Source organism: Parus major, chromosome 5 (genome assembly GCF_001522545.3).
Source record: "Parus major isolate Abel chromosome 5, Parus_major1.1, whole genome shotgun sequence".
Lineage (NCBI taxonomy): Eukaryota > Metazoa > Chordata > Aves > Passeriformes > Paridae > Parus > Parus major.
Genome location: NC_031774.1, coordinates 52,562,875 through 52,634,963, shown reverse-complemented (window position 1 = coordinate 52,634,963; position 72,089 = coordinate 52,562,875). Strand labels below are relative to the sequence as shown.

At 40.7% G+C, this 72,089-nt stretch overlaps 1 protein-coding gene and 1 long non-coding RNA gene across 2 annotated transcripts; one reads left to right on the top strand and one right to left on the bottom strand.

Moving 5' to 3' along the window:
• Positions 1-7,646: 7,646 nt before the first annotated feature.
• On the top strand, positions 7,647-12,288 carry LOC107205302. Its single transcript, XR_001521911.2, has 2 exons — positions 7,647-8,012; positions 8,621-12,288. It is a non-coding gene; the product is annotated as an uncharacterized LOC107205302 (long non-coding RNA).
• A 7,377-nt stretch (positions 12,289-19,665) lies between these two features.
• Positions 19,666-64,209, bottom strand: ASPG (asparaginase). The gene is made up of 16 exons (XM_015631685.2): positions 63,992-64,209; positions 59,072-59,201; positions 56,383-56,494; positions 53,523-53,648; positions 51,981-52,064; positions 50,820-50,946; positions 44,555-44,667; positions 42,911-43,096; positions 39,867-39,980; positions 36,743-36,862; positions 35,557-35,652; positions 34,531-34,694; positions 28,030-28,116; positions 22,050-22,149; positions 21,685-21,743; positions 19,666-20,093 (listed from the first exon to the last, which is right to left on the bottom strand). The coding sequence occupies exons 1-15, from the start codon at positions 64,152-64,154 to the stop codon at positions 21,690-21,692; spliced, it is 1,776 nt and encodes a 591-aa protein (XP_015487171.1). The 5' UTR covers positions 64,155-64,209; the 3' UTR covers positions 19,666-20,093; positions 21,685-21,689.
• Between the last annotated feature and the right edge of the window lie 7,880 nt (positions 64,210-72,089).

Sequence of the window (72,089 nt, the reverse complement as noted above, 5' to 3'; positions counted from 1 at the left end):
ATGCAGTATCTTCCATGTTGACTTTCTAGACCACTTAAAATTAAGTCTAAATATTAATTTTGGAGCTAAGTTTAGTCCTTGGGTCTGGAAAGAACTTTGCAGGAGGCTGGCCTCTCCTGGAATATTAGGTCCTTAATACACAGTCTGTACAAACATTAAAATCCAGTGCTTGTTTTCAAAGTAGTGTGGTCACTCTGGTTTTTTTCTTTAAACCCTCATTACCAAATGGAATGCATAAGAAGAGCCAGGAAAAATATGTTTGTATTTACTAGGGAAAGAAAAATAGAGAGGGAAGACGAGAACATTATTATATGTGATGAATCTCCTGTTTATTTTAGAGACTCTGGAAATTGCCTTATTTTTTCAATTGCAGCACATGTCCTTGTTAAAGATGTATTACACTCCAAACCATAAATATTCCAAGGACATCCTATTAGAAGTGTTATGAAAGAGAAGTAGATTATCCCAGTGGAAGGCATTCACACTGCCCCCTGCCATGAATTTGATGTAAGCATGTCTTCTACACTGCCTCCACAGCAAAGGAGATCCTGTCCAGGAGTCTTCCTACAGCCCTCTGTCCTCCCTTTGGAGATGTCTGGGAAGATAAGCCTCTCACACATGCCATCTAAAATTGGTGTCATGTGAATATCCTCTTCTGGCCTTACAAACTTTGAGTCTATGAAAACAATAAAACACTATTAATTTGACATGAGCACAAAACTGCCTTTTACAATTGTGCCTCTGAATCTGGTTAGAGGGAGCCTGGGATGCCACCACTTTGCCCTTTAGTACTTGGCACTGTGCTGCTCAGGTACAAACCCAAAAGTGATCCCAAAGAAACCTGCATAGCTCTGCTGAGTCCCCACCAAGTTGTGTGAATGTGGCAAGTTTACATACAGGCTGCAGCGAGGGGGGAAAGATCAAACTGAAATAAAAATCCTGTCCGACCTCCTAATCCTAAATCACCTTTTAGATCTTATCCATTGGGGAGATTAAAAGGAACATGATCCACAAAAGTCATCATACTCCTGAGGAAGCTGATCTTCAGGAAAGAAAAATCCAGAAGGAAGCTCTAGACATTGGAAAAAGAAAGGCTATGGTGCACAGAGCCATTTATTCCTGTTACAGATCCCTTTTGCCTGGAGCCAGGTGCTTATGAATCCTGTCCTCAAGCAACAGAGTCATCAAGGGAACCTCTTTTCCTATCTCTTGCTATCAGATTTTAAACTGTCCTTCTCAATAGCTCACCAAAACTAATTTTTCCATGTGTCAATTGAGCTTCTGATCTGGTAATAGATCAGCAAAACTCAGACAGGGCAAGACAGAATTTGGGATTGGGAATCCCTGGTTTTACCTGAAATGACAAATCCACATATCATTGTAGCAGTTTTAGCATCTTCTGTTTATTCTGTTCAATCAGTGTACACAAATAACTGGTGTTTTTCTGGGTTTAAGCCCATGTGAAAGAGAAAAGATTTGGCTTTCTGTTTGGATGTCATAATATTAATAGAGAACATCTTTAGAGGCTTATTACAATGCAATATTGCCAATTCCAAGTATTAGGAAAATGAAAGAAAAAAGAGGACATAATGAATCATTCATCCCCACCCTTCAACAAAAATCACGAGAGTAAAAATGGCATTAATTCCATTTGTTTACCAGTTTCTGAGCATTTCTATGTCGTCAGATTACTATTTCAGACTCTTCTACCAGAATGGGAGCTAGGAACTGTCTTAAATAAAGATTCTCATTGTCTTTAAATCACACAAATCCTGAAGCTGTGGCCTTTGGGGATAAAAATCTAACAAAATAAGCTAAGAAGGTAGTTGGGATGAAAATACCAGAGCAATTAATGAACCATCAACACTGAACAGGTTCATAAGGTTGGCTGTGCAGCAAAACCCAGAAAATATGACATTTGCTGAAACAGATTTAAAATGCCTGAAGTGAAAAAAGAGCCAGCATAATACATTTTGGGTATTAACCCAGATCAACTATGCACAACGTTCCTAGGGAAAAAAAAAATCAAACAAAAACCCACCCCCAAAAAAACAGTTGGGGCTTTGTTTTTATGCCAGCTCTGCCAGTCCAGATATCTGACGGAGTCAGGAAAAAAGCTGCTGGCAGGATAGCTCCCTGTAAGACTCTCAAAATGTGGTAACTAAACATTATTATAAATTGATTTCATCTTGACACCAAAGCCAACTTTACAGCTGTTTTATGATACTGTGAAGGTTAAACCACTACAGAACAAGTACTCCTGCATGCTGCTACTATAAAAGTGTCACTGAACTATTTCTAATTTTAGTGCCTGTTGTTCTAAAAATTGCTTCCCGCTGCACTCCAAGAAGCAAGAAAAAAGGTGATTCACATAAACCTAAGCAGCTCAGGAACTAGATGGACATAACTGATGGAGCAGTGCATCTATAGGGTTTGTATAGGACTAAGGCTGAGGAGGGACTCTCAGGGGGTTTAAGTTGCCTCTCCTGGAATATTTGGTCCACAATGTGTAAGTCTCGTAACTGATTTAGTGATGCTGCCCCACTTTCTGGCAAACTAAGAGAAACAGGTACTTTTAGGGCAGAATGAGACTCCCTTAGTTCAGCCACCCAGCTTAAGATGATGAGTTGAATCACACCTGAGAATAGCCATTTGTTTGCACTAACCATGTAATTAGTTCGGACAACTAGAAATTTTTTTTTTCAGGTGAGTATTATCCAAGTGTCCAATAAAAAGTAAATTGGCAGAACACTACTCCAGCTATACCTCCACCTCACAGGACTCAAATATGTCACAAAAACAGGAGGGAAAACCAACATGCTGTAACAGTAGATATTACACCTTGCCAATATGCTTGGCAGAAATTAGTGCTTTCAAAAGACATTTCCTTTACTGGTATTCCCAAATACCATAAAAAAAAAAAACATTATCTGTGAGCTGGATCTATCTAAGAACATAAAAAAGATGACATGAAGCCATGTAAGATAAAGGGAGATGCAAAATTGCTGGTTTCTGTTAGTGAGATCATCACCACCACTCACAACATCACAGAACTGTTTAGTTTAGAAAAGACTTTGAGGTCATTAAGTCCAACTGTTAACCCAGCACCACCTCTCTCACCCTGGACTCCCAAAAACACTGTAGCAACTGATTAATTTTATTCTCAGAAATTGCTAGATACCATGAATACTCTTAAAATGAGCATCATGCAAATTCTAAATCACAGGTTGTCAATTTTTTTAGTTAAAGAACCAAAACCAAACCAGTTAGCAAAGAAATCCTGCCTTCATTGTTACCAAGCACAGACTTTGTCACCCCATTTATCTTATGGAGATGCTATTACTGTTGATATGGGCAATTAACTGTATTTGGAAAATACATTTTTCAAAAATTATCTGCATTTTCCATCATCAGTTTTGAGCAGAAAATTACTCACAGGGAGAAATAACTTTAAGACCTGCACCTGAATTGGGGTAAGCTTTACAGCTACACAGAAATCGAAGATCATACACCAATTTACACAGGCTGAAAAAATGGTCATTAATTCAAGCCTAGAGGGTTGTAAGCTTCCAGCAGTGAGTGAATCTTTTGTGTCCCCCAGGTCAATAAAGCACATGGTCAGATCAGGGCTAAGAATTTTTGATACACAGAAGTGGTAGATGTGTGGTCTCTCAGCATAAAAATTATTGTGTGAACAACACTGCAAGTACAATCCCAGAAGTTAAGCAGAAACTTCCCGCCATGAATGCTTACTACTGATATTTATATATACTGTTTATTTGGTATTAAGTTTTAATAAAACAACTTTTACTGTTATTTTTAAAGAGTTCTAGAAATGCAACTACCTTGTTGAGAGATGCAACTCTTCTTGTTCAAGAATATAGGCATGACGCCTAAGTATGGTGCCTAGGACACCCTCATTACAGCATTACTCAAGAGCTACTAGCACCAGCATCTAGATTGCTTCTGTGCAGAGGGGCATTATTCAGCAGATTACCAAGAAAGGTGTGTTCTGGGTTGCTCTTTCTTAATTCAAATGTGCATTTGATTTGAATGCATACTTTACTCGGTGTTGCTACCTGAATCTCTGACCAATCAGCATCCCACCCAATGTATTCGTGTGTGCACTGAAACTCCTGGATGCTGCCAAAGCATTAAGCAGCCTACAGAAAAGGGTGGGGAGGGAGGAATGTGCTTGTACTTCCTTTTCTTGGGCAGAGCAGACAGTTAAGAAAGACCTCCTTAGTCCAGAGGTTAGTCTAAAACCAGAAGGTTTAATCCACCTATCCTTCCAGTCTGGTCGTAATACCTTTGCTAATCATTTTAAAAGGGAGTAAAAAAATTAAATATTATTATCCAAAGGCCAAGATTCCAGTGATAAGCAACTGAAATATTGTCTGGGACTTTAATAGTAAGAGCTAAAAGCATGCTCTGCAACTGCAGGGCAACATTTTACTAAGTTTGGCAGAAAAGTCTCCTCCCTTCATCCCCTCAGGCTTCTGCTTAGCTTAGACAATATCACAAGGAAGGGCTGTTTTGCCAATGAAACCAGAGGTTTTCATTGTGAATTTGTTGGGGATTTTTGTTTGTTTGTTCATCCACGTGGCTTACTGCCAGCTTATGAAAACTACAAGCCTGTCATCAGGAGTTCACCCAGTCTGAGAAAAGAAAAACAACAGTTAGAAGTCAACCTGATACCATACCCTAAAAATGTCACAGAATAAAACACATGTAAAAGAGATGTTTCAGTAATGTTGTGACACTCCCCAGTTTCAGCAATGGACTACACTGAAACATCAGTTTGTATAAGCAACGAGGAGAGGTTTGTCTTGACATGGACAACCCAGTACAAGACATTAAGATCTTGTCTGTGTAAACACAACCTCCCCCACAGGTTTGCATGATTAACAATATCCTTGAAAAACCAAAAACTCTTTCTTTATCCCCTAAAAAGTTTCTTCCAAACTTTTTCAGGGCACACTGCACCTGAGTGAATAGGGAAAAAAAACTTGAATCATGTTGAGCTGTACTAAGAGGGAAGAGGATTCCCTCAAAACAGGAAATTCTAATTTGTACAGCTAGTGCTCCTGCTGAAGCCAGTGGACAACTTGATAGAGCAAGGTGAGAGGATCTGACTTATCAACTGCAGATAGACATGAGAAAAAAAACACAGGGTCAAATCCCAGCTAGTGTAAATGAGTGTAACTCCATGGAAGTTAAGAGGGCTGTGCCGATGCAAGCCAGCTGTGGATCAAACTCACAGTGTGTTTTGCAAGTCTATTTTCAACTCTTCAGGGCTCTGCTCTGTTTAAACATCCACAACACCCACTGAAATTAATGAGAACTGTGTGTGCAGAACACTAGTATTACTTTTTAACTATTTGGGAGGCGCTCAGACACTGTGATAATGAGCACCATATATTAGAACCCAGACAGAATGGTATTGAATCATCAGACCCTTAAGAGGGACAGGTCATTAATCTTTTCCTTGGGAGAGCATTTCAGTTTTTGCCTTGGCAAATGAGGATTCATCATTAATAGATGTGGGGGTTCTACGTTTGCCAAGTCCCAGACAAAGTGTGTTTTTCCATTTGCCTTGGGCTTGTGTAAGCTTGCCTAAGGAGGCCAGCCTTGCAGTTTGAGAAACACTGCTAGCAGCCACCATACCCTCATTCCCAGCTAAATTAAACCCTATTATGCTGTAATTAACCTTGCCTAACTTGTTCTGAGTTACAGCAGCAGGTAGAAATCACGCTTTTCCTAGGCTGTACCCGAGAAGCATTTTTGCGTATCAGACTTGCATACTCTTCAAATATTTTCAGCCACTCTTGGAAGCTCCTTTCCTGAGAATCACAGCTCTACTCCAGACAGAGAACTCTTCTTGACTTCAGTGAGGCCAGAATCCCCTGCGTATTTACTCGTGCACCTCATGTTCATACCAGATGGCACATTTTTGGAGCAAACGGAATTCCACAGAAGCAATGGCAAGAATACATGTATACAAATCATTAGGTTTAAAGGTTTAAAACATACGCATAGGCAGGCCACTAAGTTTTCTTGGTCAAATTTAAAGCAGTAAAATTCTATTTTATGAATTAGTCTATTGCCTTTTTTATTTAAAGTCAGGTTAAGAAAAATAAAAATAAACCTATTACATTTCTAGTTTCAATTTGATACTTGGGATAGGGACGAGAAGAGCAAGCACAAGGTAGGAAGAACCTAGCTAGAAGAACAAAGCTACACTTCTATAAGAAAAATAAATTGTAGGCAGAATTGCAGTTTTCAGACTTTTTCCCCTCTTTTTTAAAAAAATCAAAATTCTTCAGCTGTATTTTGAAAGATCCAGGATTTTCGCTAAGGTCCGTTTGATTAAGTCGACAGACCTTCAAGCCAGGCCATCATTGCCATAGTTCTAAAAGCAGACATCCTTTGAAGAAATTCAACCAAATTAGGCCAGAAAGTCCAGATGTCCTTTAGCTGCCTGCAGTAAGTGTACATACTGAAAATACAGTATAAAACAGCACAAGACAAAGGCTATTCTGCCCTAAGTAAAAGGGCACTCAAAGACAAAAGAAGTGCTATCACTAAATACATCTTGGAAAAGTGGGAAGCCTCTGGAGAATGCAGCCTAGAGAGTCAATCTGATTCTTTGTTTTTTTTAAATCTGTGCATCTGAGTGTATGGTGCACATAAAGGAGAGAGCAGATGGTTTTGCAGTAAGTGTATCAGCCTGCCTCTAGCACAGCCAGATGACAGCAGCTGCAGCAGCAGCAGCAGGATTTATCCTACCTGTTCTTTTTAAGTTATTAAACTCCTCGGTTCCCACAGGACACGCAATAACCTTTTTTTTAAGCACTTGCACTGTCTTTGCCCTTTCCGCCATCCCCGGAGCGGGACCCGTGGCCGGCTGCGGGGACTGGGCCCGGCCCTCCCTCTCCTCGCCGCCCGTCCCAGGGGCCGCGCGGCCGGGCCGGGCCAGGCCGGGCCGCTCCCGCCGGCCCCGGCTCCGGCTCCTCCTCCCGGGGCCGGCCCGCCGGCTCCCCCGCTCCGGCTCGCTCCGCCGCGGGCGCTGCAGGTCTCCGCCGCTGCCGGCCGATGCCCGGGCCTCGCTGGTCAAGTGGTCCTAAACATTTCACAATTATGCTAGAGAACTGTTGAACTGTTAAGAACCACTGCACCAAGGAGGCTGAGGGTCCGCGGGGAGCGCAGCGGGGCCGAGGCGCGCTTCCCGCCCGCTCCTGCCCCGGGCTTGGCTCTTCGTTTCGCCGCGGCGGACCTGGGGACGAGACAGAACACACGGGACTGGCGGGCGGGCAGCGACAGCGCCCGGGGACAGCGCCCGGCCCGGCCCGGCACGCCCGCCCCGCACTCCTCGCTCAGCGCCGCCACTTACTGATGGCCACCGTCCCGCGAGCATCCCCGGCCTTGCGCTGGGGCTGGGAGAGCTTGACGGCAGCACGCTCTCTTTACAAAGTGCAAAAACAAAACAAAACAAAAACAAACAGAAAAAAAAAACACCAACAAAACAACCAACCAAGCAACCCCAAAAAAAAGTAAGGAAAAAAAAAAAGTTTAAAAAAGAACAAACGAAACAAAACCAGCCGTTCTCCTGAGGGGCCGCAGCTCAGCGGCTGCCCGGGCCGGGCGCCCGCGGCCGCTCCCCGCTAGCCATGTGCCGCGGCCGCCCCTCTGCCGCGCCTGGCCGTGCGGGGCCCTTTTATACCCGCGCGGTACCTCGCGGTGATGAGCCGTCCCCTGCGCGGCAGCCAGGAATGCTGCCCTCGCCCCTCACACGACCAGTTTTTCCAGGCTGCCTTCGCACTGACGGGGCGGTTTTGTTTCCAGCCATCATCTGGGGCGGCCGAACGTCAGCAGGTAGAGAAGGACAAACCTGTTCCGAGGCGGCGCGTTTCCTCCCTCCCTCTCTCCTCCCGCCGCCCTCCTGCCCTCCGCCCTGCCACCGGGGGAAACTGCTCGACAGGTTTCGCCGAAGCTGGAGGTGGCTCCGGGGGGTGAGTAAGAGACTCCACCCTGCGCCCTCCCGACAGGCGCTGCCGCTGACGGGCCGCCTGCCCTCACACCCTTGCCGGCCCCCCTCGCCTGGCTGGCAGCCCTAAAAAACAAAACAAGAAAACAAAACAAAAAAGCCTTAAACCGGCACGTCACGTTCTCCGGGGGATTTCACGGCCGCAGCGTGAACGCCCGGCCTGGCCCGGGATCCGTGCTTGTGGCGTCGCGCCTGGCGAACATGGTCGCTTCCCGCCCGGCCGGCTGCCCGGCAGGCCTGAGGTCTGCTCTGCTGCCTGCCCTCCGCGGGATTCACAGCCGGCTTTCTACTCTTTCCCCACCGGCCAGTATTTTTTGAGATGGGAAAGTAATCTATAAAAGCCCTCTGACATCCTTGGGTGAGCTGGCAGCATTGTCCTGTGCTACCCAGCCCTCCTGAAGGGTAGCACAGGTACCCATTTCTAATCTGGAATGTTCATTGTCAGATTGACTGTCGTGAGTGTAGTTGCAGGGATTTTTGTAAATGACATGAGAAACCACCTGCTGTGCATGAGTGACTGGGTTTGCCCTGTTTTTCCCCAGTATTCTCGCAGCACTGCTGCTGTTTCCTCAGGTGCCCTGAGGAGCCACCATTGGGGAGCACCAGACTTTTCCCGAGGTCACGTCCTGCTCCTGAATGTTCCCGACCTTGGTTTCAGAAAGGAAGGACTAAGAAGCCAGAACTGAAGAACGTGAAGAAGGTTTCTGAAAAGATATGAAGTGTGAAGAACTGAAAAACTGTTCAGAGGTTTTGGAGAGCCAACAGGGAGGAAGGACACCCTGAACTTTGACAGACTAGCAATGAAATCTAATTTACAGAGGTTTCCAAGCGGTGTTGTTGGGGTGAGCTGCAAGGCCCTCACGCCCTGTAACCTTAGGGTGGGGATTACAGGAACCCCATAGTTGGCTTCCCCATGGTGGCAGTGGGGATGCTGGTTGGTGGTGGTGCCAGGCTGCCTGCACTGCCTGACCACATGCTGCTCTCACCAGCCAGCCCAGGAGACACCATTTCAAAAAGATGTGGATGGTAAACCTCACTCTGCCAGTGACTCAGCCTCTGGCCTTGGCCAAGTCATTTTACCACACCTTGAGAGGGAGATAATGCTTACCTACCTCATCTTATGAGGCTTCACTAATGTTTATATAGTACTTTGAATGTTTAAAGAACTGAGTGCTGTTTATGCATTTTGGTGTTCCAGATCCTATGATCTTTGTCCCTTTAAAAATATATAGGAGACTCAAGCAGTCCCAGAGGAGGTGCCCATAGAGGAGGCATCCCAGAGCAGCAGAGCAGGGAAAAGGCCTTGTGGCTGTGCACAGCTCGTGTGAACATGGTGCTGCACCAGAAGCTGGAGTGCTGGAACCAGAACAGGTTGTTCTAGGTGCCTATGCAAACCTCATGCTGAGGAAGCTCCCTGGGTCTAGGCTGGAGGCATTTCAGTCTGCTTTGGTAAAGCCAGCTCCTGTTCTTCCGCTCTGCCCTCTCACACTCAAACCCAGAGCTTAATTTTGTGCCTTCTTCAAGATAGCCCAAGCCACAGGGAGTTTTTGGACCTTCTCATTCTCCCAAGAGGATATTAACTTGCCTTGGATAGAGGAGGGTGCACTATTTGTGAGTTCACTCAAAGGACACCTCTGTCCTTGGCATCTGTGGAAGCAAGACTGTTATTTACACCCTGTAAGAAGAGGCATTTGTGCTATGACACAGTGTTCTAGGTCGTCCACTCCTGCCAGTGATGTGTACAGTGTGTGCAGCTTGACTGCATGGGCTGTATTTTATATATAATCCTTCACTGACTACACTGGCAACTCTCACCTGCCTCTGACAAACACAAACTCACACCCACACCCACAGCTTCACAAATACCACCCAGCTAAATAATAACTTGACTGTCCATTCTAACTGGGTTCAAGAGTCCTTTCCAGACAAACCTGCTGCTGCACTGGTGAGATATGTAATCCCCAGGGATCCCATTGCTGTTCTGGTCCTGGTCAGACACACATGGCAGATGGCCCCTAAAGGACTCTGGGCACTGAGTGGGGACCTGCCTGAGGTACCAGAACCTGTCTGTTTAGGCAGGATGAACCATCTCCTGCTTTGGACTTCTTTTTAATAAGTGCCAGTGGTTTTACAGTGAATGGGTAAACATACCTTTCATTTAATTATAGAACTATTTAGTAGGTTCTGTTTCTTACCCATATACCCTCAGTTATGAAAGTAAGAGAGTTAACATCATTTTTCCTCCCTTCACTAGGCAGAGTCTCAGAGAATGGGCTAAAGGCTTTGAAAGGTAGAAGAGTAGAGGCGCCCAAAAGTGAAAATGGACAGGCAGCACTATCCAAGGGATGGGCAATGTATTGTTCTTCCTCTGTGCAACTATGAAAGGTGATTGAAACATTAAAATAATAGAATTGGTTCTGAAATTATATGGGGGGAGAAATGAAGAGTATTAGAAGGAATAGTAATTAGTCCATTGTTTCTGTTGAGAAAAATAAATACTGTTTGTATCAGTGGGACCCAAATGAAAAGGACTATGGTACCTCCCAGCATGGCACCATCACACTGGATGCTGAGAGCTCTGTGACTGCACCAACACTCCTGAAGCCTGGAGGAGCAGCACACTGTAAAGTGGAACATGATGGCTTGAGCCCCTGGTACAGCAGGCAGAGTTTTCTTGGATGGGGAAAGCAAATACCAGTCACCTGACAGTGGCAAACAAAGAAGGCAGCACAAAAGGAGACATAACGCCAGGGGTGGTTGTAGGAGACAAAGAGCTGGTCTGGGAGGAAGTGAAGAAGAAGGGCAAGGTTGTGGGAGGACATAAAAGGCTGTACTGTTTGCATGGCAGAATATGGAAGATCATGAATGCCTGGTAATGAGAGGAGGATTATAATTGAGGGAAGTTCTGCTTTGAAAAACTGAAGTTATGAAAAATGACTGGGAGGTGCTGTCATTATTACCAATCAATGTCCCCACACTTCTTTGGCAAAAACTCCCAACACTTTCCTGCTACTTCCTTATTCCACAGGTAACATTATGGATGGGCATAGAACAACCCAAAGTACTATTCCTTGTATGACATAGTTTATCTGACAATTTTGGACTTAAATCCAGCACTCAAACTAAGCATGGACATGGAACTTACCATTTCTTTGTTTATAGTTTTTATATTCCTTGTTATTACTTCCTGATTTCCTACTTTTGCTCATTAATGCTCACCTAAAATTAGATTGGAAGTTTCATAAAGACCCAGAATCTGACATGTCCTGTAAAGTATTTTTAGTATTCTTGGGTCTGGTAAACAGAATAACAAACAAACAAAAAAATCTCTGCAAGTGGATTTTCTGCCTCCCTGGAAAATCAGCATTCCATATGTTCATAGCAAACAGTGATGGGGCAACTTCATGTTTACTTTAATTGGCTTAAATTCATTTGTCAATACAGCAACCCACTATGTGTCACATGTGAGCATAATAATAGCTTGATACTAACTTGATTTGCAGTAATAAACACCCTGAGAGATGGCCTAATGCTTCCTCGTGTAAATAGGAAGTCTTTTGAGATTACTGCCTAAATAACATCAAGTGATTTATAGATAAATGGATGAGGTGGGATGTTTTATCAAACAAGAACTTTTAGAAAGATTGTGGATTTGCCATTCAGTAGGTAGATTAATAAAGAAGTGCTAGAAATTAAAATATGGCTAGCAGCTTCTTTCGAAGCCAAGAATTCACATTTTATTGGAAATGCTACTATTGTGTGCACAAAGTTTTGATTAAATCCAAAATTATCAATTTATCAGGAGAGAGATTTGTATCTCAAATGCTTTATCTAAGTATGCAGTTCAATGTCCCTGAGCAGTACAGAGGTTACATACCAATTTAATGTGTAATACTGCTTTTCACCATTTACCTTGTTTTGACTTAACATCTTGTTCATTCCAATAGCTAAGTATGTAAATTACATTATACAAATTAATGTAGTTTTTCCCTTTTTGTGAGAATTTTTCAAGTCAAGCTCTGTTTTTATTCAATAGCACAACAGCAAGCAGCAGATTATAATTTTCTGGTTTCTATTTCAAACTTTCAGTTTAATTGTTAAACACATCAGTTCTTCTAATCAGTCTAGAATAAGGAGACCTCAGGGCTCTGCACACTTCCAGGATGGTTCAGTAGGTACAATTTCCTGTGCATCAGCAGCTGCAAAAAGAAAAATGTGTGAAGAGCAATGCTTGTGCTGCAGAGATGGTGTGTGAGCTGTCAAGCAGATGTGTCCTGGGAGATCCATCTATCCCTGCACTGAGACCCTGACAGTAAGGAGAAGCTTCAACTCTGGCCCTAAAAAAACATCAGGAAAAGCACATTGCAAACAACAAGGAGGTACTTCTGTAGCCCTGATGTAGATTATACTTTGCCATGACTTTCCACTGTAAGTTCAGGAGTCCCTGCAGTGTGTTGAGCTGGAGATCACATAATCACAGAATAGTCAGGGTTGGGACATCTGGAGATCATCCAGTCCAACCCCCCTACCAAGGCAGGGTCACCTGGAGCAGGTGGCATTGGGACATATCCAGGTGGGTTTTGAATGTCTCCAGAGAGGGAGACCTCTCTGGGCAGCTGTTCCAGTGCTCTGCCACCCTCAGCATAAAGTTCTTCCTCATGTTGAGGTGAAACTTTTTGTGTTTTAGTTTATGGCCTTTGCTCCTGTTGCTGGGTACCACTGAAGAGAGTCTGCCACCATCCTCTGCCACCCACCTTTGAGACATTGGTGTGGATTAATGAGATCTCCTCTGAGTTTTCTCTAGACTGAACAGGCCCAGTTTCCTCAGTCTCCTCATAAAAGAGATGCTCCAGTCTTCTGATGTGGCCTCTTCTGGACTCTCTGCAGTAGCTGCTTATCTGTCTTGTACTGCAGAGTCCAGAGCTGGACACAGAGATGTGTGCATGGGAAATGAATCCACTGAATCCACTGAGTCCTCTTTTGCAATCAACTCTCCTGTAGTATTTCAAATTTCAGGAGAGCCTGGTCTCATGGTTACTTTTTTATCTCCTCACAATCAATTATCCTTTCTCTCTCTCTCTCTCTCTCTCTCTCTCCCTTACTCTTTTTTTTTTTTTAATTTTTAAATAAAAATAGAAATTAAATAGCTAGTGAACACAATTCTGACATGACAAATGTTGAATGCCTCACTTCCCAGAGGACTTACTGTATAGACCGTAAGAAAAGCTGACTTTCATTAAATTACAGCCACCTTTTACTCTACCATGAAGTTTCAGGCTAAACCCTGGAAGCTAACACTTGAAAACACTTTTTCTGAAGTGTTTTTCAGCCAAGCAATTAATATTTAAGATTAGCTGCTATGCATTAAGCCTGCTTCAATAACTTTATAATTGATTACAATGCTTAATTGTGATAGCCATCACTAGCCTTGTAGCAACTTGATTTTTCATGTTTACCTACCAGCTGTTTTTTTCAGAGTTGGCAGGATTACGTGTCCTGCCATGAGAAAGGAAGTAATTACTAATTATTTGACCATCTATCAAGATTTCCTAGGATTTTGCTGGTTCAAGCTAATGAACATACAGAGTGTGACTTTGCACTGATGTAACATGGTAATTTTTAGCAGCAGCTCATATTTCTGGTTTTCTGTCCTTGGAATATAGAACTCTCCAAACAACAGTGGTGAATGGTGACATAGTTGTGGGCAGAGATCTTGGTCAAAGTGGTCCAAGTAAATAAACTGACTTATTTCACATCACACTCTTGTCAGACAGTAGAGATAACATGCCAGTTGTTTTTGCCCTGAAGACCTGGAGCTCTACAGGATTCAACAAAGATCTTTGCTGGATGCCTCAAGCGTGCTGGAATCATGTCATCCCAATCTGACCCTTCAGTGGGAACAAGCAATTCAGATGTGCCACAGAAAGAATATGATGCATTGAAATCCCAACTTCACTGGGCCTTGGTCACAAAGATCCACAGCAAAACATACCCAGGAAGGAAGCCACACCCCCTGGGAGTTGCAAGTGTAATTATTCATGCACAGACAATCAGCAGCAGAGAATCTCCCCAGCACAGCAGCTTCTTGCATATGACAGGATTAATTGACAGCTGTCTGTTCTAATTGTGATAACTTCATATCTCTCAGTAAATGATTGCCATTAAGATTCCTTTTTTCTCGCCCTGAAATCCTTTTCTTTCTACTGAATTGCTAGGATTGTAATTTCCCTTCTATGCTAATAATTAATCATTTCATGTAGAAATAATCAGCTGGTGTAAACAAACATAATTGTCATTCTCTTGACCCTTTCTTAGCACTTTTTAGTTGTGGAGTCTCATCTAATTTCACTTTTAAGCCCTCAAAACCAGGATTTAGGACTGTCAAACACCAAGCACAAGAGCCTAATGGGATCTACAACAGTGGCACTAGAGGAGAAACACATTAATTATGCACATAAACATGTAATAATGAGGCTTATCTGTACTCAGAAGTGCTGCAGAGGATACTAACAGGATATTAGCAGGCAGCTTTGGCCAGGCAATATCTCCCCTGGCCACCATTCTTCTGATCCCATGTGGAAGCTGAGGAGATGTGAAGGAATACTGTGGCTCGAGAGAGTGGTTATTTATTGCTGTAGTATTTACTGCTGCTGCAAGACAGGGAATGATATCTCAGCCTTTTCCTGCCTTGTGCAACGTGCCATGCATCAGGTCGCGCAATGCCGAGGCCTGGCAGGGCCTGCGTACGGAGGAGGCTGCGGAGCAAAGCTGCAGGATGTTGTTGGTTGGCACCTTCCCATGGATTCCTTGTGATGTGCAGCATCCTGGAGTGGGAGGGAGGTGCTGGTGTGAAGCTCAGAACGCCAGTGGGAATGCACAAGATATGCACTGGCTGAGCGTGTCCCAACAGGAGAGGCCTGGCAGGGCAGGCTGAGGGGGAAAGGGGCACAGCCTCTGCCCTGCCAGCCTGTGAGGAGCGTGGGCCCCACTTGTTATAACCTCCTGGGACATCAGTGGGAGATCTGGACATCAAGGACCAAATCTTTTCACCCTGAGATTTGAATCAACTTTTCCCAAATGGAGCCACGTTAAGTAGTGCTGTTTAGTGTGGTTCATACCAGACATTTTGCTGCCATGATTCAGGACTCTTGTCTCAGCTAAACTTTTGAGACACAGGCTTCTGCCTCTTCTCATTCAGCTGATCACAGGTAAACAAATGTACGTATAATGAAGTCTCTAAAGTAATTTTCAGATAGACACTTTGCAAAATAATAAATCTGGTAGTACAAGATTTTATTCTGACTCATGGACTATCTAAGATAGCAACATTTGAGTCCCACAGATTCATTTGTATGGTTCAGTAGAGTACTTTACATGTCTTACAAGCTTTCTACATAAGTAGCTTTTCTAAAAGAGTTACTAAAACTAAAGTGCTGTTAGAAACATGTAATCAAACACCACCATGTCATAAAATATTGTTAAAGAATCATGGGAAGACCAGTCTTACTAGTCTGGAAGATGATTATACTGCTAATAGAGTCCTCTTGGAAACGACACAAACATATCATCTGTGCTTCTGATAATGTATGCTGCACACATTTAATCAGTTCTTTATAAATTTCTTGTTTTCACCCACCATGCAATTACTTCAGGTTTATCTCAGTAATCTAACAAATTGTGTTGTTGGGAACTAAAAGGATTTTGTTTCTTAACTGCTGTAATAGGTGCTATGGAGGGATGAGCATAGGTACCTGGAGAAGGAGATTACCCCTATGGCTGCATTTGGTCACTCTTTGGGTCCCTTAGTGCTTTGTACAAGTGGAATTGGGCTCTCTTTGTCTTCTATGCACTAGGGACACAATTCCCTCCCTACTCATCTCACTACTGGAACAAGCCTTAAAAATGGAGGAATCTTCCAACTAGATCACAATCCTTTTGGAAGAATTCCAGTTGATCACCCTATTCAGAAGACTGCAAATAAAGAAACTGATTCAAGGAGGGGTTTAGTTCCACATGAGAGATTTCTTTATCACTCACTGTTGAACAGCAAAATCCCTTTATGAGACAAATGAGACATGCTACAGTATAGTAATTCTAAGTTAAGATGTGCAAAACTGGGGATATTTAGCTATTTAAGCAGAAGGAGCAGACACTGAAGCCTTGTTGAACATGATTTAATTCAGCAAGCACTGATCAGACACAGTCAGTCTGCCCGGGGGTCAGCCAAACTTGTGAGATGTAAACAGTTTACCATGTCAACATTCAATAGGAGAGCAAGCACATGCTGATTTTTCAAATAATTAAGAGTGCTCTTCCATGACAGAAGTTTTATAAGAGAATCTCCAAACAGAAACTTAATATTTTCAGCCATCAGTAGAAAAGAAAGTGGTTGCATTCAGGAAAGAAAAGCTGTAGCTCAAATCAGACAGGAACTTGGACATGTTAGTTGTGCAAATCTCTGCTTTCTGCAGTGTTAAGAGAAGTGCTGACATAGGCCAAGTAGTCCCTATCCGTTGGCAGTATTAGCTGGATCATTAGGAAAAAGAAACAAAGTGGAAGCTGGGTGTTGTCTTTCAAGTGAAGAAAGCTGTAGAATTGATGTAATGTTTGACTTTTAGAGGAGGCATTCATAGCGTCTCCTCTGTGGAGAGGCAACAGAGGTTCCAGCACCAGCATTCATTCCCAGAACATCACTGCAACTTAAAACATTCAGCACTGGAAATAAGTCCAACATTTGTGCAGCAGTTACAAGTGTCACATTATTGATTACACCTTTATGCTGTTCTATAGTCATTGGTGGAACTTTGTGCAACAGGATGGTCCAGACCCTCAGGAGCTTCTCTGACACTGACACAGGTGCAGGCTGGGAGCTTGTGCAGTTTCCTACTGTGGCATTTGACCCAGTGGTGATTCTGCAGGGCAAGGAAAACTACAGCCTGACCATTTGCATTATTACACTGAGGCTGGAAAAGAATGGGAGCCACTCCCATTTCCTAGCAGAAACTAAAATGCCACTTTATATTCCAATTAGAAACTGATAGCAAATAATATCACAAGCTTTTCTAAACAAAAAAAAAAACAAAACAAAACTAAAGCCAATCCAAACCCCAAATGTAACTTTATCCAGCTTCCACCATGCCATTTCAATGTGTACACCAAACACAGATCTACAGATGATCCTCACAGTGCAGATGATCTCCCAAACTGCAGCTGGATATAGCTATGGAAGGGTACACGCACATCACGGGTATCTGGAACTGAACTGTTTGAAGAGTTATGAAATGGACCCACAGTTAGTCCTGGCAATGGAATGAGTGTGTTTGGAATACCCATAGCCCTGTATGGCTGTTTAATCTGCAACCCTTTACTGAAAAGATTGCTGGATAAAAAGAAGAGTGTATTGGATCTTTTCAGGAATGAGCTGAAGGAGAAAAATTAGGATGTTTGAAACAACTAAGCTGCCTCTGGGATGTCTAGCATACTTTAACTAATGAAAGACACTCTGCTGCTTACAGTAACTGAAACAAATAGGAACAATTTTATTCCTTACTAATATTTAGATTTTACTTTTGAGCAATAACTATGCAAAACTTAAGGGTTACTACACACAAATAGATTCATCATAAGACTGGGAGTTATCACAGAGTATAATTATGATTATTAAATCACCAGCATGAAGCAAAAGGGTGTAGTAGATGAACAAGACAACACAGGATCTCCAAAGTGTTACTGAAGTTCATCTCCAACATTGAGTCAAGAGCTGAAGCTTCTGGCCTTGATTGGGTGATTTTTGTCACAGCATCCTGTACATTTAAGTTATGCTAAGTTTCTCTTAACACTTGTAGACTGTTAACAGCTCCTGGATGAAATTCTGACATATATAGAAAAGGTCCAGCTCTTTCTCAGATAAACATTAAATTTGCATTCATATGTCTGCCATTAAAATCCACTGGTTTATTTATAAAGCAAGTCATAAATTTTCTAGAAAGTGGCAGGAACACTCTTAGGCAAGATGACATATTAATAAGATATGTATTTCTGTAAAGTAGCTAATACTGCTTTATTCTTACTTTAAATATGACCTAAACCATTTAATTTTAGCTTCATGAGCTTCTAACTAAAAGTCTTCTTACTGGATCACATCGCAAAATGTTGTACTTAATGTCTTTACCTGGCTTATATGCAGGACCAAAATGGTTGGCTGTTTTCTTCCCTCTCCTTCAGTTTTACTGTTGAGACCTATTATTTCAGTAGTTCACACCAGAATATAATTTTTTATTCAAAAGTATTTTTTGTACTATAGACGGATATTTTAGAAATATATTACTGTTTAGAAAGTTTTCTGTAGATCAGATGAGCCTTTATTGAAAAGTATGAAGAAAATATTGGTGCTTCTGTCTGTGCTGCAGTCATTTCAGTACAGAAATAAAAAATGGATGCTGTTGTGAAAAAATGATGGCATCTGAGAATAATTAGAAATATAAAATATCCTAATACCAAGAAAGTCACTTGTGGAGAAGTTTATTAAAGGATTGTCTGGTTCAGTGCATCAGGACTATTGATGAGGCAAGATAATAGTTCTGAACACCACAGGAAGAAGAGTCTGTGCATGATTTTACTCCTGATCAAAAAAAATTCATAAACATTACTTTGCTACATACATCAACTTTACGTATTTACAGATAAGACACCAAAAAATATGACAAACTTAATGCCTGATTTTTGATGTTAATCTTATTTAATTTTGTATTCATTTTATTCAATCTAAAACATGTTCATTGCTATGCAGTATCAATTATATAATAACGAGACAGCTTAGTTGCGATTTTTGTGACCATAGTGAAGATGTGCACTACTCTTCACATTAATCAAGTATTTTTGTGGTTTTGTTTTTAACTGGAGTGTATATAGCATTGTCTCAGACTGCATGCACAGTTCCCTTGTTTTGGTGTGATCTGACATGCAGTATACCTTGGGAATCTTTTAATACAGGCTCAGCAAGTAGTCCTTGCAGCTTTTCTCCATGATAAGAATAGCTGTGGGAAGGTTGAGTAGTATAAAGAGGAAAAAGAAAAAAATATCTGCACTTCAAAGATTCCCTTCAGATGCAGCAGATAGAAAATGCACACAGATTACTGTAGAAGCTGTAGGTGAAATTAAAAGTTGCCATCTCCAATATATGCATTTGCCTGAAGTATTCCCTATGTTTACATATTCTAGGGCAGACACAGCTGTAAACATACATATCACCTTCTTTATTTAATCTGAAAGTGTTGGGACTTTTAACTTGGGGTCTGTTAATACTGAGATCCCATTTACAGTCCAAAGAATTACGTGTCCAGTATGTAGCAATCTTGATTATATTCCGGTCAGGATGTGGGAAAGATGCTATTAGAAACAAAACAATCAATTCACTCAGGCAGTCCCACAAACATGCTTTATGGCATCTGCCTCCTACTCATTTCAAGTGAGGGTTTATAGTGACACATTGGTGAAGATTAGTACACAACTGCAGGCAGATGCCCATGACTGATTCAATTGTTTGCACTGACACTCACAATTGCTGTAATTGCAGCTGGAGTGATAAAAGTCATTGCAAAAAAACAGACAAAGTGAAATCAACATTGTTCCTCAGAGATTTTATTAGTTGAAACCCAGAAATGCACAATCCACTGTTTTTCCTTGGTATGAATTCACCACAGTATTTCCATTTGCTATGCCTGCAATACTGTCCTCAGAGGTTTAACGTAAGAACATTCAAAAGGCCTCTTTAAAATCAGAACTTGTAACAGGAACAGCCATGCATTCCAACCTCACTTGCCTAAAAAAAATCCTTTCCAGAAAAGTGATTAAAAAATAAAGGCAGCAAATTATTTTTAGATAATCAGTGCAATCCTAAATAAAGAATTTTTCTAAGCTGTAGCTTTCCTGTATGCCTCAAGCAGCGTTACCATTGTTCATTTCCTCTTTTCCTCCCATAATGGCTTAACATCATTAATGCTTCAAGCTGGTATTCCTGATGAGGAATGACCATCTTCCACAGCCCCTGGAGAAAGAGAGAATGGATGTTTAGAACTAGGCAGTATCCAAAGCCTTCCTGAGAACAGATTACCCTGTAGCCTGCCAAGCCAGTTCTCACGCAGTGCTGAAGACTTCCTTCAGACCGCCTACACTACTGGTGTCTCAGTCCAAAGGAATTATGAGGTGATCCATGGAGGAGTTGAGGATTTAACACATTCACTACCCACTTACAAAGGAAAAATGATTCTTGCAGATGTATTTCAATGAAAATGGAAATGCCTTTGAAGCGTAACTCACATTCTAAAAGTATGTTAGCATTGCTATCCTGACTGCTGGGAAACTTCCATTTACATTGTGATTGTATCTAATCCTTCTATATTGGGTAGAATCAAAGAAAACCCCAAAACTTTAAAGGAAAGTAAAGAAATCTCCCTGATTGTGTCCTTCATTAATTTAAACCAGTACAGAGAAAATAAAAAATTACAGTTGCAGTCCTCACTAACATCTCTCAAATGGGATGCACAAGTGGCCAGATAACCATCAATGCAGCAGAACCTTTAACTACATTTTGTACTAATTTTAATAAATAAAGGAGATCATCTCCTCCCAATATTTAAATTTGGATTAGACTTGCCAATATATTGGAGAAATCTAGATCAACAATGTATTGCATCAGAAAAGAGCTCTGAGAAATGAAAGATGCGTGTTTTAAATGCTTCCAGTTACAGCACAGCACTGGAGAAGGTCAAATGCCCCAACAAGTTCCCTGTAGAGAGACTTGTCAGATCTGATGCTCTGAACATGAGGCACACACACACAGGGCCAGGGAAACACACCTTGGATGATGGCAGCACAGAAGGGATTCATGTTAGGCACAACTGCGCAGCTGCCTCTGCGGCCTGAGGAAGAGGGAGGCTGTGGCACTGTCCTGTCCTGGGCACAGAGCAGGACCAGCCCCTGGGCACAGCTCTCTGTGACAGAGCTTTCTGCAGTCCACATGTGGAGTACAGCTAACTCTGGTCTGTGGCAGGTCTGGCACACGTTTCCCATGTGGTTGACGATGTAACACCAGGAGATTGTCTGGTTTAGGGTGTTCCATTAAAAGCCACAAGGAGAGGCCAAGTGGAGATGCTGCAGGTGGCACAGTGGCCCCTCCTGAATGGCTGTGGTGGCTATGCAGCTGTCCTGAGGAAGGGAACGCTCCTGTGCTGGGGCACAGCACCCTGAGAGCCAAGCTGGCCAATGTGCCTGAGAAAAGGCATTTCCTCTCCAATGCAGGCAAGACAGAGGAGCCTTTTATTGCAACAGGCTGATGGAACATCACATTGTTGCCCTCTGGTTTTATTTTAGTAGCTTTTACATTCCCAACCAAGTTCAGAACTACCCTGTGGAACGCACAAAAAACCATTTCCAGGTTCAGGCAGAAAGAATAATAAATATTAGCTCCACTCTACAAAGAAGGATTTAAGTACTCAGAGTCAAATGAGAAACCAAGACAGGGATAGCAGATGAACCCAGTTGTCCCAGGGTGTAATAGGGCTTAAATACAACATCCCTCTTCACACTTGTGCTGATGATACATTTCAGAACTCCAGCACCTTAGAACAAAATCTTACCTTTCTTATTGTTTTTGTCTAAGGAAGTCAAGAACCTCCTTCTGTCCTGTAGCCTCTGCCTGTAAGTAGAAACATGAGTAAATTCTGTCATCCTGTGTACCAGGACATGCAAATACTCACTTGTGGGAATTAAGACTACATCACCACAAAATAATTAAAATCCAATTTAAATTTTAATTCCTCTGACATAGATGAGAAAATTCTCGTTCTAACTATTTATTACTTCACAACAGCACCAGATTTGAGTTTGTAACAAATTCTAATCCAGTTTATAGTCCAACATAAATTTTTCCCAAATTAATATTATCCAAAAGCATGTGTTATTACTCAGCACATCAAAGCAGCACAACCATATGGACACTTACTACTTGTAGGGGATTCCTGCCATCATAACCAGTTTGCTCCAGGTCTGCACCAGCCAGGTACCAGGCATACAGCCCATCCATATCACCTTTAGCCGCAAGGCTGAAAAAAGAATAATTAATATTGTTTCTCAATTTTTCAGTTAATTTCAGTGGGCTCCTAGGTCCTGTCAATGAGCTCAGCAGGTGAAGGCTGAAACAGGCTCAACATGGCTGCCAGGGTAGAAAGGTAAGGAACACTATTACAACAGTGTTGAACAGCTGAGCAAGCAACACAGCTTGATGAATCAGTTCCTTAAATTATTAGGGCTGTGCTATAAGTACTTACAACAGGCTAGTTTCACATTGTGGGTGTGACTATGACCAAAGGGGAAAAAAAAGTCAGGCAGTTTCATATTTCACAACACAATATTTATCTCATGAAATGAGTTGGGGGGAGGGAAATGGCTAAATCAAGATGCAGCTGAGTGAGAGCACAAGCCAATGTGCTAGCAATCCACAGAACTTATTTAAAATCCCTAAGAAACCCCCTTCACAAGTTTGCATAACTGTGTTTGCTATCAGTAATTATGATACTAAGTACATTTATGTGATATTATTTGAACAGTAACAAAGCTATATTTGAGTTTCACAAAACAATTTATAGAATTTAAATGGGCAGCAAACAAAAAAAAGGAAAAAGCTTTTCAAAGATGACCTCTGCCTGCCACATATAACAAGTAATAGAAAGGATCAGAATGAATCCTATACAAATAAGTTAGTTAAAGTTTTCAGAGGAATGCACACTGGGTTATTTCTTTGCACATCTGCTGGTAGTCCCATCCACAATACTTGAAGTTTATTTTTAACTCTCATTTTGGTAAAACGGCTAAGAGCCTGAACACATGTAAAATCATGCCAGTCTGTACCAAGCCTGAAGACAGGCTGAACTGATGGGAAGGTTGGGAGGATGACCTTCAGTCTTTTCAGGTTAGCAGCATCTGTGAGGCTTCAGACCTGAGCTTGCCAGGAGCTTGCAGACAGTTTCAGCAGAACCCTGCTGATAATCATTGAGGTTGAATCTCACTAAGAGAGGGGAAACCTCCCCAGCATTATTAAGTTCAGAGTTTTCTGCCTTAGCCAGAGCTTGCTGTGGCTGACAAGCACTGTGCTGGCAGCAGGGATGGAGATGGAGATCAGCTCCTGGGGGTGATGACCAGGTCAGGCAGACCTGATGAAGCACAGAGAAGGCTCAAGATGAAAGGGGCAGTCATGGAAGAAACCATGAAAGCAGGGCTGCAACATTCACTTCTCTGCTAAGTTGAAATCACTTCTGTTGTTGATTAAATCACTTAAGGATCTGAAAATATGTTTTCAGGGGAGTGGATACCTCTAATTGCAACAGTCCCAGAGGCTGGGCATGAAAAGGGAAAGCAAATGGTCTCCATCTGTGTTCCACCATGCAACCCCCAGGTGACCTACAGCTGAGGCCATTGGGGGACAGGGAAGTGGTAGTGAGTACTAAGAGATTTAACAGTGCTTCAGTCTGGAATCTTGAAGGAAAGGATCGATAAATCATTAATGAAAATTGCCGTAACAAAAGAAAAAGCCCCTCAGAAGCAATAAGGAAACAGAGGAAAGCAAAGGAGGTCCAACAGGAAGCTCAGAGGGAGGTAGGTAAGGAATCTGCAGGAAACAGGTGGGCATTAGTAAAGAAAAAGTGTAAGCATTAGTAAAGCAAAGAAATCACTTAGCAGCCACTTCTGAAACACATTAACTATCTTTATTTACAGAGACCAGTCTCTTGCTGTTAACACTGTAAGATCACAGGCTAAGGAGGAAACAAAAAGCCTACCTAGAGGGTTATTGGGCATCACCAACACTGGACAGGAGAGCACATTGTACTTTCTGTACCAAACAGAATGGCATCGTTCAGCCATGTGCAACAAGGAAACCACTTTGGTTTCAGACTTCCAGAAATATTACCAACCTCCATACCCAGGGCACCTCAGCTATATCTCTGTAAGCAACAAACAAGTATGGCTGCACTTACTGGAAAATTACTGCCCATTAACAGCACCTATTCAGAAAGAGCAATTTTAACCCTCGCTGCAGAGGTCAAAACTGTGATCTCCTTCCGTGACATTAAAGCAATCCAAATACACAGAAGCATCTTCAATTTTGTAGCAGCCATTTACTGATCAAGTGAGAACTTTATTCTACAGGGAGCATGATGAGATCAAAAGGTGATATAGCTTGTGAGAAAATTTATATACCAGTCCAAATAGAAGATATCTACTATTTACTAGATTGATTATCATCAGGAGCACCACAAAACATTTTCTCCAAATACAGATTTCTACAGTCAAGCCATACACAGCTGGATTTCCTTTATACACAGTAAGTGTACTTCATATACTAAAATATATACAGAGGACTTCTCAATTTACACCACAGGAACCCTGGCTCTGTATTTGTCTCAAAGATATTTATGCCAGCAATTCTTACTACAAGTGCAACCTCTAAGCAGCAAGTCCATTACTGTTATATAATGAAATGGAATAAAGATATCTTCAACATACACTTACCTGGATATTTAAAGCCTGCTTTGTTGATAAAGAACTGTCTACCACAGTTCAGTAAACTCTGACTGATACCTTTGACAGCAGATAATCACAGGCAACCTGCCTATCAGTACTCTTGCATTCAGAAAAAATACTACATATCCAGTTCATAGTTTCAGCAGGGCTAATGTAGCCGTGATGATGACAGAGCTAAGATATCAAGAATAGTGGCAGTGCTGTCTGTGCCTCCAATCACACCAACATCAAGCTGCAATTTAAGGGGTGCTCTGTTATTGCCAGGGGACAAAGCTTGTCAGGTCTCAGAAGGTTTATAAGGACAAGGGCCAATGCAGTTGAAGATTTGGGAAGTAAAAAGTACAGTGAAATGACATCTTGGGGTTCCCTCCTGCCTCTTCATGTACTAGGATTTCATCTTTCCCTTGGACACAAAAGTGTGCTTTATCAGCAATTGTCTTTTTTCTGTGTCTATATAAAGTAATGAGGGCAAACATTCTTTTTTTTTCTGGTGTATCATCACCCTGACAGAAGAGAAAAAATATTTTTATTTTTTTTAAGATGAACATCCGAAGGGAAAAAAAAGAAGTCCAGCACAAGGCATGGATTGCTCTGTCCTGAACACATTTGGGAGTGCTGTTCTTAGCTTGTGTCTCCACATCTCTCTCAGCTCAGACGGACTTTTTGAAAGACAGCAAGCAGTAGAAGCTTGGTCCTTGCTCCTGCAGAGGCATATTTACCCTCCTTCCCCAGCCTTACCCTCTCTTTATGTGAAATTGAAGAGGCATCTTATTCTGAAAGGCAGTGATTTTGAAAGGCTGCATCCTTGTATATATTATACCATATCATATAATTTTATGAAATCTAAGAATATGAGAAAGCTGATTTGGCTTTATGCCTCTGTTTAATTTTGTGAAGTACAGACTTGAAGTACCTCCATTCTATACAGCCTCGTTTTCCTTTAAAAAACAAACACAATCAACTGTTTACCAATTCCAGAAGTCCAGAAGCTTTTAGAATAAGTCTGAGTGTCCCAATTTATCTCATCATGGTTTGGTTTTTCAGACAGATGACAATACTACTGCAATATGAGAAGATACTCTTGACATTTTTAACAGATTACTAACACTGAGATCTCATTTCAAAACAAAGCCATGAACCAGATACCAAACATCAACAAAGTAATTCTAAAACCAGACTAACACCTCTCACTTTAAAAAAGACACCAGCAAATGAAACCATGAAAGATTTAATAACTATGTGCATCTCTACTTCCTACACAAGAGTTCCCACTGATGCTGTCCAACCTTTAGTTCTGGCTGGTACTCCTTTCCCTCTCAAACATCACCAATGCCAAAGGAACACATTTATTTTTATTTTATCTCCATAATCTTCCAAGTGAACTATTCTATTCTATTCTATTCTAAAATCATTAGTCTAAACAGAAGGAGACAAGGAGACTATTAGAACATTAAAATCACTACTTATTGTCTTTCATAATAGTCTGAGGATTTGTAGGTAGCAAAGAAGGAAAACATGCTTATAGTTTAATTCAGAGAGAAGTGCATGGAGGAAAAAGTTAAGTTAGAGAAGTGCAGAAACACAATGCTTATCAGAAAGCAAGCAGCTTTATCTTTCTAAACCCCAAGAACTTGACATATTTCCTTGGTGAAAAAATCAGACTGGTAGAAATTGCAGCTTAAGGCACATTACAAGATGGAAGAAATGTAGGAAAATACTTCAAATTAGACAGAGGGAAGATGTTATGAACAGCTTGTTCTATAAGCAGCTTGACCATGTGGCCATGTTGACTGCCATGAAGGTGCCAGTGCCTGCAAAGAGGGGACTTAAAACAAGAGAGACGACAGAGAAGTGAGCCAGAGCATGCTGGAACAATGAGTGTATCAGTAAGTTCATCTGAGGACACTGCAGAAGTATCAGAGACATTTTGGCAAGAGGACAAACACCAGCACCTCAGATTTAGTAACTTATAGGTAGCTGAGTAATGCTCTGTGGAAACAGTCCGCTTTATTAGAAATGAGTATGCCAGGCCCTCTAAAACAGCAGAGGACCAGGGTAGGAGCAGCCACTTCAGCACTGCCTTGAAGCCTGACCACTGCCTGGCTCTGCTCCTGGTAGAGGCCATACAGATCCAGGTGCACAGTGATCCCTAAAAAGCTATAACAAGCTGCATAAGAACCCCATTTTGTTATTTTGTGTGGACCATTTTCCTCTTCTTGGCTTTTTGGTTTTGAACATATTACTGCCAGGTCAGCCAGCCAAACTGGTTCTGCACATGCCACCAGGACTGAGCAAGGGGCCAATTTATTTGCAGAGGAATGTCATTCCCTAAACCTTTTGGTAGAGGCAAACTGCACAAATCGAGGGTTTAGTTCTGTCCTATCACCTGCAGTGCCCTGGGAAATGCATATTTTGACTCCATGGTAAAAGCCTTATTAACCAATCTCCTCGGAGCATGTTATGACAATGGAAACACTCCAGACAGTGTTCCTTAATTCCAGAATTACTCCAAGGACAGAGTCCAGTCTCTACACAGAACACACATAAGCTTTGCCTTCACCTTGTTTTGTAGACATTATACAGCACTGGCTGGTCCCTGCAAGTCTCATGATTTCCTGCCAAGTTCTGATATAAAGGCCAGTGCTCAGGGGTTTTTTGTTCATTTTTCAGAAGAAAAGAGAAAAGGAAATGAAGTAAAAATTACAAGTAATATCTGGAAATATATGGAACCTTCTCACATTTTTCAGAGTAATTTGTAATTAAGGACCAGTACTGGAAAAATGAAATCAAACATCTATTTCTTTTTATAACACATATCCACTTTGTTATATATTGAAAGTAACTGTATGGAAAGCCATCTCTAAGAGAATTATATCCTCTTAAAATTAAATACAGTGATGGTGACCATCAGTTCACAAGTTTTGGGGTTAAACCTATTTGTCTATTTGATTTAGTTATTTTTAAGAACAATACTACATACTAGTTAGAAGCCATTCCAATATAACTGAAAAGTGGACTTTAAGACAATGAAAATGATACATTTTGTGCAGCTTTATTTTTAAGAGAGATGCTACAAAGTCATACCTTGAACAGCTTCTTTTCACCATTCCTCAATAAGAGACTTTGGGGAGAAATGGGGTATTTATTTCCTTCCAGCTCACTTATCCCTATAGCCCTCTCTGCTTTGGAACTCTCTTGGGTTATTGGTGCTTTGAAACAGTTGATTCTTAATTTCATCACTTCACTTCTTGCCTTTCTTGTTTTCTCGCCATCTATCACAGAAAGAGCCCCTTCATGTCCCAGGGACCCAACTGTTTATTGAAAGTGCTCCTTTTTTGAGTCTCCTGTAAAAAAAACATCCCACTTCACACCCATTTTAGGACCACCTCATATATCACATTTACCTGCAGAGTATTGTTCCAACATCCTCCAAGTCATGGCTTGAAAGGTGTGCTCCTGTTTCTCGTAACAAGTTAATCACTGGTATATGCCTTTATGAGAGGAATAAAAAAAAAAATGAGAAAGTGACTGGACCTGGAGGGGCTTTTTTCCCCCCTGAATCCAACATTGTCATATACACAAACAGTCAGTGAAAGTTCTTGCATTCTCTTTTCCACAATCATAGAACAAATTAATGTTTTCCAAGGTGACAGATGCAGTAAACAGAGCTTCCCTCCCCCTCAAAAAACTTATTCACACACTAAGCTCAAGAAAGTGTTAAGTTCAGATCTAAAAAGAGATATGTACCCTTATCTTCCAAGAGTTCTTAATATCTTAATCTTAGTACTAGTTTAATTTAGCAGTAGAAATATTAGTAACTGAAATACATGCAAACAGGGAGAATATTTATCACATAGCATCATTCCTGTATTTTAAAGAATACAATGCACATATATATCAGTCTTAAATAAAACATTGTGTCTTGCAGATAAGCAATGAATCTTTACATTAATGGAGAAGGTAGTCAGATTTTTAGGGCTTCAAAATGATGATAAGTATTCTTATGAACCTCTGTCAAAAACACATCTTTTCCTAACTTCCTCCTCCCAATACCTTTATTATTGATTTCTACCTGGAGACTTTAGGAGGTCTTCCTTGTCCTTTCCTTTGATATAAAGGGGAAAATGGCACTACCAGCCAACACCTACACCTTAGGTAGATGTTTAAGAAAATCTGTGGAAAGACTGCTCTCTAAAGTTACTATTGTGGGTACAAAATAACATGACAAGTAAAAAATCTGCAAAATACATTTTTCATAGCTAACCTATGGAAGGTTCAGAACTAGGTTTGTAAAGGAGATGACAGAATGCTCCTCTGTTAAACAACTGACCTAATTTACAAATCAAAATACAGTTTTTTTTCTCCAGAAAGAGTATGATGACCTAGTAGATCAGGAATAGTTTCATAGTTCCTATTTTAAGTAAGTTGTTATAATATAATATAATATTTCAAAATAATGAGGTAGGCTTATCATTTAATAGGAAATATGTGAGCTTTTCCAACCAATTACCTTGAAGATCATCTGAAGTAATTAAAAATAAAAATATAAGCTGACCAACAATTTCTGCTTAATCACTTGGTCGTAGCCATGGGCCTAATTGGACTAAACTACTTATCTAATCCCTCTGTCTTTTTTTAGGAAACTCCATCTTCAATCAGAAATTACTTTACAGTTATCCATATAACGCCTATGTAAGCTTATATGCTTCATATAAGATCTTTAGTTTCTAAACTAACTAAAGAACTGTACATATGCTATAGGAATCATCTTGCTTTTCCAAACACAGGTTATTAACTCTAGGAGACAGATTTTTTTTTTTAATTGTATTTTGTTCCAGTTGACAGCAAAAAAAAAAACAAAAAACAAAAAAACAAAAACAAAGAAACCCAAAATAAAACCACACCAAAAACTAAACCAACAAACAAAAACAACAAGAAAAAATCTTCCTTTGCTTCATAGCAAAGGATTTCTGGAACAACACATGTCTCAAGTTTGTTCAGTTATCTAAAATATTTTCTCAGGTGGGTCCCTTGCAACATGGCTTGTCATCCACAAGCATCTCCTTGAGCCAGCAAATATGATCTCCTACTTTTCAATCCATGGTGAAGCATAAATTCTACATGTATGAATTTTTCGCTTTTTAGTCTTAATACAAATAGTAATTATCTGAAATGAAATTTGAACTGAAATAGATTAAAGTAGGACATGTCTGTTCACTCAGGCTCTCATTGGCTATTGAACAGAACATGGGGAATGTCTGTTTACTCTCCAAGTGTTCCTCATTTCCCTCCCACCTTACACAGGAAATCTCAGCGTGAAATGAGCATTTTTTAAAACAAAAGCTTTGCTATGGGACAGCACTAAATGATAAAAGGCTGCAAAGAATGTAATGTGTGGTATCTTCCCTCAATGTGCTCCACCTATGAGGTCTGTATCTCTGGATACCAGCAAAAAGACAGGTTTTCTCTTCCTGTTGTAACTGTTCAGTCCTTAGTGGTAGGAAGAATCTCTCCAGAAAGCCCTTCACATCCCATTCACACCACACAGCCATTACTGCTCTGAGTGAGGCTCTCTAGATACTTGTTACAGACAGATTTGGCATCATTTACCCCACTCATTTAATACAGAAAATTTAAACAAGGAAAGAAAAAAAAGTGGCTTGAAAGAAATTAAATTTGTAAGCATTGTAACTGACAGTATCTCCAATAACTGCTTACAATAAAGCATTTCTAAACACAAGTGCAATGTCCTGAAGAGTCATTCAGTCAATTTCTTGGTAAAGTGGGAAGAAGTGCTGTGCACTACTGCTTGTTTAAGACAGGGCAAGGGAGAGGAAGAGTAGGGACAAACAGTAATGCAAAGTTTAAAAGTGTCAGATTTAGTACCGTGGCTGTGAAATGCAGATCGGTTCAAGAAAGCAAACAGACCACCTCTGACATTCCCACCACTCAACATGAAAACTATGCGGGAGGCAGGGCGCACTGCAGCTTGTTCCTACTTGCACCCGAACGCTATCTACATTCTGAACAAACTTAAGCCCTCTCCAGAGCACCACTTCTGCTGTCTTGTACCTACCACAAGGGCATTATTCATATCTCAAGAGGCTGGCTGTGAATTTTCTGATACTGTTATGTCTTAGGTGCATGAGAGGTATTTGTCTTTAGAAACTGTTTCTTTAAGTGCTGCTCTCCTGTGGCTTTACAAAAGCTTCACAAGCATCACAGTTGGGCTGATCTGAAGTTCAGGTGATGTCATGAGCCACAAACTTCTTGGGAGCAGTTCAAATGCAATTCCTGTTCTACGGTGACAGCACAAAACCAAGAGCAGAACTGCTAGACAGTCAAAGCTCAAGGTGCAGAGAAATGGCAACAGCCCCATGTCAGCCTTGGCTTGCACAGCTCCATGCTCATTTTAGCCCCACCTGATAAGCACTGTCACCTCTGAGCTGTTCCTGACCCTCCCTTTTCCTATCAAACCACGGCTCTTTGTCAGACACAGGCTGTAGAAACAACATCATTCTGCCTATGTTACTTGAGATAGCTTTTTAGTAGTATTAGTTATTCACCCCTCTCTGAAGGAAAAAAAAATAGACAAAAGGTGTTTCTAGTGTCTCCTACCTTCTAGGTTCCATTGTTGATAACACTGGACATAAAAACTTGAGTGTATACTAATATTTTAATATTAGTATTAATATAATTTTAATTTTTTAATTTAATTATTAATATAATACTTAATATTTTAATAGCAGAATATCTGATTTGGTGCAGTCTTCAACATTCAGCACTATGAGCAAAGTTTGAGTTCCAGGTAAAGACATCCAAACTCTCACCAGTTCATGAGTGCTCTAGATTCACAGGAATCCAGGTTCTGTACAGTACCTATCATCCCAGGCCCTCACCTGGCAGACACTTATTAAAAGTGAATCAACTTCAAAAAGGATGAATCATACATGTGAAATTAACACACATGTAAGAGTTTGCAGGATTGGGGCCTTAGGGTGCACACCTTCCACCAACTCTCATTAAAGAAATGCAGGTGTAATGTATATCCAAACTTGACTGGCTTCATTCTTTTTCATGCTTGCTCCCTTAGCAACCCGAATGGTTATGGCAGGATCAGCTTAGTTTCACTTGTTCAGTTTTCTGCACAGTATCACTGGGAATTTTGTGCTCATAAGGACAGGCTTCAGTGTGCTTCTTGGAGTCAGTGCTGGTTAGATTTTCTCTCTGACTTAGATTTCCTGAAGTAATGTAAATGTAACCTTGCAAAATATCAAGTATTTAAATTCATATTTACGTGGGAGGTAATTTTACTACCTCTAATCTGATGTTCTCACAGCACTGCATGAGCAACTCCCCGTTTTCAACCTTTTACCACTGCTCTACAAGTAAATGGAAGCACTTTTACTACTTAAAATATACACAATTTTTATTCAAGACGTTTTCCTGCTTAGAGAGTTTCTGTTATTAAAAAAATATTATTCTATTGTTTTGAAAATGAATTACCCCTTGAGGGTGCTGTAAGAAATTAAAGGAATGCTACTTATTTTGATATGTCAAGCAACTGGCCTAAATTAACAGTGGTCTGTTTAGCTTCATGCATAAAGTGAGTGAGACTACAGGCAAATTGTAGAGTTACAAATGAAAAAGCGGAAATGCAGTAGTTTATTTCTTATTTAGAAAGAAACAAAGGAAGAGTCACTTAAAGTCAAAAAATTTATAAGACTACCATTGACATAAATCAAGTCACTGGTCTATTAGCTGACAGTGCTATGTTAAGAAGCTTTTAAGAAGAGACATAACTCCTGATCATCTTTACAAATTAATAAAGGGAAGAGAGAAATCAGTCATCATTATACAGGTTGCATGCTGGTTAAAAGGCAAGATACTGAGAAATGGTACATAAAAGACTAGAAGAAAGCTATTTTTATGATGAGTGGATACTGTATTGCAGTTAAATGCCAATTAAACAAATATTAATTCTCAGAAAATGGGATTAAGTTGATGCAATGTTCAGTAAAATTGAGAAAGTTACAATATTAAACAGTTTAAAGCATTGAGTACTCATTATCATCAGCTTTCCCCGCACACCCCTTCCCTCTCTGCCACTTTCTATCAGGATAATCTCTCTACTTTCAGCTTGCAAGTGTTTAATAAATAGAATTTAAATACTTCTGTAGCAGAAATCTTTTTAGTGGGTATCTAATTACACACATATACAGCTGTCTGCTCTTTAGCATTCTCCTTTATATGCTTACCAGTGTGAAATGCAGTGTGAATACATAGCAGATCATAAATACACATTTATGAGATTAGTTCTAAGTCAATTCTTCCTCTCATTCCAACAGTAGAAACAAAAAGAGAAACTGAAAATGGTTATGGTGCAGTTTCCTTTTACAATTCCCTGCATCAAAATGGGTGTGCAGTTTTAAAGAGCTTAAGAGTCATAGCAGGAGTCTAATATAGGAGTGGCAATTCTGAGGAATCCAAACAACAAGCTCATGTGAAATTCCTCAGGCGGTAGATGGGTGCGGTAAAAAAAGTAGGTGCCTGATTTGCAGGAACATCTAATAATATCTAATGCTTTAGCATTTTCTCACATTGGACCACAGCCACCTCTATTCAACTCCAAGGTTATTTGTTTGATTTGCTGTTGGGCTTGTTTTTGCTTTAAGACTGCAAAGCTTATATATTCATGAGGTAAAGCAACAGCCACAAAGCTGTTTGGGACCATGCAGGAGGAATGGCAATAGCACAGTGCAGCCACACTGGATTCCAGCTCTCACAGTCAGAGAGCCTGGTGAGTTTTCTACATCTGGTCTTTTTGAAACAGAAGAAGCCTTCAAGTTACTCCTGCAGCCCATGGTAATCCAGGACTGTCAGACCCCCCAGGGAGCTAACTACAGCTTGACAGACCAGGTGAACCTGTCAGCATTAGAAAGCTGTAGGAATGTTAGGGACATTCACCCACGAAGACCAAGAAAATTCAATCACTCTGAGCTCTTTTACAAAAGAAAATGGCTTTTCTCCTGCCACAGCACAGTGTTTAATATGAGATAAGGAGCTGAAAGTGGATCAAAGACAAGGAGAGATTATGGCGTGCAGCTTCTAACATGCTGGAAGACCAATGGCTCTATGAATCCCCAGGCTATACAAACTAAATCTTGGAAAATTAAATTCTGATGACTGGTAACTTTTATATTCTGTGATATGGCCATTCCTTAGGACTATACAACATGGAAGAGACCAGTAAAGTGCAAGTCCGTGACTACCATTCAAGAACTGCTGACACTCATAACAGCAGGAAGAGGAAATCCACAAAGCAGGCAGAGCCATGCAACCACCCCATATAATTATGAGTGGGTGGAAGGGAAAAATCAAAAAACCAGTCATTCAGCAAGAGACTCAGGAAAGCACTGTGGAAGGGGAAGATTAAAACATGTCAACCTACCAGTATATTTTGTGCCAACTGAAACAGTCTGGTCTTGATGAGAAAGGGAAAGGCAGAAAGAGAACAGACAGCCCATGGTCCTGCACTCTCACTTCTGACAATCAAAAGGAATGATCAGTTTGGCTCTGCTTGATAAGGAAGCTTCAAAATAAAGAGTGGAGCCCTGAAATTATGGACAAAGTCTTGGCAGGAGGACAGCAATAATTACCTTATGCTAAAATTCTGCATGCATATCAATGCAAACCATCATTTGCTTTCATTTCATATTATTTTTTTAAATCTTTTCATTTAGTCTAGTCACATCCTTTGAAATAAGCTGATATTTTCTGTAAATGCTGTCATTTACACATGACTGCTGAGACCAGACAAGACCAGAACACAGGATGGATGGAGTTGAAATCCAAACTGGCAAAAGGTTTATAAACTTTACATAGAGCAGTACATAAATTGTTACCTGAACTTGATCGCATTCATCAGTGGGGTAGATCCATATCTGTCTCTGGCATAAACAGTCGCGCCAGACGTCAACAAATACTCGACTAAGGGCAAATGCCCTTCAGAGGCTGCAATGTGGAGTGGAGTTCGGCCATCGTAGTCTCCACAGCTCAGATTTCCACCCTACAAAAGGACATATCCTTCACATGCCAAAAAAATAATGGCTGCACATGATGCTGTTGCAAGCGTCACACACTAGGATGTACACGTCACTTTTTAATTCTGCCACCAAATTCTTAAGCCTGTCACACTTAAAAGTTTATCTTTCAGTGTTGTTTTAGTGCCAATAAAGATATTTATTCCACCTCCTGCATGTATCCTGCTGAGATATATTCTTTATTACAGCATACCATACAGCAGCTTTGTGCCCATAGACTGCTAATTGTTCTTCTCTTAGTTAATTCTTACTTTCAAGATAAATTTATTGTTTCTTGAGATCTATTACCAAAATCTCAATAGTAGGGTAAACCAAGGCAAAGAGGGAAAAAAAGAAAAGAGATTACAGGGAAATGCCTGTTTCTTCTTTGGGTATAACCCAAGCCAGAGCTTTGGGGAGAGCCAGAAATCCTGAATTAACACTGCACTGTGTTTTGCTTAAATATAATTTTCAAGTTCTTTCTTTTATTCTTGACAGATTTACATGCAAAAGGTGGATACTATGAATATGTATAAAGAAAGTTAAGCAAAAAGAAAGCAGCACAAATCATTTTAAAATGTTCCAAAGTTGGCAGATAAGAACTTGCATTTTAATCTACCTATATTTTCACTGTTCAAAAGCAAATGTAAACAGCTGAAAACCAGAGAGGGACAAGAACATACCAGTTCTGAAAGGCAAAGACCAAGAAGTCTAGAAACCACTTGTAACCATCATAGCACCTCGAGTCTAAAACTTAGGTTGCCACTTTCCAGGAGTATGGCTTCATATCATCAATTACAGTTCTATTTAAAAATTGATGTTTTGTACACACTGTTGATTTTACATTACCATTTCTGCTATGGCTCTTAGTGCATCTACGTCACCCAGTTTAGCTGCAGCACAAGCCAAAGGTGGAACTAATGCATCTCGTACGGCTTCCAACTCCTGACAAACAAATAAAATTAAACATTTAATATCAGCCTCACCTCTGATATAATTGACACCCAAGTTGTAAAAACCAAAGTTTTACTTTCATATAGTTTCTAAATTAGTCATCTGGATATTTAGGAATGGTAGCATTTAGTTCCTGGAAGGAAAGAAGTCTCATATTTATTTTACATTTTGTCAGTCTTACATCCATAAGATTTGTATTCCTCCCTGGCAACACTACAAGTACCTGATAGCTTTACAAACCATTTAAGGTGCACACACTAATTACCATCTCTGTACTGCCATAGCTACACATCAGTACAGTAAGAGAAACAGTGCTGGTGGGAGTTGGAAAAACCATATCCTCAAGACTGGATCAATTTTATTAATGTTATTCCTCAGATAATGTGTAACCTGTTGTCCTAGTTTAGGGCAAATCTGGGAGAGAACCTCCACCTGTACTTTCAAACCTATACTGACAAGCCTCCTAGGCTCCCTGAATATTCTCCCATTTCTCATGCTTACTAAAGATGAACTAAAGAATACATTCAGTATTCATTAGTTAATAAAAATCCCATCTTCCCTAAACCCAAGTCAAGAGAAAAGTGAGTATTTGTACAACCATTCCTATATTAGCTAATTTATGTTTATATTATATCTTCTAATTGGGACAGACTAAACACCACAAATCACACTTGTGTAATGTGTAATGCTTCCTTAGTATCAGCCTTCTATGACTGCATGTACAACTAAGCTGTTTTACTCATTATTATTTTGATTGCTCTGAACTGTCAATACATTTGACCACAAAGATATAAAGCACTTCTTCATATCATTGATACCCTGAATTACAGCATCTGTCTGAGGCTTGTTATTGCAACCAGCCAGCCAAGAAAATAATCCCAAGATGGGGCTACAAAGAGGGCAGGAAAAGTTAATATGTTTTTAATTAAAAACATTTTAGTTATAGAATTGTCATTGTGTCCTTTCTCCCTAACTCCATATTCCAATTTCCATTCAGCTTTGCTGTTCATCTTTAATCTATGCTCATTTAACTCAGTTTACAGCTTTAGATGATATTAATTTTAAATATTTAAGTATATACCTCCTTGCTGCTGATACTTAGAGATTTGGCAATCACTTGAATAAACTTGCTATCTCTCAAAGAGATCTTGGCTCCTGTGGGTACAACAGTCATTTCTCCTCTTAGATTCTCACTCAGCATCTGAAAAGCAAGCAATCAAACCCTTTGTTAGCAAAGGAAAAATATTGTGGTAGTCTAATAAAAAAAAAAAAAAAAACTTAGAATAAAGTTAGAAAATTGTTTGGAGGAATTATGGAAACTAATTGAATGCAGACAAAAGATTAAAGAAATAGTTACTGTCACATGCAGACTGCACGTTTAAAAAGACAAAGGAGGGAGAGAGACAGGCAAACAAAACTTTCTTCCAAAGCAAAGAAAACCAAAATAAGCACATAACAAAACACCCCAAATTTTAGAATATGCAGACAAAAGTTCCCTAGTGGGGGAAGCTGCAGCCTACTTAAAAACACAAAGATAATGAGTAATGAGCAGAGTGAGGCTTAAGACCAGAATATTCTGAAATGCTGCCTCTTGCCAGCATTCACAAACCTCAGGACTCCTACAGACTGTGTATATAGACCTCAAAACAAAGACCAGTGCTGCCTGTAGACTGTCATGTATTTCCATGGGTTTTCAAACAGGTCCATTAGCCCTGATTTTGTTAAAATTTGGACACAGACCCAGCTTTGAATGCAGAAAATCTACAGTAGCACCGGTCTTTCAGTATCCAAACAGGCATGTAACAGTTATTGGGTGCCTCCAATATAATGGGGAAAAAAAAACAAATCAAAATGTAAAAAGGTCAGCCAATTAATGTGTAAAAAGTACTTGAATAGGGCAATAAGGAAATGAAAATACTCTAAACGACAGATTCTGGGAAACTTGGAGAACACAGACAGAAGCCAGTCATCAAGAAAAAGCAACTAGTTTCCTCAATTCTGACAATTTTACACACTGGCACTCTTTCAGGAGAGGTTGCTGATGCAGCTATAAAGCACATAGTAATTTCAATTAGAATTTTAAAAAGCAGGATTGTGAAAGTTTGCAAGAAACAGATGTGATGTTGGCAGGAGGAATGCCCCAGGTTTACTTATGTCTCGGCATGCCCTTTATTAAAAAAACCCTCCAAGAGCTGACAACACCATAGCTGTCTGCTGGAAGAGTTCCATATACATGTAAGAGGATACCAACTGCTTTGGCACACTTTTAGAATTTGACAGGTTGAGATCATTGCTTTACACAGGTAACCTTAGCAATTGGCACCTGTGCTAAATGCACCCAGTGCAAAACCCTGTGTGCCTTATTCAGTCTTACTGGCACTTCAGACATTTGTATGTGTCTGGGGGCACATTCCTTGCTCTTCATGCTGAAAAAGAATCCTAAAATAACCATGCCAGCTTCAGGAGAGCTTCTGTCTCTTGGGAGACTATTGTTTGGTGATATGTTTAGCTGAAGATATTGCCACAGACAACATATTTCCAGGCTTTCTTCTTCTCCTGGTCTCTATAACTCATTCCTGCCCAGGCAATGCAGCATGCTGTTCCCTTAGTTGTGCCAGCACAATTGTTTGTGGGTCTGTACAATGAGTCAAATGAGGAAACCAATCCCGCATAACTCAAAGAAATTGCAAAAGTTATTTTGTTTTTCAAACCATATAAAGGAGGTCCAGCACACCACCACACAAAAACTGTGTAGCACAATCCAAAAGGCAGCACACGAAAATGCAGAATTATCTTGGGACATGGTACCTAAAACACCTTATCATCAAATCCTCACCTAAGTCAGCTATCTCACCTCAGCAACCTGGATCTCAAATTAAGTTTTAACTCACAAACCCAGTCAAGGCACCAGCTGGGAAGATTTCTCCTGTCCCATGTCAAATAATCTGCTGTGCAAGATTAAAAACCGCATTAAAAAAAAAATACAAGCCAGTGTGTGTGTATGTTCCAGGGTCAGTGAGTATGCCAAAGGGGTATCAGTGAAGCACTGAGGTTTCTGAAGTACAAATGCACAAACACATCTAATACCCCTGCTCCTCACAGCACCATGTCGCCTGCCAGGTATGTCCTTGCATAGGGCATGTTCTGGCATCCTCACTAAAAACACACACAGCTCCTCCTCTTCCCATTTCTCAGCTTTAGCAAACAACTGCAGGCTTAGAGGCTGAAACTGTGTCTAAGCACAGTAAGTGATACTTCCAGCAACTACCCTCAGCATCATAGGTATCCAAATATGTTTGTCTCCAGAACTGCTACTGGTTGGAGAATGTGGAGCATTAAATAACGATCAGGTTTGTTATGGTTTTAATAAAAAAAAAGCACATGAGATACACATGTGCCTACAGTGTTAAGTCTGGAGAGTGACTCATCATGATGTCATCTCCCAAAGTGTCAGGATTGAGATTTCACTACATACAAGCACAGAAATTCATGCATTCCTGGAGATTGCTGCTCCCCTATCTAATTCATAGCTATATGTTCCTTGTATAAAAGGAGCATGATAAACAGCTATGTAACCTGCAGGGAAATAAGCCTTGATTAAGCAACCAATGAACAGTAAGAACATTGTTAAAGGGACTCTGACTTTAAAAAGAGTTACAACTGGCTCTAGAATAATCCTCTACTTTTTATGTATTATAAAGTGTATCTCCTCCTCTTAGAGAAATAAAATCTAATACTGTTATGAGTAATGCTGTAACGGAAGAGGCTGTAGGCAATATTTATTTTCGGAAGAAGCTTTGTGTGAATGAGTCTGGGATGAAATCTTCACCACACTAACATCAGTGACAAGATCTTTGCTGACTTCAATAGGGTTGAGATTCTGTCTCCCATAAGAATTTCCACATAGAGTTTTCAGTACAAAAGTGTCCAAGCTATACTACAACCATTTAAAGATGGCATTTTTATGGCTCAGTCATGGTCTTCAACTGACTTATGCAGAGAATTCTTTTCTCTCCCTATCTTCATACATTTGTTTGCTTAATAGTATTTTCCATAAGAAAAAAAACCCACGGGCTGTTCACATTATGGTTCTGGAACCAACTGCTTTTAAATGCAGGAGAGAAGCTCAAGGCATGAAGCTAAGCAGATGTTAGCACAGTAGATGTGAAACTTAAAGTCTTTCAAGGTCACACTGAAATATTTACCTGCTTCTTCTCCTCCCAGCTAAGCTTTCTCTTGCTGAGCGTGTAAGACAGTTTAGTTAGGGCTGCCTCTGGTGTCATATCACCACCAGGAATTACTCCAACATCAGCAAGAATCTGAATAAAAAGGAATAATGATTCTAATTAGTATTCAGAAATACCTGCACATACAGAAAAAGTGTTTGGAAGATGAGTAGCAACACAGAAGACAATGTGCAGCCAGGCCTCCACTCTCTTGCTCCTCCTCCTGCCACTGTAATTTTTGTACTTTTGGTTATCAAATACCAAGCAAATACTAGAGCAATCTGAATAAAGATGACTTTTACTTTAAATTCCTTTTCCTGCAATAACACTGAGGAATTCCACCAAATGCTTGCCGTGGTCCCTTACTATGCTACAAGGGAAAGGTTACAGGTCCATATCAGCTATCTGCAGAGTTGTCAGATTCCCTTTATTGAAAAGCTGCAGTTACTCTGTTTTAACCCAGTGGCATTTTGAACACTGCCAAGTAGGCTGTTCTCACACAGACATATTTACCATTCTTTTATGGGGCATTGCTTTGGATGAATTCCAGCACTACAGTGTGCTCACAGCAGGAGTGCTTTCAGATCCTTGCAGGCTGCACGAGCAGTGTATGATTTAGAAGATACAACTAAAATATGTAATTTACACAGTTCTGACAAGAACAACTGAAAAAGATGACCTTTTTAACTTATCTTTCTGGTAGTTAAGAAAATAAAATGTCTGAACAAAAGCAAAAAGAAGGATCTTTGCTATGATCAGCAAGCCTTCTAAGTGTACAAGACAGCAAAGACAAAGGAGATTTCGAATCTCTTGTCATTAAACTGTACCTGGGCAAATCACAGATTGCCTTCTTTGCCATAATGTGATGCCTCACAGGAAAGCATCTTGAACTAGGTTCTTTGCACTGCATTTTACTTTTAAGTACCTTGTATACAAGCTTTAGCTTCAAAACTTGTTGTGGCTGAATATTTTCAGCAAGATACAGAACCTTAATTAGCTCATTAACCACCTCTGGGAGACCTAGAGTAACATTGTTTTCAAGTCCCATGGGAAACCATATACAGAGAAGGTGAGAAATACTTTCTGTACTGCAGAGCTAACCAAAGAACAGCTAGGGCTTTTACAGAGGGTTTGTGAAAGATGAGGAGGAAGGGATTTCCCAGCTTCCTTCCTAAAGTTCCCTCAATTGTAAGTTTCTACTGTGTGGATGGATCAGAGGCCAGACATTCAATTAATTAAAACAAACACTTCAAGGGAAGCCAGGGACTCAGCTGACCTACCTGACTAGCTTGAATGAGTAAAAACTGGCCCAGCCATGTGCAAAGACCTTTGAAATATTTCATTTAAAGAAAAATCGAAGTAAAATTAACATAACAGCAACTTTACAGCATTCACTCATGATACTTTCTCCACTGAGCAGTTCCTTGTGAAAAGGAAAAGGCATTGAAAGAACAAGTAATTTAGCAGGACTTGCCTTGGTCAGTGTTTTCCTCAAAAGATGCCAAGAAAACACGGCAGCCTCCAACAACTGATGCTGAAGCAACATAGTACAAAAGCCCCATATAAAAAATAGAAGCCAGAAGGGAACACATTTCCACACAACCTTAAAGTGATTCAGTAAGACCTGAGCAGAATCTTTCAATTTAGCATATCAACAGTCTGGATCAGAGTGCAAAAAGCCATTTTAGGTGTCTACTTGGAGAATCTTTTAACCACAGAATAGGAAAGGGGTTTTGTTCTTCTTTCCACACATTTTAGCAGTTCATTTCAAGCAGAAGATCACACAAAATCAAGGGTTCATTTTCATCTTGTTTTCCAAGTATAAATTTGGTGTATTTTATTGACTTAACTGCTTTTTCCTTTCTGAGTAACCTGTTATATATAATCTGCATATTCCTACAGTATTTGCTTCAAAGCATGGGATCTTTGCAAAAGTCACTAATTCTTTAAAACATCTCCATTAAGTTATACAAAAGTTTTACCAATATCCAAATAATTTCCCATAACAGAAAACACCAAGTTTGGATATAAGGAGATATAAAGAAAATCTTACAATCTCCTTTTCTTTCTCCTCAAAACAGACTTTATGCAAATATTACCTAAAGCTGTGTCAAAACCAAAGCTAAAAGAGGCAGTTTTCAGCACTGGACCTGGCTATTTAGGTTTGCCATGCAGTCAAAGAGGCTGGCTCTGCCAGACAGGGGTTGCTCCCAACAAAACCAGGTGTCCAAGGCAGAGGGATGAGTCACTCTCTGGTAGTGCTTCTTGGCTATTTATTGTCTGGTTCTTTTCTAAAGGCCAGTTAAACCAGCTTCCCTCACGCTAATACATGCAGCTCATATTCTTATATGGCTTTGTGCTCTTATTAGTCCCAGTGATGTTGTGTTTCAGTACACAACTGAGAAACACACTACAAAATACCCTGAATATTAATAATATGTACACAAAACCTGCTTTAAGCCAACCCTCATGGGTTAAACTAAACTGATTTCCATTCTTCAATACAGACAATTCCTTAGATACTGTTCTCCAATATTGTCCTGAATTCAGTTGTACTTCCAGTCAAATAAGAACTGGGATTTGGAATATTGCTTGCATCTACAGGCTTTCTTCATGCTCTTACATTGTAGCTAAGCAACTGTTATCCTATCAAATATTACTTTATTTGATCATCTGACCCCTAAGATAGCTTTTAGTTCAATGAAATCCCTCTGAGAGAGATACTATGGATCTAATGCAAAGCATCCTGGAGTGCTGCACATGACAGGAGTGAGCAATCACTAATTTGGGATTTGAGCTGCCTGTTTCAACCATTCAGACCAGGAGTAACAGGATCTTGTTTGTAGATATGTGTTTAAATGCTTTCAGCTTGAGATTTTTCAGATGTAGTTCTTTTATGAGCAACAACTTTACAGGTAATAAACTTGGTTTTATATGTTGGGACTATTGGAAGTTTAAAGCAAGTTGTATCAGTGAGATGTTTCTTTTACACAGCAGTGGGGAATGAAGTGGCTGCCCCTCACCTGCCCTGTTGCATAGACTGTTTTAACAGCCCCACGCAAGCACTGGGTGCAGTTCAGAATCACCACTTGACGTTCAGCTGCTTTCCTCAGTTCTTCCAGCAAATCTTCTCTCTTGTCTGGGGCATTGCCACTTCCATAAGTTTCCAGTACTATGCCCTCAATCGGAGGCTGAAGAAATGCTTTTACCTGGTTAAAAACAAGACAGGGAACAGAGACAAAAGGTATGGTTAGGTTATCCTTAAAATTTTCACACATGGCATAGCATTTTTAAAAGTGGTCTATTCCTGCTATAGTCTTACAGGATCTCATGCCTTACAGTACTCTTACACCCTTCTGCACTTCCCTTTTGCAATAACTGAGGCTGTAGAATGAGCTTTAAGAAAATGAGACTTTCTCTGGCTTCCTTTAAAATTTCTAGAGGGTTAGATTTAAAAATAAACTGTTTTCTACAGTCATTAGCTGATGTGAAAAAGGATGCTATTGTTCAAGAGCCTGTAACAGGCTGTACCGTTGCACCACTGTTTGGTGCAACAAAAAGGTACATTTACACTTATTAAATAGATGTTGAATTATTAACTCAGATTAGAACTCCACACCCCAGCCAGATATTTTGGCTTTAGCAAAGGGTTTCACTAACCAGTGTCTGCCCAAGAGACAGTGTTTCACCTTTCTGGAAAGAACATTCTAATGAAAGCATGAAATTTTTTAACCCAAAACCAAATTGATTTAACTTAGAGGCACTTATGTATTCTGGGCTATTTGATATTGAAGCAGATATTGGCCTCACTCACTGTAAGATAATGCCTAGTAAAGTTCTCTTCCTAGAAAGATCTACTTTCAACAATCCAGACATTTCCTTGCTCATCACATATGCTAAATGCAATACACTGTAAACCCCCATGAGGCTAACTATGCAGTTGGAGTTTTATTGCAAATATACCACCCCTCTGTCTTTCCATCTGTTCATATTCACCTAAAAAAATAGTGACATAATTGGGGAGTGCTGCTTAAACTACTGGATTCAATTTAAGAAGGCAAGAGCCACACAAGACCTGTCAATTTAATGGAACTAATATTAGACAAAAAATTGAAGACTAATTTACTTAAAATAAAAGTCTGAAATATAATTACTAAAGGCAAAAAAAAATCTGTCTTCTCATTTTCAGCAGCAAAATCCCACTTTTCATTTTCAGCTCTGTATGAATGCTGAGGGTCATGTTAACCATCAGAGTGAGACAAAATGAACCTTAAAAAAGAAGCATGAGTTGTAGAAATAATCACACTCCACCCACCATATTGTCTATGACAAGATATCTATTAATATGCCTCAATATGCAGCAGGAGAATATTTCCCTAGTCACTGCAGCTTGCACCTGTCCAGAAAACCACACTTGACCTATTTATGAGTCCTGATACAAAATTAATTGTAAGTTCCAGAGCCCAGGCAGTTTATATAAAAGATATTTGAAAAGCTTTTATCAATCGTTTATGGCATATGAAAATAGTCTTTGAATGCCCTGACAGTTCAAAAAAAATGTTTATCAGAAGAAGACAGAACCTTCCCCTTCTCTCCAAACAATGCAGCTTTCCTACAAGTATTGAGCATCAGTTCACCCATTTCCAAGATGAAGTGGTGACACTTACAGCAGCAGCAGTGATTCCTGGGAAGATCCGCAGAAGTGCAACATTGCTGTTCATATTGGTGTGAACTCGAAATTTCTTTTTGGTATTGGGTCTCCAAACCGTTTCCCAGTTTACTATTAAGAGAAATGGCCTTTTTAATTTAATATTAAGACATGCTATTGATTACACTTGTACTACTTCATGCTTACAACTCTGTTTCTAAAATTGTTCTTAGGCAGGGGAAAGACAATGCACTTTTTAAAGAGGAAATGAAGGCTCATTTAATAAGACAGAAGAATTAGCAGCTGGTCTAGCACAGGTGAGATATTGACTTGTCATACACTGACCTGAACTTCACTGTTATGTAGTTGGCCTGATATAAGCCTGGATTCATGTTTGGAAAACAGACCTTGATGTTCTCAGATGTAAGAGACAACAAATGCAGTTACTGTTGCTGCTAATCACCTCCAGAGTTTATTAGGTAGTTATTAACGATTAAATAAAATAGCAAGGATTCAATTAACTCCAATTATACATTTAGAGCCAGAAGCCAGCTGTTTAACTAATAGTTTGTTTGTGTTGCATTATTAGAAGCCAAGTCATGCATTATTGATTTCAAAATTTTACTACTTCAGTGTAGGAGCGCAGCATTGGTAATGCTGACAGCTCCTACAAGGCAGTGAAAGAGGTTTAACAAACAGCAACCAACAGCTCAGAGCATTGTGCCTCCATAAAAATAGACCATGCTGTAAAGCTGCCTGCTTCCCCTTCACGAGTTAAACTTTTGAGATTTTGGAGAAACTTCCAAGCAGCAAGACAGATAAAAGATCTGTGTGCAAAATACTGACTTGTTCTCAGCCATGAGGAGAGTTAGACCAATTACTGTTGCAATTTCTTACAATCAGCAGACAGCCGCTTGCAAAAAAAATAAAAAATAAAAACCCAACAAAAAACCTAAAAAAACAATAATAAATTTAAAAGCCTCCACTGAAGCCTGCTGTATTGTCACATTACCAGAGATACTAAAAAATACACAATCCATTAAGTCAGGACAAAAAATAGTGTTCTCCTATAAGACTATGAACTTTTCTTCCCTGACAGCAACTACAGTGTCTGTTCTTTCTAAACACTGCCAAATGCCATTAACCTGGACACAAACAATTGGTTTGGCAATTTTTGTCCATCCAGTCACACTTCAGCACATGGATTCCTACTGTCCTAGGAGTGGGAGAATATAAATATACACCATTCCTGCAGCTTCTTTCTTTCTGATAAGCCATGCAGCATGATTCTGAAACCACCTGGCTGGACTCAGTAGTTATCCAAGTGGCTCTCAAAGGCCTCCAAGAGCTTTCCAGAGCCATTTGGAGACCTGCAAGAGAAACCCAGGGAAGTGCAGAGCCTGTGCATTTGTTCCGCCTGAGGTTCATGGGGCTGGCTAACCACATTCAACATAAGCACTATGCTTTATGAAGCAGCACTGTTTAGCAATAAATCCTTTCCTCTAAGCCTTCTAAAAAATAGGTTAACTCTTTAAAAGCAGCCTCCTCTATAAGAAGGCATGGCAATAAAATTGTATCACAGCTTGCTTTTCTTTTATGCTCCATAAGGTAGGAGTCCCTGCCAAAACTTCACAAATGCATTCTACTATGTTTGGCAACTGTGAGCATCCCTGATGCCTGTAACCAACTTGAAGAATGAACTGAGGAAACTTGCCTTGGCATGGAGCACTAAAACACTGCCAGAAGCAGAAGACCAAGGAAAGAGATCAGAGGACAGGTTCAGAAGTCAGACCTACACCAGGCCTATACCTGTACTCTTGGAGTACGCTCTACCAAATAACATCTCCAAGATAAATTTAATGCATGCAGACATAGTATGGTGATGTAATTCCAAATTATATTAAAAAGAAGATAAAGATTGCCCTGCCCCTGAGTTAACATTCGCTTGGTCATGAACCTCATCAGCCTACATAACGTGTTTGGTGCTGCAGACTCCACAGATGTCAATTTTCCATTTGCCAAACCAGTCTAAAAGGCAGAACAAAAGGCAAATGTGATGCAAGAGCCAAAGACAAACAAATATACATAGAAGACCAAGTTAATCTCAGATTTACTCAGAACTGTTGTAAGTGAGGCAGGACACCATAGAGGGGAAAAAAGAAATTACAACACACCTTTTGCATCCTCCATCTCAAATTTTACATCCCCAAAAAGGAACAGTATTTATGTCACATAAGTAAGTTCAAGCATCTTCATTGTACTAAATAAACCAGCTGTTGTGCTGTGTCTTAGCACATAGCAATCATTTTTGTTAAGTTAAAAAACCCAAGAACATAAAAATAACTAACAGTTCTTAAGTAAGAAACCCATATGTAAGCAAATGAAGTACAAAAAGCTGCATCTCTTGGTGTTCACAACTCTTTTTTATCTTATGGATAAGAGTGATTAATTAGGGATATTCAGTTTCAGCACAGCACAGGAAATGGTAACCTCGTCTGATTTGGGCGGCCTGTGCTTGTGAAGAGTTTAATTGATACAGCACAATGCATCATATAAATGTGGATACAGAAGTGAGGAACAAACACAAGCTAGCTACTGGTGTGGCACAGAAGAAGGAACGTTTCTAAAGCAGTGTACATAAAATAAAGAAGTAATGGCTGTTTACATTCTATACTCATAATGGCTTGGGAAAGATTGCTTTATTTAAGGAGACTACATTCAAGATATTAAGGCCTTCAGTTTATTCTTCCAAACCAAAACATCACATAAACAATAGTCTGATATTTCCAATCTCCTCCTCCATATCAAACACTATAACCTCTAAAATTACTGTCAAAAAATTACATCCTTCTCTTATGCAGCTTTATTCACACACATACACAAAATAGGGTGATGGGTTAGTGCAAAAAAACCCAAACCTGACTTAAAATAAAAGTAACTCTACACAGACCAGAAAGCAGCAAACCCCCCTGCTGTTAAACAGAGCATATGCCACAGTGCAGGTTTCAACTTATAACAGGAGAGGAGCAACTCAGAGCGACACCTCCCTTAGGAGTGGTGACTGAATTCCAAGTTATGAAATCAAACAAGAAATACAGCTTTTCTTGATTGCAGAGCTGCAGACAAACAGCAGTGCTCTCTTCTCATCTTTCTCTAGAGGGCTACGGGCGAGCCCTACCATTATATAAACTGCCCCAGCGTTCATTGCGATTCACGGCAGCAGCCGAGGGGTGGGGAGCACAGGGCAACCTATGGCTGCAAACTCCTGCAGGAGGCAAACGAGCACAGACCCCCTTTCTTGGCAGTTTTTTATAAAACAATCAACTTACATCTTTGGGAGTGACTATTTAAACTGACTGGTGTCATTGCAACAACCAAGATTCCTGCTTAGAAGGGAGCAGGGATGAGGACCAAAAGCACCCCAGTGAAGAGAGCTGGTATATGCCTTCATACATAAATGACCTGGGCTTTCTATATAAATAACCAACCAAGATGCACACTTGGCCAATGACTAATAGCTTCTCTCTAATAAGATTTATGGGTACATGAGCCCGTAAGGGCCTTCTAGCTGTCTGTTGCTGTGCCACATCTGCACACACAATCACACAGGCTCTGGCCCCTGAACAGGCTGTCTCTCATCATATGGTCCTGTACATGTGCACCACTCCCAGAGGTTACATGCATGTGTGATGAAGAAAGTCCAGCCACAGTAACAAAGTAAGTTCCATGTGTGCTTCACCAGAACAATCAAGAATAAAGCAATCAATTACAAATTGTATTGAGAATTTTTACAGATTTTAAGAGACATAGTCTTCCCTGTCTCTCCTGTTTTCAAAATATGGCAGAAATCAAATAATGTATTTTATCTGATAAGCTTTGAGATTTTAGAAATATTTTTTATTATTTCTACACTGTCCATTTCATACAGAGATTTCTGATTCTGCTGCAAAAGTATCTCCCATCAGCACTGGGTTTCTTAGCTCAGGACTGGGCTAGAATTTTTTCATTTCTTACAGGATTTTCTTGTGCTAAGCCGAAAAGCCTGAGGAAGTTGATACACTTACTCATCTAGAACTGGGTAACACAACTCCTAGGCATTGCTAACACAGCTAAGGATCTGGCTGAGAACACAGCCAGTTACACGATTAGAAATCCACTGGGAGCCTCATCTAAAAAGGGAACAGGATAAGAAATGGGTATCATAAATGCAGAAGAGAGCTGAAAGGGTAGGGGAGGAAACAGGACTAAGCTTCTCCTTCTCCCCACTAGCTCAGAAGTAAGACTGTTGCCTTTATATGCTCTGCTGAGCCATGAACAGCAAGTCTGCATTCCTGTGCACCAACCTGTGATCCCACTATGTTTCCCACTTCCTCCACCCTGCCACCCCTCCCCTTCTGCTTCCCTGGAATTTTCATTCCCAGCCTTATTAGAACCAAAGAACCACAGGAAGAGTATCTGCACATGGCCTACTCCTCCCGGCATCCTCAGGCTGCTCTTCATAATGCTGAATCAGCCAGAGTCAGCCCTGTCTGCAGGAGGATTAAGACATATTATATAAAGTCATTTGAAAAAAAGAAAGTTAAAAGATGCTAGATTTGTTTGGTTTGTTTTTAAAAGCCCAAGTGGCTCCTTGTCTCCATGAAAGCTTCATACAAGGACTGTACAAGCAAACTCAAGGGAGACAGCAATGTTTCAAACAATTACTTTGGACAAAATAAAACAGCACCAGTAGATTGCCCTTACTATAAACTATGTTCTTTCAAAATGAAACAATCCTTCAATAGTGACACTGTCATCTTGGATAAATGATGCTACCCAAACTGGGTAATCAACTGAAGCAAATAAAAATTGAGCCTATCACACCATCAGTTTTTAAATCAGAAATCCCCACTGATCCCAATGAGGCATTTACTGAAAATATAATGGGTCCCAATATGGGCCAAGGGAAGTGCTTAATAACTTTCTCATTTTTCTATTCTAGACAAGGAATCACAAAACAGTTCATTCAAATCCAAGAGAGGAATAACATGCAATTTGCAGCTTGATTTCATTATTGATCAGCCAGTAAACGGAATTTATTCATACCCTGTTTGATGCAGTTCATAAAAACCCAAGAAGGAAGATTCTCATGTTTACTACAACAATCAGCTGTGAGCATTTCCGCTGATTTCACAGACATCCTATTTGACACAGCTCAACAGTGGCAGAGGCTCTACCTGAGAGATGTCTTACAGCTACAGTATTTCATTGGCTTCCTCAGTTTGTATCTGGCTGCTACCAACTTTGATCCTGAAACTTTGTTAAGTGACTCCCACTCAAAAGGTGGGAGAAGTTTATTTTTCCAGATTGCAGAACATCTTTCTGTAGCAGTAGAATCTATTCAGAATGGCATGTTGCATGGCACAGTGCTAGGTCTCCTACTGCCACTAATGGCATTTAACTGAAGGATTCAGAACACACCTCCTGTTCCCTTTTTTTTTTTTTTTTTTTCTAATAATGGAATCTGTCACCAAGTCCAACTCCTTTTTAAAACCTAGTCTATACAAAAGCAGCTCACTATTTTAAAACTGCCCTTTAGGATGCTTTCTGGAAACTCCTCATTTGGCTAGATTCCAAATGTGTCTCTCTTCTCCCATCTCCAAAGAAAGGGTGCCATTTATCCATGAACAGTCATCTAATGACTTTGTAAATGGGTACTGAAAGCTTCAGGTAGTTTTTGCCCTCCTTAAGAAACAGCCACAGAAAAATTACAGGGAGTCTGAGTAAGTTTGGGGAAAAAAAAACTTCACATATTTTAGGTCTGTTGTTGTCAGTGTCTTTGCAGTTCAGGCTGGTCCTAAATATCCAGTAAAACATCTTACACAATGACATTCAACAGAGAATCTGTTGAAGCTGCAATGACTTTTTTCCCTGATTTCAGAGCCCAGCATGTTCATTAATGAGATGAAACTCTTTGTTCTTTCAGTCCTAACTCCCTCATTTTATCTTTAGACCAAGTGTTTTCCTGACACAGGGGCAACATTCCCTCTAGTTAGTCTGGATCTTTAGTCAGTCAGTCTAGCTTACATCTATATTCAATAGATAAATGCAGTTGAGTCACAAAGTCTCAGCCTTACTAATATTTAAACAGATTCAGAGCAGAGGAAGTGAAGTCAAACTACAGGACTTTCAAAGATATTTGACTTTAAAAATGGCATTTCAACTACATAAGCACAGGTTCTTTTCAGCTACAGTTCTATTGCATGCAGCATAAATTACACAGCTTAAGAGATGATGTTGCTTACTTGTAATATCAACCTCAGCATTTGCAAGTGGAGGCAGGTTAGGTGAGGAAAAGGCATTGAAACTCCCAGCATCCACCTTAGTCACCCTATTTCCCCTGTACAGTTTATTATAAAAATACAGGCACACCTGCAAGACAAGTAAAGAAACAGGTCTATGAATAAGCCAGTAATTAAAAGATGCAGTAGATAAATACTGTAGTCTGTCCTTTATAAAGTGTTTTCTAAATATTTAAAGCAACTCAGAGGCTAGTAGATGTTTACAAGTCTAACCCTCTCAAAAAGTGTTGGCACATCTGTCACACATTGGTTTAAGAATTTAAGAACAAAACAAGTTAAGAGCTAACTAGTTTCATAATCCTCTCATGAGGCTTAGGAGACAGCAAATTTGCCTGAGTCCATTTCAGAGGAAAGAAACCGTGTGAACATTTTAATAAATTCATCAGTTATGTATAAATTCAGAGTCCAAAACATAACAAAAGGCCTGGTGAAAAAGAGGATAACTTCCTAGAGTTACCACACATAAATAAGTATGTTCCTTCTCAAGTCTATTAAAGTTTGTCAACTTGAAGGAAAAGAGATACCTCAAAGCTGTTATCAGTTATTAAGATCTTGGCCAGTCAGCTGTTGCTATTGTCTTACAAGAACTGGCTTTGGGAGCATGGCAGAAGTAAAATAAGGTGTAACCTGACCCATTTTCTCTCTGTGTTTTGGGCTGCACAGCACAAACAGCAAGGTGCTGAGACTATGGAGGTACCTCCATGTTCATCAGGTGTATCACCCTCAACACTTCAGTCTTCAGGAACAGAGCAAGAAGACATTCCTACCATTCTACAGCGACTACAGAACATCAAAGTAACATTCATTAAAAAACTGACTTACAAGTGTTTCAGATCCCACACATTTGCAAGAGAACCTCTAGTTTCAAGTCTTCTGCATCATACATTTCAGACTTGAGAGTCTTTCTAGATTGTGTATGGGCAAATGGAATATGATCAATGTGAGAACAGCAAGTGCTTTGCCATGCAACTACCTCAGCTGGAATCTGTTCATCTTCCTGCTTAAATGCAATTCCTTACTATCTACTGGATATTTAGTGAGTATTTGTGTCCTGGCTAGAGAGAGAAATACAGCTTCTTAGATGGTCTTCCCAGGTAAACAGACCTCAGGAATCACAAATTGCCCAGCCATCAGCAGTGCCCCCAGAAGGTTGTCGCGGCCGTCATTCTGCAGCTCATAAATGGGCACCTGAAGAGCAGAGATTGGAATTACACCCTGGCCCTTATGTAAAGCCTACACAGCATAAAAAATTAGTCCAACTTATGCAATACAAATACATGAATAATTTATGTAACAATGACTTATGACAAAAAAAGTTTTCCTTCTTCACCCAAACTATTTTAGACTGCAGCAGATGGCAAGACTTCTCTCTCTGTTTAACATAATTTTGTAATTTAAGTACTTAAAAACTAATACAGAGATTTTTCTAATATGATTAAGAATATTAACACTGCTTCAAGAAAAATATCAAAACTAACAAGTAGGCAAAGTTAAAAGTGACTGAGCATAGGAGAATTGATGATAGAGAGAAAAAGCAACACCCCCAGAACACACAGAACTGTGACTATGGACTTCACAACAGCTCTCTTGCACCATCTTTCCTCATAGCATAGTAAAACTGAGCCAGCAGGTTATTACTGACAGAAAAGGGCAAGATTAAAAACAGAATTTTAGTCTGCTGAGCAATGATTTCCACACATTTTCAGACTGCCTCTTTATTAAAAGAGAGTGCTTCTTTCAGCAATTATTAAAAAAGTAAAACACATGCTCCCTTGCTGGATAATATGCCAGCTAGATCTCCAAGCAATAAAACCAAAAAGAAAGCAAAACCTTGACAGATGTATCATGACTAGGCTGCTCCATGTCAAGACAGCAAGCGGGAGCCTACTCCTTCCTAGACTTGTATTTTGACTTCAAATAGACCACATGTGAAAGGGAAGTTATGAGACTGGGGAGGGGAATTTTACAATGTGATGTTTCATCTTTCCTTTGTGATTAGAGCAGTATTTTACACTCAAGCAAGCTATTCTAGTAAGACAACCCCTCCCCCTCAAACAATATGCAAAGGGCTGATCTCCAGCTAAGAGAATAAAAATTAATAAATGTAGTCTTTAGAGGAAAGGAAACAGAGCATATTAGATGTTCTGTGGAATGGAAATGATCGAAAATGCATCTAATGCTTTAAGTTTATTTTTTAAAATTATAAAGAATGCAACAATTAGTAACATAAGTTGAGATAACAACTGATGAAGTAAAAAATACTAAGCTTCAGGGCTTTTAAAGAAAAGACAGATGACATCCAGTGGCCACCTGAGGCTGGAAAAATGCTTCTCACATAAACCAATTAATACACAATGGCCAATGACAGGCTCTTATGTCTTTCTCTGAAGCATCTGGCCCCAGACATAATGAACCCCTGGTCTGATTTGGTACAGAGTTGTGAAGTCATTAATGATAAAATTATGGGGCAGATCCTCAGCTGCCCATCATTTCTCACTCATTTCTGTCAGCACTATGACCATTCACCCTGGCCAGGGGCCTGGCCTGCACTGCTAAGCAGTACAGTGATAATCATGATACAGGCAAGTTCTGCATAAAAGAACCAAAAGTGAGGATTCCTGCTTCAACTTCAAAATAATCCATTACCTGAGATCCTGTCAGAACAATTGTTTTTCCCAGGTTCTCACACATAAAGGACAGGGCTGAAGCTGTGTAGGCCATAGTATCAGTACCATGCAGGATCACAAAACCATCGTATTTCTCATAGTGCTCCTAGAGGTGGAGAGACAGTTTTCACACTGTTAAAGCAAGTGAGGTACACAGGGCTTTACTTCCACTGATGCAGATAACAGCACAATGCCTTATAGGGTACTGCACACACAACTCCTCCTAAACTTGCTCTGTTTCCAGTTTAAATACAAATAAGGGTTAATCGGACAGTAAGCACTAGAGCCACAATCTCTTTGACTGTTCCATAATTCTGATTATGGAACAGTCAAAGAGATTCTTCTGTGTATACATATTAATGCAGCGTTTTTAAACCAGAAGACTCCTAATTAAGAAAAGCTTAGCAATGGCTTTAAACAGGAATGTTAACATATGCAAATTAGTCGTATAGTCTGATTTCTTGTTGCCGATTTTACTTTAGGGATTACACCATTTACAGGAGCAGATTAGGCAAACCAGGGCTCTCATGATATAGGGGAAAAAACAGTCCATTTAATCCACGGCAGACAGGCAAACTACCAGTGTCAGAGTGCCCTCTTCTGATGGAAAGCCATCCTTTCTATAGCAGAACCTGGGGGAGAGGCTTCTTGTTTATTAATGGAGATTCACCTGCTGGTTTTTGAGAAGGCCCTTTATCAGACACATACACTATCAAAATTAATTTTAGAAAAATTTCAATCTGCATACAATTCCACACAAGAGGTGAGGTTTTTTTTAATGAAAAGGCATGAATCATACTGCTCATCCTGTGAGAATAGTTATCTGCTGTCTTCTGGAAGAAAAAGGAATTGGTTCAGCTACTTTAAGAATGATGGATATAGCAAACACTGCAGGGTTCACCTCACTGATGTCTCTGATGTAACTTGGTTATGTGGAAAGGATTACACAGAACTCTAAACTGATATATGAAGTGCCAGCATGGGGAGGAAAAAGAGGTTTAAACAAGATTTCTTTTTAATTACACTCCTCATGTTACACTAGGCACACACACTTGGCACCTCATGATAATAAGGTCACCTCCAAACTCATTTGTAGGTTACCGCTTGTCCTTTTGCTATTTCTTCACTTATACTCATGTCTGTCTACCTGCTGCTATCTACTGGAAGTTTCAGAGGGTTTCTGCTTATCTCTAATTAACCAAGCCAACACAACATCTGCCAGTGTTGCAAGGTCTTTCTACAGGCCAAACTACTATGTGATGCAAAAACCATGCCACAGCCATTCACCAAGGCACCAACAAGGTAAGGAGGTTTCAAGAAGGGCCCAGATCATAGAAATAACCACCTATCCTCTCTAAATTAGCACACTCACAAGTACTTTCAGCCTTATTAGATGCAAAAGAAAATAACAGAACTAGTTTTAGCTTGATAAGGGAAAAAATCAGGGTGTCAATTAAGGAGATATTCCACAGAGACATCTTAGAATGTTTTAGTCTAGAAAATCATCAGCATGTTACAGTTGTGGCAGGCACATGTCCAAGATGAACACAAAGTGGCAGTGTCTGTACACAACCTGGAGAATTGAAAAGGTTTCTTTTTTTGTCTTCTCAGCACTCTCTTGCTTTCTCCACTCACTTGGATTACACAAACTGGACATACAGAGAACCTGTGTACAAGAATCAAAAAACCCCCACTTTCTTCTGTAATAGAAACTAATATGCCAGTAAGGAAAAAAGGTAAATTCTCTCCTGTTCAGCATGGATTTCTGCCTTCTCTTGGCCCTGGGCTTTTTCCAGCTGCACCCCTGCTCCATCCTAGAGACTTTCCATGTACATACCAGCTCCATCTCTGCTTTGCCTGGGCAAGATGCATTTGATAGGACAAGCCACCTCCCAAGTCTGGTGATTTCAGGATGAGAGAGCCTGAAGGTGAAAGACCTGAAATCTTCAGCATTATTCCCTGCATTATTGAACTGTTCACATGCATTGCTACAGCGTGGTAGAAGAAGAGAATTTACACTATACAGCCCACTGTCACAGAGGGGAAGAGCAGTATCTTCCTAGCCCCACAGTTAGTTATTTCTGTCAGCTATGTATGAACTCCTGGTGTGAAGCATTTGAAGTGTTTTGAAGTTTTGCATTTGTTAAAAGCACACAGCTAAGTTTAAACAAGGGACAGGAACACAGAAATGCTGATTTATTTTTTTTTTTATTCTAGAGAAGGATGTAATGAGTTCATCTATATATGCAGAAGTACCTAGGGCTTTAAACATTTCCACTGTGGAAAACCTAACCATTGTAGCAATTTTTTCTACTGGTTGTAAAGCCAAAGCTAGTCTAGTCTATGTGTACCCAGAGCAAGAAAGGCATAAAAAAACATTAAATTATTTTCTATGTAAATAGCCAACTATTAAGTTACTTGAAAACTCAAATGATGTGTAACTACATAACCTTCAGCAAATTTACCCACACAACAGGATTTTATTCAACATTTTTGGACAGTAAATTCAAGTAAATATTTTAGGACACATCAACCTATGTATTACATACCTTATTCAATCACAGCTGCAATTTTTCTTTTTATTTTATTGTTTGGAATTATGGCATGGCTCATCCTTGGAAGAATGATATAACTTTAAGGAGTTTACAACATTTTCAAATGAAATAAAAATTCTGCAAACTTTGCAAGCACAGTACTTCTTACTTTGCAGGTCACTAATTAAGGTACTTTACATTTAAAGAAACAAATATATACGTATAACACTACTGAAGTGTTTTATCAGTAAATATACTGCTGGGTTTTTTAAGTGAAAAATGAATTCTTATCCCACATCACTGTACCTCAAGTTTCTTTGCAATTTTGGCCCAGTCCTCTGGTGTCATGTTGGAAGAATCAAGCAGTGGCGAGAGCTCAAGGATTGTGTAAAAAATTCTCTTGTTTTGCTTAGAGAGACTATGAAGAAAGAGAATTGGGAAAAAAATATCTTAGCATTAATATCATCTCATCACTTCTGATTTTTTATTTAAATCAGTAGTTTTCACACTTTTCCTCCCCATCTCCCAGTCTAGGTGAAAAATGTCTTAAATCTGGAAATTAATTCCAAGTTTAGAAGTTCATGGCGTGATGTAGTTTAAAGCATAAATACCTAAATTTAATTTAATAATAAATACAACTTGGGAGGCAGATACAGGTGGTTTCTGGGCTGTGAGTGCACATTGTTGGGTCATATCCAGCCTCTCATCCACCACCAAAGTCCTTCTGGGCAGGGCTGCTCTCAATCTGTTCATTCCCAGCCTGGATGGATACCAGGGTTGCCCTGACCCAGGTGCAGCACCAGCACTTGGTCTTGTTAAATCTCATGATATTCACATGGGTCCAGTTCTTGAGCTTGTTCAGGTCTGTCTGGATGGCATCCCACCCTTCAGGTGTGCCAACAGCACCACTCAGCTTGGTGTCATCTACAAGTTTGCTGAGGCTGCCCTCAGTCCCTCCATCCACGTCATTAATGGAGATATTAAATAACACTGGTCACAATGAGAAATACCACTTGTCACTGATGTCCACCATGACTCTGAGTCATTCACCACCACTTTCTGGCTGTAACCATCCAATCAATTCCTCATCTGCTGAACAGTCCACCCATCAAATCCATCTCTCTCCAATTTAGAGAAAAGAATGTTGTAGGGGACCATATCAAAGGTTTTACAGAAGTCTAGGTAAAGATGTGATAGCTAAAATCTCCTTCCTGTCCTCCATGTGCATTAGCAGAGCTTTTAAAAAGATCTATTTCATGACTTTCCCAGGCACAGAGGGGAGGCTGACAGGTCAGTGGGTTCCATGGTCTTCCTTTCTATCCTTTTTGGAGTTGGGTGAAGTATTTCCCTTTTTTGAGTCACCTGAGACTTCCAATAAAATCTGTAGACTCATTCCCCCTATGAAGCCTGTAAGACTGTTGCATACAGCAGAGAGAGCATTTAAACAATTTGTTTAAACTGACATCCTGTACCTAAGAAGTCAGACTTCACATGAAAAACTGCCTTGCAGGATATCATATTTACACATGCTAAGAGTAACTTCGGAAGTCTGTTCCTGAAAATCAGTGACAAGAAAGCTCTCCTGAGTATATGCTGTTTAAATAAAACATGACATCCTGATACCAGAAACCAGCCCTGTCTTCAACTTCTGATACCTCTCTCTAAAAAGATAATTTCATTCCTCTTATATTAATGTTACACACTGATATAAAAAGTTAACAAAATCTTCTCCCCTCAGGAACTCACAATATTTCTCAACCACCTAGTTAAAATATCACCTGGTTAGCATAAAAGACAACATGGCAAATTGCCATAACTAGCCTCCAGAAACAGCATTCAGCAGTGCCAGAAAAACAAGACAAGATTAGTTTTTAAACCTCAGGGGTTTTTATATGAATGATTGTTTTAAGTTTTTCTGGTTTTCAGGAAAAGATGTGCCAGGAGAAGTATATTTAGGACTCATATGGGTATATTAGTGTAGTTTTGCTATGTTTCTAATCCCTTAAGTATTTAAAAGTTATTCAGACACAGTATCATAATACAGCTCCATTTTTCTTAGTGTAAGCATCACCTTTAACACAAACTGTATATTCATATAAATACTACTGCACCAGGTGTCCATTAGTTTTTTTCCTTTACTCCTTTTCCTGCTATCTGCGTTTTAAGTGGTTACTTTTAGCTTTATAGTGAGACCTTAATACAAAGTAGAAAAAATTCATAAACCTTTTATTTTCTTTGAATATCCTGGTTTTCTCCTTAAAGATTACTGAATATCCATTTTTACTCTTATAGAAAACCAGTGATGATCCCATTTATTTTTGAGAAACTGTGTAAAATCATCCTTTGTGCAAAGTTAGCACGTTTACAGGGGCACAGTCATTCATCACAGCTAGGGAATATTTCAAATTAGCATACTGCCCTCTAAATAAAACCCGTAAGCTTATTAATCATTGCCCAGCAGTTAAGAATCACTGCAGATTAATTATAAACCCATTGCTTATTATCATAATGTTGCATAAATTTGGGAAAAACAATCAGCTTTTAGGGCTTTTAAAAACAGAAGGCCTGCAGAATTATAGCATGAGGCCTACTCACAGATGTATTAATTACATGCCACTTTTTCAGACATATGCTGAAGATAATTCACATGGAGCTGTATATAGAGTTTGCTTAGTTTATGTAGAATACTTGTATGTTTGCACAGCAGCAAATTAATATACAAAAAAGAAAAAAAAAAACAGGAATAGACTTCCCAGAATGGTTACTTGTTGCCTAATTCGAAAGTTATTTCTCAGGCAGTTCTAGGCACTTCATTGCAAATCTATCCCAAACACATATTTTCTATCACATCAAATATGGTGGACTTTTTTCTTTTAAACTAATATAATCATTTTTGCTAATCTCATTCTAGATTCTTCATGTCTAGAGAGGTAATTACCCAAAAAATAACAAGACACATCCTAACCCTTCCTCTGCCCAATGAAGGTGAACTTACGGGAGCACCAACGTATTCTCTGGGAATTCATGGGAGTCGCTCAGTTTTGTTTCCCGGGCATACGCCTCATCGTGCAGCATCGGCATTGCTTTCAAGCTGTTTACTAATTTATTGGCCTCTGGAGCAAGCCCTTAAAAGCAAAGAATAAAGGCAGTAAATAAAGGAGCAGGGATGGAAGGAGTGGCATGGTAAGGAGGGAAGAAGACAAGTCACACAGCAGTTTTCCCATCTTTCCAAATTAAACAGTCTACTGCCAGTTTAAAACCATGAAAAATGAACATTAATAAATACTCGTGCAGTTATTCTTTTCTTGACTGGAAATAGATAAATCCTTTATTTAAGAGAAATAATGTTTCAAATCTCCTACACAGCAAACGTTTATGCTTTTACCTGTTTTTCATTGTTGCTTGTCTGCAAATACTTATCAGAAGCAAGGACAGGAAGCCAATTTTTGTAACTGTAGCAGAAACCTACCATTCTCTTTCACATTTTCCATAGCTATTACTACTACCAGTAGTTGGTAGTAGAAGACTTAAAAAGCATCCAGCATTGTTCTGTACTATCAAGTTGTGATACATACTAGGTACTTTCCACTAGCAGGTTTAGAACTAAACATCTGAACTGACAAAAGGTAAAAAGGTGCATAAATCTGTGAAAAGAAAAAAGTTAAAAGTGGGGATGCATCTCAAACTCTGCTCTCCCTCTTCCTGCCCATGATGGGGTCTGTCTGTAGCAGAGACCCTAAAACAGCTGCTGTTAAACCTAGCCTAAGAACACATTTAGTGTTTGGTGGACCTGTAGGTGTCCTGGTTGTATCCAGGATTACAGTGGGAATCTGCATGTTGTTCCCTGCCAGCAAGAAAGGCACCTAATGTTGTGATGTTACGGTCCTCAGCATCACAGAACTGATTTCACCTGGGCACCTAACCTGCAACTCACCTTCCAGTACCCTGTTTCAGGAGTGACAGCAACACTCCTGGCATCCAGAATCAGAGGCCACCCTGTTTTTCTGAAGTCTGACTTCCTGAGACAGTTTTCTTTCAAGGAACTTCCAACAGAGGTACTTCCTTCTGGACTTCAAGATTTTACTGTCAAGTTCAGTTTAATCTGAGTTTCATATCACCTGTTTACATGGTGAACAAACTATTAAACCTCATTATTCTACTTCTATTAGTTCTAGTCATTTCTAATTTGAAGCCAGGGAATTCTCTCCTATTTCCTAGTTCTTTTTATTTAAACATGATTCTCATCCAAGTTAGCACCTCCAATTATTTTTGGTTCACCTTCAAACTGCAAGGTTTATTTCAAATATTTAAACACAGAGAATATTTTCAATAGTATTTCTAGCTTTTCCCATTTACTTTCCAAGCTGATGGAAAAATCCTTAAGAACTCCCTGATCTCCCTCCTGGCTTGCCTTAAATTAAGAGGGAGACCTCTTCATAGCCAACTTCCTCACAGGACAGCAACAGCATTTGAATGGATTTCTGCCAGAATACTTTGTTTTACAAAATATACTTAAAACACTTTCAAAGCCTTGGATGTTTCATTCATTCAGCTATAATCCCTGCTTTTCCTATTAAGGATGTTCCTAGCTTAGTCACAAATGGCCACTTCTGCTGTTCTTGGGCATTGAATCATTTTGGCTCAGAAATGCAGCCCAGTTTCAAGTGTTTCCTGGGTGTTTTCTGATTATTCTTCTGTCCAGTGTTCATCTTGTTCTGAATATTGACAGTGGATTAGACTGTTTATTTTTTGTATTTGCCACAGGAACTGGAAACCTGATGTATGTTAATATTCTTTAATCCCTTCTCTATAAACAGCAGTTCTTCATCTCTTAATCACAAATCTGTCAGGATTTTTTTCATAATTGCTTGCACTGAATGTAAACCTTTTTTTTAAGGCATTCTGCAGATGTATCCAAGACGACCCACTTACAACCTAGACAGCCCCTCACATGCATCCACATCTAGCAGTGATTTCTGCTTTACAGCTTGAAGAAGCAAACACGGGGGAACTCAAGTGCAACAGCTTTAAGAACACTTCTACTTTATTATGCATGGAAAACAGCTTTTGTGAGCCAAGCTTATTGACCAAGTATTTGAAGCAACTTCACCCCTGCAGAGAAGAGGCAGGCTGTGTGACTTGACCAAATTGCTCTCATCAACTTCTGTCCTGTCTCTTGTCAGCTGGCCAGCCCTGGCATCACAGAGCAGGTGGACAAAAGCAGAATGGCAAACAGGCACCTGTGGCCAAGGAATACAATCATGGTTTTGTCTCACCTATAGTCCAGGACTCTGATTTCACTCTGGTGCTATAGATAACTAAACACTTATAGTTACATGCCAAACAAAATACCCTACAACCTGTTCTGCTGCAGAGAACCGGAAGAATATAGTAATTGCAGCAGTTACATTACTTGGAGCTTTCAGAAGTGAAGTACACAGTTTTCAAACAGAAAAAGGTTTGGACTATGGTAGCTATTCCTTTGGTAATCTAGTATGTCTAAAAAATCACACACAAATAACCTGCCAAGCTACCTAAGTAGACTATTCCAGTATTTCTAAGGCTATTTACCTTAGATCTGTTTGGATTTTTTGTGGTTTTGTTTTTGTTTTTTTTTACCTTTGACAGGTAAAAGCTAGCCCCACATGCACAAGGAAAAGATCTTCCTGAAGGCACCAGCACAAACTTGATGGAAAGATCACTATCACAGTAACCTCATTCTGGAGTGCTGTAAGGTTCTCTTTCTGAAATGAGCTACTGATAAGCCAAAAGAAACTAATGTAGGAGGAAATAAGTAGGAGTAAGAAACTTGAAAATTGCACTGAAGTAGCTTGACAGCAAAAACATGAATACTGAGAGAGTCTGCACCTGAGTCTGTTTGTCATCCTAGTCACATAAACTGAAACAGACTATTCTTCCCATGAACATGACTCCTGCACAGGTAATGTAGGTGTGCAGAAATTCCAATAAGAATTTCCAAGACGTGCTGGAGTTGCCAGAAGAATTACTTCTCTTCACTATGCTTGAAGTAAAACACTTGTAGTTCTAGGAAGGGTTGTAAACAGGCACTTTCCATCTACTGATAAACAAAAGAAATGAGCATCTATTGTATCTTCCCTTGAAGCATGCTGCCTTTCCCATGCCCTTTCACTAACTTCTGTCTGAACACTAAGACTGCCAAATATTCTGAAAGAGGTACTCTGGCTGCTCTGCAGCTAGATGTGGGTATGAAAAGCAGGTCAGCCCCACCCAGGATGCAGAAAATCTGTATCATTGGATCATAACTGTCAGAGTGTTTGCACATGCTTTAATGACTGACACTTGTTAAGCAAAAGGGAAAGAAAGCATACAAGATGAGAAGAGGTTGTAAAGTTCATTCATTAAAGGACACGTGATCATAATTTATTTGCTTGAAAGAGGCATTCAGAAGGCTGAGGCAATAGAAGTAGGAAATTGTTTTAGTATAAACAATGCAAACTGAGAAAGGCAAGTCAGCACATGGCATTAAAATACGGACTTATTTTTTACAACTTTGACAGATTAAAAACAAAGATGACAGCCATAAAAAACAAAGAACACCTTATAGCATCTTTATTACAATAATAAGGATCAGTCAATCACTGTCTCCTGAGAATAAAGGACATGTATTTGAAAAAAATCAAGTCTAGAAAGCTCCAAGGTGAAGCCCCAAGTGTTTTAATCCTACAAATAAGAAGCAGAGACAGTATTTCAGCCAGGGACACAAAACTCTGTAGAAGGGATCACAAGCACCTATGCTTTTGAATCTGTAGACAGACATAAGCTGTGGAAGCCCTGGGATGCTCCACTGCCTTCCAAGTAAATGAAGAAAGAAACTAAACAGATATTCTTCAAAACAGGACTTTACCTCTCACTCCCACTCTTTATGATACCTTGTTTCCCTTTAATCCAACGCTGGCAAGCACACAGCCCTGCTGCAAGTCAGACCTGACTGAAATCCGTTTTTTCCCCAGACACATTAGTGGGTTGATGTTTCTAGTATCCCTCGGGATCTGTGCCTATTGAGTGATGATGGAGGGATGCTTAGGTGCCACTCCAATCAGCTGCTGGACTGGGGGCCTGTGGAGGGGTCAGGTGAGTTTGGGCTCCTATCTGCTGACATTTAGGGGCACCTAAAAACACACAGCATATACGTGTAGGTATCCAAGAAGGCTTCAGATAAAATGCAGGCATTATACTGACACATCTCAGTGTTCAGTTTTGGATGTAAACATTTTCCAGCTGCTGGGAGAGAATTTGGCATATCTAGTCTTTTCATCAAAGTCTCCCCCTCCCTCGGTAAGGTAAGGCAAGGCAGAACTCTACAGTGATTTCATCAGGGAAGCCACGAGCCGGTGGGAGAGCAGCAGAAATCTATCCCACGGCAGGTGACTGACACTGCATCCGATCTCGCTTATCCTGACACCTGGCAGCTGCCACATTTGCATCCGCTACCAGGTCACCACTGGAAAATCCTTGTCACGGCCACCAGCTCCAGCGGCCCACGCTCTTCCCAGCAGGAATGCCAGGCACACGCTCTCTGGGTGGCCGCTGACAGGAGCTCATTTAGGGCTAAATACAGCCTGCATGACTAGTGCGATTACGTTGGTTTCATTTTCAGTGCGCGAGGTAGGGCAGAAAGGACTCACGCTGCAGGAAACACGTTGTCCTCTGCCAAAAGCCGCTGCTGCTCGCTGTGACGCTCACAAGGATGCCCATCAGCTGAGCTCCCGTGTGAACCAGCTCACGGGAGCCGGGGATTAGAGGGAGCGATGCTGCACCGCAAACCGCGCCGGGTCCCCGCGACCGCGCCGTGCCAAGGCAGCCCCGGCCCCAGCCCCACGGCCAGCCCCGCTCCCCGCGGCCACCCCCGGCACCCCCGCGGCCGCCCCCTCACCCTTGACATCCTGCACCATGCCGATGGTGCCTCCCGTGTTGATGACCAGCACCCGCGCCTCGGCCTTCGCGGAGGGGTCCGGGGGGCAGCCGGGGCGCTCCTGGGGCCGGGGCCTGGCCAGGGCTCTGAGCAGAGAGCGCTGCTGTCCCACCGCCGCCTCCATCCCACGGCTCAGGATCCGCTACCTCCCGGCCGCCCGGACAACGGGGATTTGTAGGGGCGGGAGGGCGGAGGCGGGGCCGCCCCTTCCCGCTGCCCCGGGGGCGGGGAGAGCCGCCGTGCCCGCCCGCCCGTGAGGGGCAGTGCCCGTGAGGGGCAGCGCCCGTGAGGGGCAGCGCCCGTGAGGGGCAGCCCCGGCACCGCCCCCCGCACTTTGCGCTGCGGGCAGTGCCGGCCCGGGCAGACGTCAAAGCCTTTCATGCTTGAAGGAGAAGCCGAGAGCAGCGGCGCATTCTGGGCCCGGGGAGGAGAGAGGGGACACAGGGCTCAGGGTCAGCCCGGTAAGAGCACCTGCGTCGTTCCCTTTTTCCTTCATGGGGAACAAGGTGGGAACTGCACCTGCTTACATGGCCTCAGAGGCGACTCCTGCCTACTCAGTGTCTCCCAAAACGGGCAGCGTGGCACGGGCAGCACCCCATTGTCACACCCGCTGTCCCCTCCATTCCAGCGTCCTAATCTGCACCCTCGGCTTCCATCCAGAGGGATTCTTTTGAGGATCGGGTAGGAGATCAGCTGTGAGAAGGCCAAAGTTCTTTTCAATGAAATCTGATAAATCTTTAGGTCTGTTGTCGTGAAGTTTGTTATTACTGGCTAAATGTAAAGCAGAATCACCAAAGCAACTGGCCAAAACCCAGTGAGCCAGTTACTGGGGACAGTAAGTGCTGAGAAGCATGATCTGCATGAGCTGAGAAGCAGCTGCTGCACAAGTACCTTGAGGCTAAACATGTCACTTAAGTGCCTCAGTTACTCAGTACCTCAAAGGAAGAACATAGTTCCTGTAGGAACCTGGTTGGGATTTTTTTGGCTCCTGGTCATGTGAACGTAATTTATACCCTGCACTGCACCTTCTAAAAGAAATGCAATTCAGTTTCAAGGTAAAAATACGGATTGTGGAATAGTCCAAGCAATTTCTTATACTTCCAATTTCTACAATTGAGCAGTCCAACAGAAATAAATTTTATGTTCTCCTCCCAAATTATCAATCTCTCTCTTAGTCTGAGTGGCCCAAAACGTGGCACAGAATTCCAGATGTGGTCTCACAAGTGCCGAGTAGAAGGCAGTAATCAATCCCCTGTGGCTGCTGGATGTAATTGTCAGCTAGTGCCGCCGAGCCTTCACTTTCATCACTGCAAGGACCCTTTGCTGCTTCATACATGACTTGTCCACAGGACCCCCAAGGCCTTTTTGACAGCTGCTACATACCATTTTTATCTATACTGTAGGTTATTGAACAAAACCCAGCAGTGTCTGAAGGCAGAAACAAACTGTGTAGTAACTCCAGCTGCTGAAGTACACTGTGTTTGTTGACACATCCACAACTAAATTTTCTATGTAAACAAACATTATGCATCTGCTGGAAGGAAATACTTTTTTCAAAAGAATTTAAAAATTGCATCTAATTCCTCTTGTGTATCAAAGCAAAGCATTCCACTTCATATATTTCTGGCACAGATCTCAAAGCATCTTTATTCATTGTACTCCTTTCACTGTACTAGTCAGAGTCAAAAAAAGTAATCAAGATCACATGAAATGAATGTGATGATGAGTTTTAAACTCTACAGAAAATTCATTTTAGGTTCCTCCAGAAAGAACAAAACTGAAGTTCCATTTGAGCAGGATTACTAGCATTGGTCAGAAATTCAACACTCTCTTTCACAGAATAAGCAGCTTTTGGAAATGTTTCTGGGAAAAAAAAAAAAGAAGTAGTTACTTTCCTGTTTTTTTAACATTACTGTTTATTTATTTTGTTTTTTCAATAAAAATATTTTTCATTTTAAAAAATCAAAACTGTGTGCTGTTAACTGCGTACACCTGATAATCACTTTGTATGTTGGAATACGGGATTCTGAATGGCATTTTTAGATTAGGGAAGTGATCCCAAGTAAATTACACAATGATGTCCAGTAATGACTTATTGCACAAAGAGAAGGGTGGAGGACAGAAGACCAAATGGTACCACTTCCAGAGAAACCATCATCAGAATTCATAGGAAAAACACCCAAATAAGAGATACTGAAATAGAAATAGAAACACAGTGGAGATGCTCAGAGAGCTGAAGCACGTGCATTTCTCTGGAATGATGCAACAGGCACCACATAACCTAAGGGCAGAGAACTTGAGCTTAGAACTTGCATTTCCAGGGAAGAACTGACCGCAGCATTTCTAATAGCTCAACAACAGACCCAGGCTGTGCATCTCAGAACATAAGCTTGGAAGCAACAAAAGTGCCTCTGAAAACTGAATTGGCAAAGCTACGTGCAAATAAGTGATTTACTTGGGAGCAGAGAAGAATGATGGCCTTGGGTGACTTAATGGACATGAGTTCTGGACTTGCTGTAATTTTAAAGCAGGCAGTTTTGGAACCAGAATAGCAAAGTGGCGTTTAACAGAGGAAGGTGGTATTTAGCATTCTGTACCTCACAGCATCCCACACATGAGAAGGAATATTGATGGCACTTGTTAGAAAGAGTTTCTGCCCTCACAGCTGGTGTGTTCAGGTCTCCAACAGCTGGATACCAACCCTACAGTCTGTCAGCATGACCTTTCTGATGTATTTAACTGGTGTTCATGAGGGCAATAGACTCTCCATATCTGCTGAATGAGCTTAGGCCTCCTTTGAAGAATTCAGTCTTCTTTTCTGGAACAGTGGAAAGAGAAAGCAGCAGGAAAGTAAAAGAGCAAGCCACAAGAAAACTTACTCCCTCTTTTCCTCTGCCTGCTGCAGGTAGAAGAATTCTGCATTTAAGCAAGATAAATCACGCACATACATCAAGATGGGAGGGAATATCATCTACCTGGGAGGAGTTTTGGGAGCTGGATGGGTAGATGGTGGCAGAAGATAATGTTTGAAGACAGAGGAGTGTTGAAGACAGGGACAATTGGGAAAAACAAAGCAAAATGCAAGAAAGTATCACTTTGTTCCTGAGCTGGTGCTTGAAACAGGTGAAAAGCAGAGGAAGGTCAGGATTGGGCAAAGCTCCAAGGCTCTGCTTAGGACTTTCATCATTAAGGGCCACCCATAAAGTGTTTTGGATGGGGCTGAAAGAGGAGGTGGGGAACAGAAATGAAACTGCTGTGGCTCTCAGGAGAGGGAAACTGTTCCAAGGCAGGTGGTACCTGGAGAGCCCAGACTCCTTCCCAGCTTCAGTTTCCATCTTTTCTCCTTCTCAAAGTGCCAGTGACCTACACCCTGCATCTGTGAGCTGTGCCAGCTGATACCCCCAGTGCACAGAGGTTGCCAAAAGATGAAGGGAATGTCACCTTTGGTTCCTTGACTGATTGTTGCTAGTGCTGCAGAGCACTTGCTCTGTTCTTTCAGGAGAATCATTGTCAGGATGAACAGCAGAAGGGAAAAGGATGTAACACAGTTGGGAATTTCCTAATTCCTTCCCCCAAAGGGGTGTGTAAGGATTAGGGGGCTTTAAATGAACCCAGCTGAGTCGTGCTGAGCCTGTGACCCATTTGCACCATGGAAGCTGTGCTCTCTGCAGGGAGTGGGACTGAGAACATCAGGGTGAGAGTGGATGTCAGTGTGAAGTGATCCATTTCCAGAGAAAACAGGACTGTCCTCTTCTAGCTGTATGGAATTTGAGGAGCTACAAGTGTGTGCATGTAGATCCTGGAGAAGCTTTGACCTTTCCTAGCACCATTGTGCTGCTGTTGGCATCGATTCCAGAAGTTTGTCTATGGATTTTACAAGAGGTTTTGTTTACAGTGCAAAGAGAAATTTGAGTTACCAAGAAAAGGAAGGCCAGAGATGGAATTTGAGTGTTGAAGGGATGGTGGCTTTACAGGCCATAGTGAGTGCAGTCCCAGCAGGCTCTGCCTTGCTGGACCAGTGTCCCAGGTTTATTTACAGTGACCACCTCCTGCTGCAGAACTCTGACACATCCAGAGTGAGAACTGTGTGAGACAAAGAGCTGTTAAAGAGTCAAGCAGACAATGTCCTTTGTGAATAGAACTGTCTTGGAGAAACTACAGCAAAGCTGCAGCTTGCTAATAAAAGGCAAGATCCTCTTCTATAAAACCAAGATTTGTGGAACTTGTTTGATCTTGAGAAAGGAAAACACTGTTGCCTTGATCTCCAGACCAACTGTGAGATCTCTCACAACTAACTGCTGTTTCAAAATCAAGTCCAGCACATAGTCTTCCTGCAGGCATTCTGGAAGCTCTGGTGAACCTTTATTTTTGTTGCTTCACAACAGCCAAGCTGACTGCCTAGCTAGATCACCCATCAAAAATAAGGAATCTCTTAAGAAACCTCCATATATTTGACCCATTTTTGAGGATCATCTTCTCTGATCTCAAGAACTGTCCCTTCCAACAAGGAAGAGATCAAGCAGAGGTAAAAGCAGGTCTGCATGGATGAACAAGGAACTCCAGGTAAGAATTAAGCATGAAAAGTGTTCAAGAGGTGGAAGATGGGACAGGTGTTCCAGGAGGAATTTAGAGATACTATCAGAACATAGAGGTATGTTGTTATGAATGGCAAGGTCCACCTGAAATCAAATTTACAAAGGGATATGAAGGTTCAACAAGAAAGGTTTCTAAGGTAAATAAGAAGCCAAAGGATGACTAGGGAAAATATGGGCCCAAGGCAGGATACTTGGTGACAAAGAACAATGGAAAGCTGACAATGCCACCTTTGTCTCAGTCTTGACATGTATCTGCCTTTAGGAATCCCATGCACTTGAGGCCATCCTAAGATGCAGGGCAAGGATGACTGCCTGTCACTGGAGAATCAGGTTACATAATATTTAAATAAATCAGACTCTGACAAGTTCCCTGAAACCTGATGGGTTGCACTCACAAGAGCCGAGGGAACTGGTTGATCGAATTTGAGGACACTTGATGACCTTTGAAAGGTCATGGCAATCAGGGGAAGGTTCTTGAGGAGAGAAAGCAAGCAAATGTCACTTCAAGAATGAGAAGAAGGACAAGGAGATGGAAAACTAGAGGCTGGTCAGCCTTACCTCAGTCACTGGAAGTGGTGGAACAAATCGATCTGGAAGCTATTTCCAGACATAGGAAGGTCACACAGGCAGTCAGGAGTAGTCAGCACAGATTTACCACACTTGATCAACCTGACAGCCTTCTCTGAGTATGCAACTGGCTCAGTGGTGAGGAGAGAGCAGTGTTAATATCTAATCAAGATATTAAGTCTTTGGACTGGAAAAATACCCAAGCAGCATTCTACTTGAAATACTCAACTAAATCACTAATTTGTAATTTTTATTTTTTTTTTTGAAAGTTATATGTCAATGTACCTCAGAGGAAAGATTAATATTTTTACTGAATTCAGTTATCTAGAAGACAGGCATCTAGTTGCAACAAATTAGTTTAGTAATTAGTGGTTAATAATAATATAGTAACAGAGTTTTCTGAGAGCCATGGTGCACATACAGCATTAATAGTTGACCATGAGCTGAAAACATACTTAGGTTTTTGTTTAATTTTGTTTTTTTTGTTCTCCTGTGTTTGATCTGCTGACAGAGAATATCCAGGTCAAGGTCCATGCTGTGCCATAAGTTCTCAGCCTGCAGCCCCATGACTCAAGCATTACAGTAACAAGGGACACGAGGATGGGAAGCAGATGCTGTTAAACTTTTACACTGGGCTGCACAAGTTAAACTCCGCTTTCTTTGAGGGGTAAATGGGACCAAAACTTTTCTGTCCAGCTGAGGGCCCAATGAGATGACAATGGCATCTCTGTGTTAAAAGGTGGAGAATCCACTGGAATTGCATTTCTGACATAAATGTCAAGTCTCACAGAAACACTCAATCATTAAAACACCAGTGCAAATGCTGAGACAAATCCTGACAGGACATTAGGTGGTATCAGAATGAAGAGATGGACCACTTTGCAAGAGAGGCTGGCCACCCCTAATTTTCTTCATGATTCAGATTGTTAATCCTTGCCTTTTTTTAGTTCTGCCAGAAAACTGAGGGCTGGGCTCTGTGCAGCCCTGAAGACCATTCTGGGAGCAGGGAAATCACATCTCAAAGCTGGCCATGTTGGCTGGGGAGGCACTGGGAAGGCCTTGTGACCATTTGACCAAAAAATGATCCTATCTCAGCCTTGGAATTGTAGCTCTAGAAGAACCACCCATAACACAAAACATGCTACTGCCGATGACACAAAATGTGCCACTCCAGACCTGGCAAGCCAAGAGCAGCAGTGAGGTGACTCAGCAAGGAGAAATTTCCGCAGTTACCTCTCCTTCACCTCTGGGGTGTGAGCTGGCAACAGATCCTGCACCTGGTGCTTGGGAGTAGTCTGGCACCAAGCTGTAGGCACTGGCAAGGGCAGGCAGAAAATGGCCTTAGGCAAAGAGAAGTGATTTGGCATCAAGAGGGAAAATACCACTGGAAGAAGGCAGGCAGGGTACATGAGCAAAGAGGTACAGCACGGGCCTCAGGCCACACAGAGACTGCAAGCAAGATAAACTTGGAATGCTTTTTAAGGCTGTAGGAAATGAAACAAAACTTATAAAACCCATTCTGACATACAAGTAGGAAAAGGGGACAAGTGCCAGGAGTTTAAGTTACTAAAGCACATGCTGTGATCAGCCTCAGGGAGGACACGAGATTTCTGTGATCCACACCACCTTATCAGCAGGAAGTGGAGGACAGAAACCTGAAGACTGATGAGGCCAAAACAGTCCACCTGCAGTACTTCTAGCACAAGAGGAAGGTCTGGATGTATGGAACTTTTAATAGATTTTGAACAGCAGATCTCTTAAGAGTTTTCCTAGCAGTCTGTTGGCCAAGCTGCACCAGCAAGCCAACCTGCACTGAGGTGGAGAAGACACTGCTCTCCATAGGAGAGTGCTTCCATCCACTTAAGTCTACATCACTGGTCCAATTCTGCTGACCCCACTCAGATAATTATTTGGATTGTCTTTTTTCCACCCCCCACCCCAAAAATAAAAATGCTGTAGCCTCTGGCTTCTGGTTCTGCAGCCTGCTTAGCTCATGCTTCACTCAACTCCAGAAATGCCTGGCTGCTGTGCCCTTGGGCACAGTGATACCACCCTGGAGAAATCACTTCCAAGGAACAGACTAGGAAGAAGTGTTTTCTTCTATGAATAGCTGTCTTAATCACACTTTTTATTCTTCCCTATGTGGTGTTCACTATGCTGGTTCATGAGTTTCTTAACTCGTCAATTCCTCATTCTGTTTGAACTCAGTCAAAATACCAACCTAAATAATTCAATGTATTGGCTGAATTTAAGTTACAATAACAATTGTTAGAACAGTATGACAGCAATCACACCAAGTTGGTAAGGACTGGGAGTGGGTAGGGAGACAAAATTTGCTTTGCTGCTCTAAGATCTTGTTTAACAAGTAATTTTTCAACCATCTTGTATCTCAGAATTCCCTGAAACAGAAGGGGTCCATTGTCAAATGTATCCAAGGGAGTAATATCCTTCCTCTGAACCACAATGAAAGAAGAATTGCTAATTTCAAGTTCTCTCCTACCTTGAATCAATTTTTCCTGACACTAAATGGTAGAAAATCACATGGCAGCCACCTTTGTAGTGTGGTTCTAGACAAATTTCCCTCAGCCTCTAACATTCTTTAAATATCTGTGAGAAAACTAAACAAGTCAAAGGTCATTTTTCTGTAAATGCCTGCTAGTGCCAACAGCCCCTCCAGCCCAAAGATTCCTTTTTATTCCAATCCCATAAATCACTAATCCAAAAAAACTAACATATCACAACATATCTCCTTTTAATCTCCAGCACTACGTACAAAAAGAACAAGAGAACTGAAGAGCATGTCCAATACCTCAAATACTTGGCTATTCTGGCCAAGTCGTCTGCTATCACATCACATGCATCAAGCAGTAATGCTTGTACTGGGATTGCACAGATAA

What these genes read in the sequence shown, in the direction of transcription:
- ASPG (XM_015631685.2), bottom strand. Translation starts at nt 64,154, where the DNA reads ATGGAGGCGGCGGTGGGACAGCAGCGCTCTCTGCTCAGAGCCCTGGCC. An exon ending in CAGGAATCACTGCTGCTGCT is followed by an intron (nt 43,097 to 44,554) that starts GTAAGTGTCACC and finishes GTTTTTAACCAG; the next exon opens with GTAAAAGCATTTCTTCAGCC. An exon ending in TAAGTATCAGCAGCAAGGAG is followed by an intron (nt 35,653 to 36,742) that starts GTATATACTTAA and finishes TTTGTTTGTCAG; the next exon opens with GAGTTGGAAGCCGTACGAGA.